The 72089-nt window shown below is 40.2% G+C and overlaps 1 protein-coding gene across 5 annotated transcripts; it reads right to left on the bottom strand.

The window, feature by feature from the left end:
- Window positions 1-35107: 35107 nt before the first annotated feature.
- Window positions 35108-71310, bottom strand: KCNC4 (potassium voltage-gated channel subfamily C member 4; the record flags this gene model as incomplete). Of its 5 annotated transcripts, XR_014025731.1 has the most annotated exons (7): window positions 35108-35132; window positions 35365-35417; window positions 36934-37309; window positions 49806-49901; window positions 51699-51884; window positions 60092-61034; window positions 70657-71310. XR_014025731.1 is itself a non-coding variant. In XM_081322188.1 (5 exons), coding segments are annotated over 5 exons (1881 nt in total). In that variant the 3' UTR covers window positions 36607-37307. The 5 variants fall into 5 exon arrangements, 4 of the variants coding, with proteins under 4 accessions (XP_081178314.1, XP_081178316.1, XP_081178315.1 ...); XM_081322188.1 differs by lacking the exons at window positions 35108-35132; window positions 35365-35417 and having other exon boundaries at window positions 36607-37309; XM_081322190.1 differs by lacking the exons at window positions 35108-35132; window positions 35365-35417; window positions 49806-49901 and having other exon boundaries at window positions 36607-37309; window positions 51688-51884.
- Window positions 71311-72089: the final 779 nt, after the last annotated feature.

The raw sequence follows: 72089 nt of genomic DNA, 5'->3' as shown, positions 1-72089 counted from the left end.
GACACTTTGGCTTTGTAAAAACCTTACACTTAACTAAAAGGCAATTTTGGTGGCCATCTATGAAAAAGGACATAGAAAGCTATGTGGGTAGCTGTCAAATTTGCACGATGGCCAAAAGACTGCAAGGGAAACCGCCAGGTCTGTTACAACCGGTGGCAAACCCCTCAGCCCCATGGAAAGAAATAGCCATGGATTTTATCGTAGAACTGCCAGAAAGTAATGGAAACACCGTAGTCTGGACTGTCACAGATCTGTTCTCTAAGCAAGTACATTTCATACCTTGCCAAAAAATCCCGACTGCAAAAGCATTAGCAAAACTTTTTGTACAGCATATTTACAGATTGCACGGGGTACCACAACGCATCATATCTGACAGAGGGGTGCAATTTACGTCGGCATTTTGGAAATAATTTTTATCCCTCTTAGGAACCACCCAAGGACTGTCATCTAGTCACCATCCTCAGACAGACGGAGCTTCTGAAAGACTTAATAATATACTTGAACAATATCTGAGATGCTATATTAATTTTCAGCAGTCCGACTGGACGGACCTACTGCCTTTTGCAGAAGTAGCATATAATAATGCAGTCCACTCAAGCACAGGTTACACTCCTTTTCAAGTAGCTACAGGCCAGAGTTTCAACCCAATACCAGAACTAACCCCAAAAGAACCGGTTATCCCTGATCTGAAGGAATGGATTGCTCAATTACAAAATACATGGCCAATCATTAGGAAAGCGTTGGAAGATGCCAGAAAAGCATACAAGACACAGGCAGACAAAAAAAGAACCGATCCCACACCATTTAGGGTAGGAGAGATGGTATATTTATCCACAAAATACCTGAAATCACTCCAACCCTGTAAAAAACTAGGACCAAAATATATTGGACCCTTTCCAATTAAAAGAATCATAAACCCAGTAACAGTTGAATTAGAACTACCCCAAAATCTTAGACGAATACACCCAACCTTCCACTGCAGTCTATTAAAGAGAGAACAACAATCACCACTACGAGAAAAAATCCCACCACCACCACCCCCCATCATGGTGGAAGGAGAACAACATTTTGAAGTGAAAGAAATCTTAGATTCCAGAAAACACCTTGGAACGATACAATATTTAGTGGCATGGAAACACCTCCCCTCCTCAGAAAATGAGTGGGTTAACAAACTCCATGTTAAAGCACCTAAGTTGCTTAAGAGGTTTCATACAGAATATCCAAACAAACCAGGCTAACATTTATATGTTTTCTTTCCCCACAGATGGACTCATCTTTTTTCTGAAAGGAGAGCCGAATGTCAGAATCCATTTATATCACATTTCATAATTGTATAGGTAGAACAACGTGCTATTTCTGAGGATTCTGCCATCTCTCCGAGGGGGGGGGGGAGAGGATGGTTACTAAAGCGATTTTCAAACAACAGGGGATGTCTTAACTGGGGAAGGGAGGGGGACAGACAGGTCTGGATTGTATCTTCATTTACAACTAAAAAGGAAAGCAATAACCATAAAACCAAGGAGAGTTCCCTTTCCCATGGAAGGCCCTGACACCTAGCAACTGACGACAGCCTGACCAAATGGATGAGGGGAGGGGCTGAAATGGGAATGGTTTATATAGGATTGAAATGTAACTTTTGTCAGATCCCGTCTTGTATTCCCACAATCGATTCCATCCTAGTAAACATTTTCCTTTTGGACTAAACTTGCATCCAAGAGTTCTTATTTCCTAAGATGTGGATTGAGGTGGGTCCTGACAGATTCCAGGAGTCCAGACTAACTCAAACACAAAATGGAAGTAATGCATAAGATGCAAAACACTCTGCTTTGATGTTATTTTTACCCTCTTTAATGAGATTACCAGAACAATTTTATTTGGCAGACTCATATTCATGATTTTCACAAGTTAGTTGTTTGTAACTGGGATAACTATTAGCTACATCTTTCTAAAGTTAAAGTTTCTAGTGCAGATTATGAGCTGCCAGCCATTTCTCTTGTTTACTTATCCTCAGAGAAACTGCTTCCTTCTACTTGAGTAATAAAATGAAGGGAGGAGAAAATTGGGGCCAACTAGCCTAATTTTCCAACACCATGCAACGATTCTGAGTAAACAGGGTTGATGGTTACTTCTCCAAGAAACATTCCCTCCAAATTATCCTGCTGTGCCCGAGATTCACATTACATTGGCCAAGGAGAGAAGATTCACAGCAGGTGGATTAGTAGAGATGCCTATAGTAAAGATGCCTATAGAAGCAACCATCAATCTTCAAGGAGTATTGGGAAATGAATTACTCTTCTTATGTTGCTATGCAAAGAAGCAATCTTCAAGACTGTCATTGGGAACACATGGCTTCCTTCCTACTTCCTAGTTATTTTATCAATAGCTCAAGAATATTTTTAGGTGAATATTATTAAAGTATGGATACTATTTCAAACCTGCACTAAAAATAGAATCTCAGATAATGCTGCATCAGTGAATTCATAAAAATTTAAAATGGCATCAAAAGATTTGAGATTATTCATCAAAAATGTATTTAGGGTGTACTAGTATCCCCGACAAGAATATTTGAAAGAATGGATATCAGATTTTCTATGTTGTAGATATAAAATTGAGGGTTCACTGACCATGATCATTTGATATCATTTGGAATGCCATAGTTAATTAGTGTTCATAAGTAGATTTCTGGGGAAATGTTTAATTGCTAAATATTTTAATGAATTATATACCTTTGGAATCTGTTTATCAGGAATATACTGATATGCTGAAAAAAAGAGATTCTTCCAAATGTTAAGAAATGGTTGTCACAAATGTTTGATCTATTTTTGAAAAAGTAATATTTTATATTAATCAAAAGATGCAGTTTTAAAATCAGTTTTGGGAGACTCACTTTATACTATCAGTAGAAAGTCTAAGAGAAGCTAAACTAAGAGAAGTAAATTTTCTTAGTAGTTGTATCAAGGCTTTGTCATGGTTTCATTGTAGACATTTGCTTAATTTTTCTGTATGGTTTTTTATACACAGAAATAAAATAGCTTTATTCAAATAGGCATTTACTAATAAAGTCTTCTAGGCTATATTTTAAAGTTTTGGGGGGGATGACAGGTGTTTTGCATATGTGTGTGCCTCAGTTTCTGGCTCCTAGTGACTGCCCTACAGTTTTGCAAGGTTTTTCAGAAGGAGTTTGTTATTGCCTCCTTCCTAGGCCCAAGGTCACCCAGCTGGCTTTTGTACCTAAGGTGGCAGTAGAACTCACGGTCTCCTGGTTTCTATCTTGGTGCATTGACCACTCCTGTACACCAAACTGTCTCTTAGTTTTATTAGCCTTTATTATTTTATTTATTAATTATTATTTAATATGTGCCAGCTGTGCACCTCTTCTTTCAGTGATGTGAACAAGAGTTAGCTGGAAAGATTTATTTCTAGGCAAGGTTGATATGGTTGCCAAGCTAGGTTCCTTGTTGAGATAGCGTGGCTCTGCTTCTCTTTTGGAGGAGGTTTTTGCCTCTGCTGGCCACCCAGCTGAGTTAGAGATTTTGTAAGAGAAATGCTAGTTGGCAGCATGGCAGCTTCTCCGTAGTAGCTCAACCAAATAAAGAGTTTAAATTGTTAAGTATGGGTAAGCCTTCAGTTGGGACCAGAATTTCTGTTTCTAAGCAAAGCGATTATTAAATGAGTTATATTGATTTTATGACCTTTTCCGCCATGATTCTTAAACAAATTGCTGCAATTAAATGAATCACACAGTTAAGTGAATCCAGTTTCACCTCATTGGGAAGGGCACAAATGGCGATCATGTGATCCTAGGATGCTGCAACCATTATAAATACACACCAGTTGCCAAGCACCTAAATTTTGATGGGGGTGCTCTGGTGGTCGTAAGTGCAAGGACTGGTGGTGATCTGATTTTTTGTTATTCTAACAACTGAGGTAAGAACTGATTTGCTTTTTGATTTCAGCATTTCAAGTGTGCAGAAATAAAGATAATCACAGATTTTCTTCATAGTGCTCCTGGAAGTTTGGGGACTAAAAGTACTGATGGTATTTTTTATTTTATTTTAATCCCATTTATATCCCGCCCTTCTCCGAAGACTCAGGGTGGCTTACAATTTAAAGCACAAACCAATGTGCTTAGCAATAGCCTTCATTCTATGTATATACCTGCTTATTAGGGCTTTCGCCTCTCCCCCCCCCCAAGCCGCATTATTACAAAGTCAGCTTAATTGCCCCCAACAATCTGGGTCCTCATTTTACCTACCTCGGAAGGATGGAAGGCTGAGTCAACCTTGAGCCTGGTGGGACTCAAACCTGCACTAATTGCAGGCAGCTGGTGTTACTTAAAGGAGGCATTAGCCCACTACTCCACCAAGGCTATGAAAATGTGATCAGATTACTTTTGTGTAGTAGCAACATTACATATTATCACTGAGTTAGATTATGAGGTCTATATTGGAATCATTTGTTGATTTAACCTGAGAAGTATTAGGGTTAGAAATCAGTGCCAGATCATTTCACATTTCCATATAACTTGTTTTCATCCAAACAATATACTAAGAGTCTGTGTGGGAGTCAGGCAGAAGAGCATACTCAGACTGGGTGTCATAGAAACGAATTAATGGTTACCATGAATCTATTTTGAAATCACATTGACAGAACCTCCATTAATTTCTATTTTGAGCAGGTTTATTGGGTTTGGAGAAGGATGACATAGCAGAGGAACATACAAAGCTGACTTTGATCACAATGGAACTGAGACTGTATTCTTATATAAATGTATTTACAGTTCTTTTGAATGATATATAGCATTCTTATTTAAATACTATTGCTTCTCCCCCACCCTACCCCACCTCCGTTTGCGTTTAATATACAGGATAGAAAGATCTTTTCTGCTAAAAATAAAATACAAGATTACATTATTTCCGTCCAATATTTATTTATTTATTAAATTTGTTGGCTGCCCACTTTACCACAATAAGACAGAATATTGGACTTTTAATATGCAAGAAACCAACCCTAATGTAGTTATTCCCTCAGTGAAGAGAAATACAGGTAGTCCTCAACGACCACAACTGAGCCCAAAATTTATGAGAAATTTGTTGTGAGTTGTTCCCAATTTTATGACTTTTTTGCCACATTTCTTAAGTGAATCACTGCAGTTGTTAAATTAGTAACATGGTTGTTAAGTGAATCTGACTTTTTCATTGACTTTCCTTGTCAGAAGGTTGCAAAACATGACCCCAGGACACTGCAACCATCATAAGTGTGAACCGGTTGCCAAGCATTCAAATATAAACCACGTGACCTTGGGGATTCTGCCAGAGTCGTAAGTGAAAAATGGTCATAAAGTCATTTTTTCAGTGCTGTTGTAACTTTGAACAGTCACTAAATGAACTGTCACTAAATCGAGGACTATCTGTAGTCAGGACATTAACACAGGCTTGGACAAAATAAATGAATATGGTTTACTTCAGAGAACAATACAGAAGGTCCCGCTATTTTAACCAAATAAATTCCATGCTTATACTGGAATGGAAATATGTAATCAGAATAGCTATCCTAACTGGTGGGTGCTCAGCTGAGCCCAGGAGGTGTTCCAGAAGTACAACCAGAAATTTTAAAAATAGTCCAAAGGAAAGCCACAATATTATAGAAGACCAGCACACGAGGATTATCCTAGTAACAGGAGTTATAGATTTCCTGCAAATAGGACAAAGAAATCACAATAACATCCACACATCCTGCCATGAGTTCTGAAGGTGAGATATTCCAGGACCCATCACCCAAAGCAGGTGACCTTCCTTGGTTCATCATACACGTAAACATACAAAGCAACATAAAAGCTTCCCTATTAGCTACAGTGGAACATCCAGCAGGGACACTATTTATTAATTACCAGAAATCCTGCAGGCATCCTTCAACTCCTCTTATAACCCATATAAGATGAATCTGCCTGGAAGGACTCTTAGCACTCATGCTGATATTCTAACTGGAACAGCACAAACATTTCCCATCTTCATTAAGCATGTTTCCACGATGCTGCCTTCTCCAAAAGACCGCTGAAGCCATTTAAATCTTCTAATTTTCTTCAACACTTTTTTTTTTGCTATTAGTTTGATCTAGCGTGCCGCACTGGCAATTGCCATACAGATCCAAGTATGGCCTCCTTCCCTGAAATCACCGAGCACTAACCTCCATGGATATTTTGGCCTGGGGTGTAAAGAAGAGACTGGACACCAGGCTTCTGCAGAGAATCCTGCTCCAGAACTGCTGCATAATGCTTGACCGGTACTTTCCAAAACAATTGTCAGGTCTTAGATATGCAAACCTAACACCTTTTCAAAATCCATTTGACCCCTTCTTTAAACAAAGATTTAGCTTTGTTTATTTAGCATATGGCACTGTTACATTAACCAGGAGAGTACAGTACTATTACAAAGTAGTTGTTTGTTTGGCTGCTGACGATGGCCACTCCGTTCTGCTCGTACTCATGGAATATCCAGAGTGCACCACAGGGGGCAGACCTGCTCATAAGAAACAAGTGGCATTCTGCAGAGTTATCCTGGGCCTTCTTTCACCACCAATGTTACGGTACCTTGCAATCAGATCTCGAATCCGGGCAAGTCCAGCACTGGCAGGGGCCCGACTATCCACACAAAACGCCACCACATTTCCCACCAAAGTGATACCTATTTATCTACCCACACGTAGCATGCTTTCCAAGTGCTAAGTGGACAGAAGCTGAGACAAGTGACAGGAGCTCACTCTGCCATGCAGTGCTGGGACTCTGCCATGGAGCAAAAAACATCTCAGTGCCAGTGAGCCACTGTGCCTCTACAGATTTAGCTGTTTTATGTTTAGCTATAAACTAGGAAAAGAGATAGATGTCCCATCAGTAATATGCTGCTAGCTCTGTCACTCTAAGCTTTATTAGTTTTATATTCGGCTGACAAGTTTTGAGTGGCTGTGTTTATCTGCTGTTTATACCACTTTTGTTATTTCTGAAAACCGGCATACTGGCACAAACCTGTCAACACATCCAGGATCATTACTTTATAGCTACTGTCTTCGTAATGCTTTCATTTACTTAATGCCATCTTTGTTGGGGAGAGGGGAATTTTCAATACTTTGCTCTAGTTTTGGTGGCAATAATCCCTGGGTGAAAACTATGGGGAAATCACATTTGCATGATTTTGGAACTCTGGCATGTATTTTTTCCATTGTGGTCCACAGCTGCTTTGGGAACAGCCAAGCATAAGGACAGAGTTAGATATCTTGGTCCCTCCCTAAACTGCTGTTCAAAGGTAGTCAGGCAAACTGTCATTAGCAGGTGGAGATGGAGTTGCATAGAGCAAGGAGCATTAGGAGAGATCATTCCTGATTCATCTTGCACACCTCAGCCACATCTATGGCCTGTCAGCTAGAGTTCTTTGGGTTTTGTGTCAGAAAAGTGCTGGACCCATATTCAGAAATAGCCTGAGTGAAAGTGACATGCTCGAAGCATCTTCATACCTGTTAGTCTGGGAACATGATGAATTAAACCTGTTATTTTAAGCATGGGAAAAACAAAGCCAAACCAATCACTTTCCTTAACTTTTGTCACCTTAACGATGTTCTCCTTTTTATGGCAGAATCAGAATTGGCAATGAGAGTATCCTAATTTATACCGGCATACTTTTTTTTAAAGTTTAGACTTTAACTTTCCCTTCAAGACAGGAGATGAGCACTTTAACATAGCCACTTGCCTTTGCTCTTAGTGTTTGTATTATCAAAATTGTTGATTGTCCTGCTACTAAGACTGGTGGATTAGAAAGTTATGGCATCATTTTGCAATGGTGTGATTTAACATCAGCAACTTGGAAAATTATTCCTGTTATAGGTTTATTAAATTCCTTTGAGTTTGGGAAACATGTAGAAACTGCCACCAGTAGAATCCCTGAATCTTTTGCAGAGATATATAACATTTTTACATCATTTTCAGGGTGTTGTACTAACCAGTCTAGATTGGTATAGATCAGGGGTAGGCAACCTTGGCTCTTTTATGACTCGTGGAGTTCAACTCCCAGAGTTCCTGAGCCAGCTATGCTGGCTCAGGAATTCTGGGAGTTGAAGTCCACAAGTCATAAAAGAGCCAAGGTTGCCTACCCTGGTATAGATTGTCATTCCGTTTTTTGTAATGGCAACATAGTTTCCCCTCTTCACATCAAAGTATAGAATTCCTTCATAGAATGGGATGAAAACAGGCACCACTTGTTTTATTTACCACTGATCAGCAGAGGGCAGAAACTGTATAGGAATTTTCCTGATTGTAGCATTGTATCATTTGTCACTTATCTTAGAGGTTGATAATGATAGCATTCAGAGTCCGAATTGTAAGATCTGCTGTAATATTTCATCTGGCTAAAATAATTCCTTCCTTTGCTAAGTTTTTCAGTCAAAAGACTGATGGCAATGTTAAGTTTTAATAAATAATGAAAGAACTTTAAGATCCATTAAGGCAATCATTGATCTCTTTCTCCTAGAATTCTGAGAATGATGAGGTGCTTTCAAACGGGGTTCCTGGCACTATCTGTCATTGCTCTTCCACAGTTAGCAGAAAGCTAAATTGCAGCTGACTCCATAGATCAGAGGTCCTGTGCATTTTGAAATCCACATCATCTTCTGTTCTATACATAAAGTGGGAATAGACTTACAAGCAGGCGAGCTTTCAGCAATAATTATCACACAAAGTTCTCCTGAGGTCTTTAATATCAGTAATTTCTTAACATCATTATAACACTGTTCTCTCACACACCTTTAATTGTTGCTATTATTGTTGTTGTTACAATTATTATTCTTATTGCCTACAGAATGGAGCTATAAAATTGCAAATATGCCTGTTTTAAGTATATAAACTGAACTATAAGTCCTGTGGATTTCATCTCTGAGCAAGATCTAATCAAACTGATCTTTCTATTTTCTTATCTTGATGTAACTGTTTTGCCACCCAGTCAAACGATTTGACAGCTCATTTCCTTTCTCTTGTTTGCAGAACAGAACTTTCTCTGTTCATAGCACTGATGTCTTGTCAACTTTGTGAGAGAGTTCAGATAGGAATCATTACCCAGATGAACTACTTCTACTTTATTGTTAGTTTACATTAACAGAATCTTGCAAGTCTGAAAATGCATTACTCTCCCATCACCTTTACAGTCCAAACAAACTACAGAAGGTCCCTTCTGAGACCTTTGCCATATATTCCTCCTGAGGGCTAAGATGACTCTCATGTGACCATTTTCCTGGCTTGACTCTTTCCCTGTCTCCTAAGGTCATGTCCCCATGCCCCCAAGTCTTTAAAAAACAGAAAAATTAGATTTCTAAAATCTCAGGAATGCTTTGTTTTGAAGTAATCTTCTATCGCTTAAAGAGGAGAATAAAAATAGGGATTCCCATGGTAGCATGGTGAGCTAAATGACCTTGAAGGAACAGGTATGGCATAATGGCAGAGATCAGCAACTGAACACTTTGAATAAATTCAACGATAGTTAGAACAATGGACTTGAAAATTAAATTTAAGATTATCTGCTATTATAGACAAACTGGATTCAAAAAAGATTATAGAACTGGAACAAGTTTTACTTGTCAAAACTGAGGCTAATTTCAAGGTGAATTTTAAAATGACCAGTTGTAAGAATGATGTAGAAAAAGATGACACACTATACAAATGAAACTTGCTGATGACTTAATAATTAAAACTGATATAAAAAGAAACTAGAAGAGTGACTTAGATAATTTTCTTATTTGGGATTTACAAAAGAGATTTCTTAAAGTTTCAAAGGATTTTCTGAGAAGACAAAGAGAAATAAAATCAAATACTGGTACATCATTTAAAGGGATTAAAGATCAAGACAGTTAAAATAAAAACGAAGGAATGTAAATTTGCTTTATTTGATCAAGGTTAAAAAATATATGTTGTTGCTTCTGGTAACCCTTACAGGAGTTTTGCTGACCAGGACCGAATGACGAGGCTTTAAAGGTTTGGAAAAAGATACTTTTTTATTGTATTTTTAGAGAAAGTGATGAGACTTTATGAATTTGTTGATAGTTAAGAAATGAGATATGAAAAGATGGAAATTTTTTGTTGCATTCTCAGGGAAGGTGATTAGTTACAGAAATTGTTTATATTTGATATGGTGAAGGGGAAAGTCATTTTATATCCAGTATTTCTTTTATTTTTTCTTTACAATATTCTTTTCTATTTTCTTTTCTGCCATTTCTATCACTCTTTGTTCATTTTTTTTACTTTTTTACTTTGTTATGTCTTTTAACTTTATTTGCAAATGTTATTAAAATTATTATTTTTAAAAAAGAAGAGAATAATAAAAATGGCATAGGAGGAGGGTCAAGTAAGCGTGCTTTGTCTTCCCTTCTTCTAACCAGTGGGGAATACAGAAGCGAACAATTAAATAGGATTAATTAACCTGTAGGGGGTTACTTATCCTGTATCCTAGTCAATAGATGGAAAATTTTCTTTCAAGACAAATGATCTTTTCAGGACTGACCCCCCACTCCACCACCATCAGCACAACCACACACACCCGAAAAATGAAAAAGGAACAGTTTCTTTGTGTTCTGACTCATCCTCTGCTGGAGAAATGGATAATTTGATCTGCCTGGGAACTATATAATTAAAAAAAAAACACAACAAACTACGGCCTAGCACTTTGAATGCTGGCTGGATCCCTGCTAGTGGGAAGAAGGGGTCTTTTTCTTGCCAGCCACTTCAGAGGATAGCTCCTACTGCCTTACTGTTAGGCAGCACTTGTCCATTTCACCCCTCCTCATTTCGCTTAACTACTACATTATATCACCCAGAGACCTGTGAGGACTGAAAGACAGCATGGGTCTTCATTCGGATTAGGCCAGATCACCTTGGGTGTCTTTTATACTGGAAACAAGGGATAGGAGAAGGAACAATTAATCTTCTGGAAGTCTCTTGATAAAACTAGAAGGAAAATTGAGAGCCAATTTGGGGTAGTAGTAGTAGTTAAGACATCAGGCTAGAAACCTGGAGACAGTTCTAGTCCTGCCTTAGACACAAAGTCTCTCTCAGCCTAGTCACTGAGAAAATGCTTCTGAAGTCTTGCCAAGAAAATTGCAAGGACTAATCTAGGAAGATGCCAGAGGTCAATTCTGAAATGAAGGCACTGAAAAGGAGAAGGAAAAGAACCAGAACATCTATAATATTGTTTAACACTATTAACCACTCTGCTACTGGCGCTGTAACAGAAATAGCATACAGATAGAACAATATGATATAAGATCGACCTGCGCTGACCGCTTTGTTGTACAATATTCAGCTTAAACAAGGTGTAATCCCTTGAGGACCACTCGGAGGCTCCAACTGGTGCAGAATGCAGCCGCGCGAGTTGTGTTGGGGGTCTCCCGATACTCCCATGTTACACTTCTGCTCCGTGAGCTGCATTGGTTTCCAGTTGCCTTCCGGGTGAGATTCAAGGTGCTGGTAATGACCTACAAAGCCCTACATGGCATGGGTCCGGAGTACCTTAGGGAGCACCTGTGGCCGGCATCAACTTCCCTCCGCCCAGTGCGCTCCCACAGAGAGGGCCTCCTCAGGGTGCCACCGGTCAGAGAATGTCGACTGGTGGCCCCCAGGGGGAGGGCCTTCTCTGTGGGTGCGCCTGACCTTTGGAACCGTTTACCAGTTGAGCTCCGGATGGCTCCCGACCTTCGCTCCTTCCGACGTGATCTAAAAACCTATTTGTTTGAACAAGCCGGCCTGGTCTGATGGGTTTGGGTTTTAATTATTGTTTTTAAGTAATTTATTTGTTATATTTGGGCACTATGGTTTAATCTGTTTTTAATTTTTGTATTTGGTATTTTGGTATTTATTGCCCTGTTCACCGCCCTGAGTCCTTCGGGAGAAGGGCGATATACAAATTAAATAAAATAAATAAATAAATAAAATAATCTGTTACTGAAATTTCATTGCTGTTTCCCCACATTCAGACTTGATTTTCCTTGTGCAAATATTTTAAGCAAGAGGTAACTTTATATTTTGTTCTTATATACAGTGGTGGGATTCAGCCAGTTCGCACCACTTCGGCAGAACTGGTAGCTACGGTAATTTTTTGTTGCCCAGGCCCAGAAGCAGCATCCAGACAGAGAACCGGTTGTTCACATATTTGAATCCCACCACTGCTTGTATGTGTGTGTGTGTATATCTTAACCCATATTTATATACATAATATGACTGGTTAAATTCTCATTGTGATAAAAAGGCTAGAAATGAGGTGAATTAGAATTGAAATTGTAGATGAGCAAGCTTACGTTGTTTAAGAACTTTGGTGAAACCTTGAACAAAAGCACTGGTTGTTGTTTTTTTTTTCAGAATTGGACAGATACTTTTAATTTCCTGAAAGCTAATATATAATAATATAATCTAATAATGATAATAAACTCATTTGTGGGGCAGGCAGAGTATCAGTACTATTAATATCAAATTTTAATCATTTTCTGAAGGGATGATCAATTTCTTACTTTGTTCTCTAAAATGTTCATCTAAGAAAAATATTTTTATTATTTTGATAGAATTTATTTTTATTTTATTTATTTATGAAATTTATTTACTGCCCATCTCGTATCCAATGTCTCTGGGTGGCTTACAACATAAAAACATTAAACAACATTAAAATCGTCAATCGTAAAAAAACTCACCAGATATAAACATTAACAGATAAAATCATTAGCACAAGATGGCAAAGGAGGAAGCCAAACACACGGGGGAGAGGGGTAGGTGGTTTTGAATTTTAATTAGTCAACCACCTCCAGTATGAGCTCCCCCATTGGGTCCTCAAGGCATCTGGCAGAGCCAGGTCTTAAGGCGCTTAGAAAATGTCAAAGAGGATGGGAGCCAATCTCACCTCAGGAAGCAAGAATGTTTTGTTGTTTGTAAGTTTGTTAGAACACTGTCCCAAGGATCAGCAAACCCATTCCCAGCTAGGTTACCCTCTGTTTCTTTCTTTCTTTCTTTCTTTCTTTCTTTCTTTCTTTCTTTCTTTCTTTCTTTTCTGAGGCAAAATTAGAGAGGAAGACAACTGGAGATTGGAGCTTCACTTTTCAGCTAGCTCACCTGATAAAGCTTTAAATTTCATAAGTGATGTTTGGGTAGGCAAGGACAGATGCCAAGAAAAGCAACTGAGAATGCTATGATAGTTTTGATTTGAGACTATAGTGGTAAAGTCTTCCATCTTATAATTTTAACAACCATTTCTAAATCATTTGCATTTAAGGGCAGTCATTCTACAGAATCTGAAGATGTTTCAGCAATTCGTAGGATCTGAATTTCTACTGATACAAGAATGGATGAGGCAAAGGATATGCCCAATGTGTAGATGCATGGAGCAAGTAGCTAACGGGTTTCATGCATAAGGGCTGCCACATTATTTTCTTTTTTGTTGTTGTTTTCCTGCACTATTAGTCTTCATTCTACATAGTAGAAGTTTCAATCATGAACATGTGCTACATCGGTCACTAAGCTGGTGCAGATTGTGAGGAAGCAACAGTGTAAACTCACAAATATTCTGAGGTTATACCACCATTTCTGTTTGAGAAAGTACTGTAATTTCAAATGCACTTCCAATCATCTTAATGGAAGAAAGAATTGGGAAACCTGAATAAATCTAGCAGGAGATACAGATAAGTTTTTAATTCTAATTATTTAGTGTTTTATTTTATTTTATTTTATTATAGCTTCTGATTCTCCTTGGTTCTTGCGAGCCTTGCTGAAATGCTATTCTGGCTTGAGAAAATCTGCCCATTTCAGTGCTTTCCATCAGCTGACATCTTGAATGAACCTTTATTGTCAAAGTACAACCATGTATACATTGAGATTGGCTGAGCCTGCCTTCGTGCCCCCACCCCCCAACTCACAGTGACACAAACCCTCCATCTTATTACACCATGTGAGCTAATTGCACAACACACCAGCCTCGCACGTCAATCATGCATAAAGTTTATAAAATTATTTCCTGTTCAAAAGCCTAACAGCCCATGGATAAAAGGTGTTCTTCAGCCTGTTGGTACGGCTGGCTATACTCCTATATCTCCTACCCGATGGTAAGAGAGTAAAGAGATACCGTCCAGGGTGTGAGTCATCCCTGAGAATTTTCCTCACTCTTCCAAGGCAGCAAGCCCTGGTGATGTCATCCAGTGGTGTCAGGGGACAGCCCACAATGTCTTGTGCTGTGCTCACCACCCTCTGTAATGCTTTCCTAGCCACGGCTGTCAGACCAGCATACCAAATCACAATACAGTACAAGAGGACCCTCTCTATAGTAGTCCAGTAAAAGAGGGTCATTAGCCGTTGTTCTACCCTGTTCTTCCGCAAGACCCTGAGAAAGTGAAGTCTCTGTTGGGCCTTTCTGGCCACCTGGGTTGTATTAACTTTCCAGGTAAGATCTTCACAAAGGTAGACTCCCAGAAATTTAAAGGAGGAAACTCTCTCCACACAGTCCTCCCCGATGTAAAGTGGGGCAGGTTCCTCCTTTTTCCTCCGGAAGTCTAGCACCATCTCTTTCGTCTTGCCGATGTTCAGGTGCAAGTTGTGGTTGCAACACCATATGGATAGTTTTTGTACCTCCCCCCTGTATGCTGTCTCATCCCCACCTGTAATAAGACCCACTATGGTAGTATCATCTGCAAATTTAATTATCGCAGTAGATGGGTCAGATGATACACAGTCATATGTGTACAATGAGTACAGGTAGGGGCTAAGCACGCAGCTCTGTGGTGAGCCGGTGCAAAGCTTCAGGGGGGTGGATAAAGCAGACCCGACCCTCACTGTTTGTAACCGGTCCCTGAGAAAGTCTTGAATCCAATCGCAGATGGAGGGAGAAAATTTCAAGTCAGTCAGCTTTTTGATGAGAGTGCTCGGCAAAATGGTGTTGAAAGCCAAAAGCATCCTGACATAGCTTCCAGGTTTCTCAAGATGACTTGCTACAGAGTGTAAAGCAGTAGCTATGGCATCCTCTGTCGACCTGTTCTCCCTGTAGGCAAATTGATGTTTGTCAAAATCCAGTGGGAGGCATGTCCTGAGATGTTGGAGAACCAGTCTTTCGAAGCATTCCATGACTACAGACGTTAATGCAACAGGTCTGTAGTCATTCAGGCACTCAACTGCAATTTTCTTTGGGACTGGGACAATGGTAGCTGCTTTCAAGCATGATGGTACACATGCCATTTGCAAGGAGATGTTAAAGATCCTTGTCAGGACCCCTTCTAATTGGTCGGCACAGTTCTTAACCACTATCCCCAGCACCCCATCTGGGCCTGCGGCTTTGCTGGGATTCACAGCCTTCAATACCGTTCTCACTTGGTCTTCAAATAGGCTGAGTTGCTGAAAATCAGAAGGCCGGCCAGCAGAGGGTACGGGGTCTGGTCTTTTCACCTCATAGCGAGCGAAGAAGATATTCAGCTCCTCTGCCAACGAGGCATCAGTGTTAACTGTGCTCCTCGTGGTTGGTTAAGTGCTGCAGTCCCTGCCACACTTGCTTCGGATTGTTGTCTGCTAAGTGGTTCTCCACCTTGTATTTATGTTGCTGTTTCGCCATCCTAATGCCTCTTCTGAGATTTGCCCTGGCCTCTCGGTATGTGTCCCTGTCCCCTGCCTTAAAGGCAGAATCCCGGGCTCTCAGGAGTGTTCGTACCTCTGCAGTCATCCAGGGTTTACAGTTCCCGTAAACTCTAATGCACTTTTCTATTGTTACACTATCAGTGCATGTTTTAATATAAGAGAGTACGGCATCCGTGTATGCATTCAGGTCTTGATCTTCGAATACACTCCAGTCAGTGGTTTCAAAGCAGTCCTGCAACTGACTGAGAGCACCCATTGGCCAGGTTTTGACCCTTTTTGTGACTGCCTGAGTTCTTTTCCTGAGAGGGACATACAACAGGAGTGAAAGATGGTCAGATGTACCCAGGTGGGGGAGAGGAAATGCTCTGTATGCCTGTTTCTGATTAGAGTACACGTAGTCTAAAGTGTTCTTCCCTCTGGTGGAAACTTGCACATACTGTACAAACTTGGGGAGAACTGTCTTCAGACAAGCTTGATTGAAGTCCCCAGCCACAACAAGAGCGCCCTCTGGGCAGTGGCGTAGCATGGGTTGTCAGCACCCGGGGCAAGGCAAGTAATTTGCGCCCCCTAACCGCACCGCATGCCTGGCACACACCCCCTCCACAGTGGGCGGCGACCCGGCGGCTCGCATCAAATTCGCACAGCCAGCACTGCAGTGAGAGAGAGTGAGTGAGCCAGGCAGGGGCAGAGAGCTGCGAGTGCGAGCGCCCCCCCAGATGTTGCGGCCGGTGCGGCCGGCCCCCCCTGCACCCCCCACGCTACGCCACTGCCTCTGGGTGAGTTTGCTGCTGCCTGGTGATGACGTCATACAGCTTGGAAAGTGCCTTGCTGACATTAGCATCAGGTGGAATATAAACAGCTGTAATAATTACCACAGTGGGTCTACTTACCAAGACAAAGACTTTTTTGGTTGTGCACAGCTACTTAAACATCAAGTTTTTCCAAATTTGAAAGCATTGGTACATTATATATAATAGTTCCACTTTCCCCACCCACCCCAAGAATATGGTGGATAAGCCATTCTCTTTTTTACAAATGGCAGTTTGAATGGTACCACTGTTGACTAGCTAGAATCCTGTGAGCAATGGGCAGCCTTGTGATACCTAACAATTATTTTCTGTTGCTGTCCAGAAGGGATGATGGGCTAGGGAGAGATCAGTGGAAGAACAGTAAGTTCATTGCATTAAAAGCTTACAGCCTATCTGCCTTGCATATATAGGCTTGACTCACACTGTATACTAAACCAAACCAAACAAAACATGTAATCATTCAGCATGATGTGAGAAGGCAGACCTAACTTTTCTAGTTCTTCATAACATAGTTAATTATTATTGGCTATAAGAGTGCTTTAAATCAACCAGTTAGTTTTCAAAATATTACAGGAGGTTTTGTATTCTAACTGTTACGATTTAACATGAGTCATTTTTTGAAAGGTATTTGTTGTATGCATACATCTCCTCCCTCAGAAGAGAAATATCATCATCTTTGATATTTCAGCTTTTGCCAAGGAAATTCAGCCAAGATCTTTTTCGTATGTATTTTAAAAACCTATGGAGCTGAAGAATCAAGACCATCCCAAGTTTCAGATCATAATCATAATCATAATAGCAAAGTTGGAAGGGACCTTGGAGGTCATCTAGTCCAACCCCCTGATCAGGCAGGAAACCCTATACCATTTCACACAAATGGCTGTCCAGTCTCTTCTTAAAAACTTTCAGTGTTGGAGCATTCACCATTTCTGGAGGCAGGTTGTTCCACTGATTAATTGTTTTAACTGTCAGGAAGTTTCTCCTTAGTTCTAGGTTGCTTCTCTCCTTGATTAGTTTCCATCCATTGCTTCTTGTCCTGTCTTTGGGCCCTTTGGAGAATAGCTTGAGAACCTCCTCTTTGTGGCAGCCCCTGAGAAATTGGAACACTGCTATCATTTCACCCCTCACCCTTCTCTTCATTAAACTAGACATACCCAATTCCAGCAGACGTTCCTTATATGTTTTAGCCTCCAGACCTCTACTCATCTTTGTTGCTCTTCTCTGTACTCTTTCCAGATTCTCAACGTCTTTTTTACCTTGTGGTGACCAAAACTGGATGCAGTATTCCAAGTGTTGCCTTACCAAGGCATTGTAAAGTGGTATTAACAATTCACGTGATCTTGATTCTATCCCTCTGTTAATGCAGCCTAGCACTGTATTGGCTTTTTGGGCAGCTGCAGCACACTGCTGGCTCATATTTAAGTGATTGTCCACTAGGACTTTGAGATCCCTCTCACAGTTACTGCTATTGAGCAAGGTACCCCCTATACTATACCTGTATATTTGGTTTTTCTTGCCTAAATGTAGAACCTTACTTTTTTCACCACTGAATTTCATTTTGTTAGATAGTGCCCAGAGTTCAAGTCTGTCCAGATCCTGCTGTATCTTAAGCCTGTCTTCTGGAGTGTTAGCTATTCCTGCCAGCTTGGTGTCGTCTGCAAATTTGATGAGTTCCCCATCTATCTCCTCGTCCAAATCGTTGGTGAAGATGTTGAAGAGCACTGGGCCCAGAACAGAGCCCTGAGGCACCCCATTACACACTTGGCATATGTAATGAAAGCACAAATATCCAATGTCCCATGAAGTGTTAAGTTTATAGAGTTAGGAACACAATGCCTGCCAAGTATTCATTAGAGACTGTCAAAGAGAAACAGGATAGGAAGAATGGTTGAGGAGGACAGGAAAAAAAGTAAAGGAAGCCAACATGAGGGGTTCAAAAAACAAGGTTACTTGAATTCATCCAATCAATATTCATTACACCATGATTTCTCTAAAAAATAAGAGATCTAAGCAAGAAAAATATCCTTGGGGGAAGGGATTAGATTAGAAATGGATGAGGCCCTCAACCAGGACCCACGGAAAAAGTAGGGGAAAAGCTGTGGCTGCAGGAGTACCAGCAGTCCCAAGAGTCAGGACTTCCAGAACACTCCAAAGCCTTTGAGAGTGACAGAGGTAAAAGAAAAAAATTACAGTGCCCAGACCACAGGAGAAGTCTACTTTAGATTAAGGGTCTACCAAGGAGTTGTTACTGCTTCTAAGTAAGATAGCAGTCTCAAAGGGGATAAATATTCCATCAATTGGAAATGATTCACTACTAGAATAAATAGCTATATGCTGCTGTGACCAGCTGTCAGAATTTTCTTTGATACCTAGATTTGAGCCCAAGTTCCTATGGCATCCTAGCATATTGTCATATTATCTTCCTATAGGGCATTTGAAAGATGTGGAGACAGATTAATTATAATTCCAATTAATAACCTGGATTATTAATGAATATACATGTGCTGTATAATGTAAAACTGCAGATAATCTCACTAAGGACATTTAATGTATTTATATAATTATATAATGCAACAAAATTTGCATTTAATAACCAGTGGAGGAGAAAGATTGAACTGCAAATTACCTATTATATGTCAATGATATCGTTACACAAATGATGCAGATCACCATGAAAGACAAACAATTAAAAGAATTTAACTGCCTCATCTAAAATCAGATGCAGAGAAATGTCCATTATTCCAAAGAGATGTCCAGACATAAATTTCAATTTTTACATTTGAAGTCTGCTAAACTGGAGTCCGTTATATGATAGTTTCACTGTGTTATACAGGCTAGGCCAGTACATGTTGATCATGTGTTACCTCAAAGGCACTTTATTTCTCAGACGTGATACAGTTGATATTATTTGAGGAGCAATGATGACATTCTATCTTTGAGGCTTTGGCATATCCAGGACCCTGAAGGCTTTTGTGCATCTTTTGTAAAACAGCTTTGATGGCATCTATGTCTGCAGTAAACTGAACGTATGTGAAGATGAAGATATTGTAAATGTGTGGCAAGATCAGGAGATAAATGCCACTTTGATGAACAAGGTCCTGACATTTAATGCAGGACCCCCTTTTGAAGGACTGCTGCAACTGCTTCATCACATCAATTGTTTCATCACTTTCAAAGTTTTGCACATCCTGGATATAAAATCAGTTTTGGCAGCAAATGTTCCTTGTGTTCTGAACCAGCCAACTACCGGCCTTGTAATAAGGCAAACCCCTATTAACAGTAGAGACTGGAGAGCGTCCAAGGCTGAAAAGCGTCTGCCAAAATTTATTAGTCAATTAACAGAACAAGAAACAAAAACACTGGAACTTGAATCCTCAAGCAGAAGGGTTGCTTTCAGCAACCAGCCCCTCCCCAAACACTCCTTTTATTTAGAGTTCAGGGCGTGGTCTCCCTGTGCCTCCTCCCGAGGAGTCCCACAGCCTTTCTTTGTTTGTTCCTGCTCGACTGCCTCCTGCGTCGGGCGTCCTTGAACAGGGCCAGCTGTGGGTCATCATCCTCCGCACTATCGGGCTCACGCAGCTGAGAAGAGGGCCCCGGCTGGGAGCTCTGCCAAGCCTGCAAGCCATCATCAGCCGGTTCGTCACCCACACACACCTCCTCCCCCTCATCTGAGTCATCCGATACATCTGAGCCGGGTGCCGAACCCACCGGCTGACCCTGAGTCACAACACCTTGCACGTGGATACTCCAAGGCAATTTCAATTGATTTTTTTTAATGTATAGTTATACTGAACTGTTTTTAATTTTATTATTGATATCCTGGCTTTCTTGATCAAAGCCATTCCAAATATTTTACAAGCAATATGAACGGGTGGGAATAAAAATAGTGTACAATACCTTTACCACACTTCCAACAATCGGCCAACAATCCGGGGAACATTTTGGAAAGTCTAGCCGGAGGGAGATGCCATCTATAAAGCATTTTGTATATGTTCTCCTTATATGACGTGGAAACCACCAGCCTCATATTAGTCCACCAAATCTCTTCCCATTTCTCAAGTGGAAGTGCATAACCAAAATTCTTCCCCCAGGCAATCATCGCATCTTTTACCACCTCCTCCCCTACTACCCTAGTTAGCAACAATTTATAGCACTTAGATATCATCCCTTTCTCCGGACCCAGCAGAATCTTATCTAATTCCTGCAGATTCAGATAAATACCCCTTCCTTCCTTATCCTTCTTATACCTTGACTGGATCTGCAGGTAGGCCCACCACTCCAATTGAAACCCTTGCTGAGCCAGATCTTGCACATACTATCACTTATGGTGGACATGTACGGAAGTGGTTAGATATTGGATGAGGATCCAAAAATGGATAGAGGAAATCACAGGGTGTTTAGTTGATCTTAAACCAGAGACGTATCTGCTTGGCTCCAGGCCTGGAAATATTAAGAAGGAAATATGATATTTGGTTTTACATATCTTAACGGCGGCAAGGATGGGGTATGCTCAATTTTGGAAGGCAAATCATACCCCACCGGATGAAGTTATAATTAGGAGAATACTTGATTGTGCAGAAGCAGACACATTGACCAAGAAGTTGAAGGGTAAAGAAGAGACACCAGCATTTCTATCATGGAATAAATGGTATATTTGGATGGATAAAAGATTAAAGAAATGAGGGTGGCTTGGAGGTTGGTCAAAAATGAAGTGATATAGTCTTTGTTAATGAATAAGCTTTGGAGTTGAATAGTTATAAGAGACTTAATGAGTGGAATATAATTGTTAGTTTAGAAGTAGATATAATGTGAAATTTTTGAAATGGTTTTCAATTTTTTGATTTCTTCGTTTTTTGTATATTGTAAATGTTTTTTTTGTCTTTGTTGGTGTATGGTGTGTTTTTAACACGAAATGTAAATAAAGATTCATTTTAAAAAAATAGTGTACAATAGGTTTTTTTTTAAAAAAAAACCATCTAGAATCCTTCCCACAGGGCAATTGTTAGTACAGCTTGTATCAGGTTGCAGAGGGAGAAAAGAGTCAAACTGAGCAAGCTTCTATGGTTCTTTTCATCTGCCTTCCTTTCTCTCCTTCAGCGTTTATCTTTTCTTGAAACGTAATACAGTCTTATAAAAAAGGAAATAAACTTTGTGGTCTTGCTCCTCAGAGCAAGCTACAGGAGCAGTTCAATTCAACGGGCTTCTGTCATCAACATCCCCTTTTTTCAGTCTAAGCCGCCCTGAGTCTTCGGAGAAGGGCGGGATATAAATGGAATTAAAATAAAATAAAAAAATAAATCTTCTCCAAATAATTGGATTCTATGGTTTCAACCTCTTAGCTTTAGGCTCACTAACACATCTTACAAACAAATACAATAATTAATTATAATCAAATGGCTAGTGCCATACTATCTATTGCACACTCCACAAAAAAACTCCAACTTGTTGATTTCAGTGAAAGCAGTCTCTCTCTGAATGTCTACGGAGATTCTCACTCATCCAGGTTATGGTTGTCCCGAAGGTGCTTTTTAAAAAGGCAGCTGGACTTTGTTTGGTTCTCCATGAAGACATTTCACTTCTCATCCAAGAATTCCAGTTGCCTTTTGAAAAAGCACCTTTGGGACAGCACAAAATTATATAGAGAAAGCTAATATGTGCATATATACCCATACAAAGTTTCGATAAAGAACGTTCACGAGGCCATATATTATACTGTATACATCTAAAAGGAATTTGTTCACGAATTGCAAATAATACCAATTACTCAGTGGGTTGAAGATCTGATGAAAACAATCTTTTAAAATTGTTTTATTTGTGTGGGGGGGAGGGGGTCACTTGTCTTTCTTTTCAATCATAAAGTCATCCTAAAACTTTTTTTTTTTGACATTGCATTCCTCTCCTTTAGAAGCAAGGGCAGTACTGTGTAACTGTACTGAATTTTTCCCCCTGGATTTTTTTTTAATATATACGTTTCTGTGTTATTTTCTTGCAGTGAGATGATGCCAATTGTTTCAAAGTTCTTTTGCTACTGAAACATTTTTAACCATGCACATCTCGCCACTCATGCTTAGATGTGAAGACCTTACACTGGGTACATCTAAGATAAATGCACCCTGGTTTTTTTTCAAACTAAAGGAGATAAATTTAGTACCTGGCAGAGATAGCACAATGCAGGAAATGAAACAGAGCAAGTATAAAGGACTATAAAGGTTATACTCCTAAATATACTGGAAATCTGCACCTCTTTTCTTTAAAGCATGTTTGTTTATTTATTTATTCATTCATTTCCATATAAGAAGCACCGTTGAAAGATCTCTGAATCTTTCTTATCTCCAGTCTTTTGTTTCTACTTTGGCCAATTATGGAACGGGCTTGCCCCAATCTTGATGCTCTCCAGATATATTAAATTACAGGTCCGAACATATCTGATCAACTTGCCCAATAATCCAGGGGGAAATTGATTCGAACCCAACAAAGCATCCTGTTGCAGAGGGGAAAATTGTAAAAGGCAGAAAACAGTTTACAGGAAGCAACTGCAGAATATGATTTTAAATAAGTTATAAATATCAGGTAGTCTCTTGTTCATTAAAAAAAACCCTCAGGAAATCTTGAACTGATCAGAAAGTTTTCCAGCAAAGTTAATAGGAATGCAAAGCAAAATCAGACAAACGTAGGGAAGGTGAACAAAGATTTGGGGATGCCAACATTTATAAAGGAAAGTGCAAAAGCTAAGCAACATTCTGGTCAATAAAGGATGAGTGAAAATGCAGCCAGTAATTTAAAAAATAGAATATTGATAACATTTGCATAGATTTAAAGCACAACCCAGTTAAAAATCCAAAAGGATTGGAGTATCTCAGGAATATAATGATGCTTGTTCTGAGAATTCATTTGGGGGGGGGGGAAATACGGTATGAGGAAATAAGAAAATGAGAAGCATAATTCTTGTATTTGGAAAAAAGGGCATTACACGAAATTTTAGGCTAATCCCTTTAACTTCATGCTAATGAAGTTAAATGAAATGCTGATTTGTATTTCATGCATTTAGGAGTAGTCTGTCATTAATCATTATTAATAGCAAAAAATAGATTTGCTTATATGCTGGTGTTATTTTTTTCAGGTTGCACTAAAAGTGTGAACTTTCCACCAGCTTGGAGAATCTGGTCAGTTTGGAAAGCAGTTTTGATGCTTAGAAAAAAAGGCTGAAATCATTAAAATGATTTATGCAGCCATATACAGTTGTTGTTGTTGTTAGCTGCGAAGTCGTGTCCGACCCATCGCGACCCTATGGACAACATTCCTCCAGGCCTTCCTGTCCTCTACCATCTTCTGGAGTCCATTTAAGCTCGCGCCTACTGCTTCAGTGACTCCATCCAGCCACCTCATTCTCTGTCGTCCCCTTCTTCTATTGCCCTCGATCTTTCCCAGCATTAGGCTCTTCTCCAGTGAGTCCTTCCTTCTCATTAGGTGGCCAAAGTACAGCCATATACAGTATGTATGTGCATATATGTAATGGAGGATAAGTGGTGATTTCACAGTATTGTTAGAACTAATGTGCTTTTTCAACACAATAAGAGTAATATGGGATGAGTGGCAAGAACATTTGATAACAACTTACAAGTCATATCCTGGGGAGCAGAAAAGGAAGATGTTTTTTGGTGGTTTTGATATTCTAAATTTAACTTCAGGTTAGAACACAAGATTGAATATACCATAATCCAGTAATTCTTAATGTATTTCTCCCATTCTGTTGCTGAAATTCTTCTTATCTTTCAAATTCTTCTTATATTCCATTGTTCTTCCATCTTCTGTGTTATTTCACTTTCTACTAAAAATGTACTTGATTTCTTTTAAGTACAGTTGTGGATTTTTCCTTTATGAAGCTTTTTGAGAAGTGGGCTTTGGAGCTAAAAGGAAGAGCCTCACTCTCATGAAAAAAGAGCAGAAAAAATGGTTCTGGGATACAGTATGTAGCATTTTGATTATGCTTTTTACAAACCATGTTCTCCATGGAGATCATCAGACTAAGTGTCCTAAATTTAATAGAACTTTTATCTCCCTGATAGTCTATGAATGAGATTGGTTTTGTTTAAGATGACCCATATGACATCATTTCAGATGCTCATGTTTCTACAGGGCCATCTTTCTACCTGTGCAGCCACTTTCTGACACGAAGTTCTGTTGCCCTGGAGCTGGGTCTCCATGGTTACATTTGCTTTTCAGACACTCAATGGAAAATGCTTGTGTGGAAAGACTCATGCTGAAATACTGATTCCATCTGAGTGACTGCAACACAGAGTGAATTTTAATGCTATTTAACTTGCCTATTGGCTAAAAATATACATCAGTTCTCTTACTAAGCTTTAATAAAGACCTTAAAATAATTCCTCTTGTCACATATAGCTTCACATTTCTATGAATTGACTACAGTTAAGCCCAACTGAGTATTTTAAGAAATATCCAAGTAAAACAATCATTCATCTGATTAGTAACTTGCAAAGATTCCCAAAAAAATGAAAAAACCAGAAACAGGAAGCACTTTGTAGTAATTCAGAAAGAGAGAGAGAAAATTAGTGAGTCACAGCACAATAATATTGCAATACATAGAACAGAAACAACCAGGACCTACAAACAAATAATTGTCACAAATTGTGGTTCTGGCTGCCAGCTTGGGCTGGCTTCAAGAAAGGATTGGACTAATTTGTGGAAGTCATGGGGACTAATAGCTATTAGCCTTGGTTGCTCTGGGGCTGCTCTGAACTGAGAGACTAATGGGCTTCCTTGTGCAGTTGGTTGCTCACTGTAGGAGGAGATTAGTGGACTAGATGGGAAGAAATCCACTCCAGACAGGCATCACTTACATGCTTATGTTCTTAAAGAATCACAAAATGCTTTTACTCACAGCGTATTCTGCTCCAGTATAATCTCTCCCCATTAACATGGCTTTCATTCCCACCCACTATCCCATTACTGTATTCTGTGGCCATTCAGCATTTCCATTTTTCATTTTTCCTTGACAACTTGGGGAAGGGGCAGGGGGAAGGTATAAAAAGGTTTTGTACTTCTTTGAACTCTCAGGTTACCTCAAGTAAGCATCTCACTTGCAAAGATGGTGTTAGTTTAGCTGCATAAGTGTCAGCACACATACTCAAACATTGGAAATGGAAGGAATTAATGAAAGGGGGGGATGAATGAATGAGTTGGGAATTATTTCCAAACATTTCTGTAGATGCCCTATATATTTTTTCAAGCCCATTGGTTTTCTTAACTTGTAGGCCAGAGATTTTCATGGCATAACTGGCAACTGAACAAAATGGGTTCATGTGTGGGTTACCTTTCATTGCCATAACAGATTTTCTAGGACTTTCATTGCCATAACAGATTCTATTGCAAGCAATGTAAGCCCAGCCAATGTAAGGGCAGCCAATCATCACTTTGACCAATCTCAAATAGTTGTGAGTAGCAATCATTTCAATGATTAGCTGGTTTCCATCTTCATATGCCAAGGTTCTGGCTTCCATCTTCATGTACCCAGGAGCACAAGGAAGATCTGCAGAATAATATATGGCTATCTTAAAGGAGGTAAGCAGTGACTGTTGGAAAAGTAAGACTGTTAAACCTGATGACTTGCAGAAATTTATCTAATTTTACATTCATGGATTACATTCAAATTCTTTCTATTGAGCAGGTATAAATTCAAATGCTCATCATTCCTCAAGGATTTTTATTAGAATTTTTGGCAAGGGGTTGGGAGTTATGGTGGACTGATAGTTTCCAAAGGAATAGAAAGACATCACAGCTGCGAATGGTAGCTGGAAGGAAGATTCTGGCAGCAAAAGTGTCCCTGGATCAAAGGGAGATTGTGAAATAATCTATGTGCATGATGGATATCAATTTCCCATAAAATTCCCTGAAAGTTTTTGTAGTTGGGTTGAGAATTGAGTTGCCAGGAGCCCAGGATTCCATCTACACTCAGAACTGTGGCATAGCCTACATTGACATTAAGTTCTGCCTTCCTCATTTCTTAATCACTTTGGGAAGTTGTTTATTTAAATTTCTATACCACTCATCTCCCCTACAAGGTGACTCTGGGTGGCTTACAACATCTGGAAACAAGTGAAAAATGGTTAAAAGATTAAAGGTTTAAAATGAACCAACATTAAAATATTATTAAAAACTGTGCTAAAATTAATTGATCTATAAACATAAAAAGGTTTCTTTTGTGGCAAAGATAAGATTTCTTGTGGTGAATCAAACTTTCTTTTGCGATTATAAAAAAAGATGTTAAGGATTGAAAGATCTAAGAATTTTCAGCAAAAAGTTTAACAAAGAGAAGATTTAAGAAAGCTTTAAAGTGGATAAAGGGTCAGTCATGGTGAAAAACATGGTGTGCATTATGGCTTGAAGTTATAGTCATTAGACTGAAACTCTTAAAGCCCCGGAAGATTAAAAAAAGAAGGCGGCTTGCTTTTTCCTTTTGCTTGTTTGAGATACTTTCACTTTTGGATTACAATATACAGTGGCATCTCAGAAAAATATCAAGAGAAGACAGAACAGAGTTGCTAGAGCAATTGGCAGAAAAGGTTACATCACTTGGTCAATTTTCTGGATTGGGAAAAAAGAAGATATGGGAAAAAAAATTAAAAGTCTACAGATAAAAGTCTATAGAATAAATTCTAGATTTGCCAGAAAAAGAAATGTCCCAAGGGATAATTTGGTTCATTTGGTTAGAAAGAAGACAAGGTCCTGCAGCACCATTTTAATAAAATATTGAAAATGGATAATACAAATGAAATTATTTTGAAAGAGATTCCTATTAGAATTCTATGCAAGAAAAAAGAATATTCTTTCTTGGCTACTAAATAAAAATAAAAAAGAATCCTTTTTGATTGGAAATGGGAATTGGAAGGTGTGGGGTTGTTGTTTTTTTACTTTTACACAGCATAGATTCAGACTGAATTTTGTTCAGAAGGTGAGGGAATTTCTAGAAAGATTTAAAGGAAAATTGGAAGAGGTGCATAATGGAACTCTCAGAGGCTACTACAGAAACCTCACAACACATGTAACGGGAAAAAGATGATACTGAATTAAATGTTACAGGGATTGACTTATCTAAATTTTTCTCCTGAGTATGAATTACAAATGTTATAAACATTTATAAACAGAGCAAATGCTCCTCAAAGGAGAAAATAAATTTCTTTCTATGAAAAAATAGAACAAGATATTATTTGCCTACAAGAGACTCATATATAAAAAAGACATCAAATATTTGACTTACAAAGCTTTAGTTGAAGAATTTATTTCAATAGGTGCTAAAAAGAGAAATGGAGTTGTTTTGTATATTAATCTTCAACTTTGACAACCTACATTTGTTGAGGTAGAAATTAATCCTTATGGACTTAACACTAGGGTTTTGGGAATCTACATCCCAAATGAGGAAGTAGTGATGTTTTACAAACAACTAATGGAGACTTTTCTTATGAAAGTTGGATATATCTAAATTTATATGGCAGAGGGGGGGAAAACCCATAATTTAAATATAAGGTATTACAAAAAGTAAAGGAAAGAGGAGTATTGGGTCTACCTGATTTGAAACTGTTCTACTGTCTGTTGCTTAGCTTGGATGAAAGAGTGGATGTTGCAGAGAAACAGAAGGCTATTAGAATCAGAAGGACAAGATTTCAGATTTGAGTGGCAGGAATATTTATAGAACAGTGAAAGTGAGGTTAGACTTTAAAAATCATTATGTGAAATGCTATTTTGAGAATATGGAATTAATACAAATCTAGTTTGTGTCCAAAAACCTTTGTGGCTCTGGTTCTGTATGTTCTAGTCTTAAGGAATTAATTTTAATAAAATGATGTACTGTTGGTTCATGACACCAGATAAACTACATCAAATGTATAAAGGTAATTTGAATTTATTCTGGAAATGTAAACATTTTATGTTTGGTGGATTTGTAAAAAAAAAAACAAACAGAAAATACAGGCCCAAATTCAGAAGATTTTAAAAACTAATGTACAATTGAAACGAAAAACTTTGTTTTTGGGGACTAATGGATAAACAGCTGGAAAAAAAGTCACGGAACTTTGATTTTATATATGACAACTACAGTGAGATTATTTTATGCTCAAAAGTGGAAAGGCACTCAGCATTATGCACAATGGAGGAATGGATGGTAAAGATTATGGAACTTACAAAAATGGCTAAATTTACTTTCTTGATTAGAGAAAAGCAATATGTACATTTATGGTTGATTTGAAACCCCTTATAGACTTTTTGCATGAAACATAAATAATGAACTTTTAATTTGTGGCTTTGATTATTAGAAAATAATAGAAAGAATGTCTATGGAGATTCTCCGCCAGCCAGATCATGGGTGTCCCAAAGGTGCTTTTTCACAAGGCAACTGGACTTTCTTGTTTTTCTTTGAAGATGTTTCACTTTTTTTTAAAATTCCATTTATATCCCGCCCTTCTCCGAAGACTCAGGGCGGCTTACAAGCTTAGCAGTAGCCTTCATTCTATGTATATGCCTGCTTATTAGGGCTTTCACACACACCCCAAGCGGCATTATTACAAAGTCAGCTTAACTGCCCCCAACAATCTGGGTCCTCATCCATCCAAGAAGCATTTTCAGCTGTGACTGGATTGTGGGGAATAGAAGGATTCCATTCAAATGAAATACTTCCATTCCCCACCCTGTATTTTTCAGAACACCTGTATTTTTCATAATTTTGCTAGGTCTTTGTACTATGCTTATTTATTTGTTTGTTTATCTCCCACCATTTCACCCAATGTGAACAATCCTTATTTGATAATACAACAACAATACTAGAAAAAAAATCATGGCATATTGTACGCCAAACATGGAAATAAGCGACAATATCTGCAATGGAAGAATGGTTGGTGAAGGTGATGCAACTTGCAGATATGGCTATATTGACTTTTGATCAGAAAAAAAAATACAATATCTATGGTATGTTTATTGCTAACTAGAAACCCATACACACTTTTTGTATGAAACAAAAAAAATAAACTTATGATTTATGATTTCGATGATTAGGCAGGATAGACAATAGAAAGAAGATAATTATGTTGTAACCATAGAGTAAGAGATGAATTGATAATTGTATTTACAACTGCTGTAAAGAAGATGGGAGCTACTTATTTGATTTTTTGTCTTTCTTTTCTGTTTTCTTTTCCATTCTTGCACTTTTACCTTTCTTTTCCTTCCTTTTTTTCACTTTGCATTAATTTGTATTGGTTTTTATCTTCCTTTTTTAAAAAAAATTAATAAAAGTTATTAAATAATTTTAATATTTAATACTTTAATATTTAATAAAATCATGTTTTAAAAAGACACAATAACAATAGAAAGAGCAAAATCATAGCAATTCAAACCAGAATTACGTGCATAAACGAAGTTCCCTTCGTCCTGTGCGCTCCCACAGGGAGGGCCTTCTCAGGGTGCCGCCGGCAAAGGATTGCCGGCGGGCAACACCCAGGGGGAGGGCCTTCTCTGTGGGCGCGCCTGCCCTCTGGAACCAGTTACCCGTAGAGCTTAGGACTGCCCCTGATTTTCGTTCGTTCCGCCGGGACCTGAAGACCTGGCTCTTTGAGCTTTCCGGCCAGGACTGAGAATTTTTAATTTTTAACTTATTGTAATTGGGTTTTTAATCAGAGTTATAGGGGTTTTAGATTTTTAATCAAGGATAATTTAATCTATTTTAATTCTTATTAACTTTTTGTATTGTAATGTTGTTTTAATTGCCTTGTGAACCGCCCTGGGTCCTATGGGAGAAGGGCGGTATATAAGTTCAATAAATAAATAAATAAATAAATAATAATAATAATAATAATAATAATAATAATAATAATAATAATAATAATAATAATAATAATAAACACAGAGATGTCCTTAAAACCATTCAAAAGGCCCAGCTGAAGAAATTCTGTATGCATGTTCTGAATTAATTTGAGAAACCTTGACTCTGAAACATTCAGGTTTTATCCCTTTTGCTTGTGGAGATGATGAGGCAAGAGATTAGAGACCAGAGCCCACTGCATGAACTTCCCTTAGAAAAATCCTTTACTTGCCAGATGCTGTGTTTTGCTTTCATGCTTATAGTGCACTTAAGTTCTTGGGTTTCTGTCCTGATGCACAACAAAGGAAGCCTTGCTGCTTCCCCCCCCCCCCTTCTCCTCATTCTTTTGCACTTGAAAGACAATTGTACGCTAAAGAACATCCTTCTTTGTGCTGGCACAAACACATGCCTTTCTTTTGCAGAGGCTTTATGCCTTAACAGATGCCTGGCATGTAAATGTTCAACAAATATGTTTTTCTCATTCCGTCATCTCCATGTTAGGGAAAGCTCACTGAGATTCTGTCAGGGAAATGTTGACTGTACATAATGGTTGGCATTTTTTATTTCTGTTCCTCATTACCAATTTGTTTCCACTCAGTTGTGCTCTTGTGTATTCACTGTTCTGTTTTGGAAGTATATGCTTGAGCAACTGGGAATGTGTTTTGGGACTATACAGTCTCCTCTTGCATTCTTCAGTCTTCAACACATTAAGCATATTAACTATCATTTCTCTTTCCATTCAGAACTACAAAACTAAGGAGCTATTATAATGACTATTATAATTAGGATTTAAAATGACAAATCAGAGAAACCTGATGGCACAGTTAAACCCAATAGTCTGGTGACATAAGTGCTTCATATTTATTTGGGATTCTTGTAGCAGCAGAGGAGGCTGTGCCCATAGAACTTTCAGTCTACATACTCTAGCTCTGTCTCCTGCCTTCATATATTATTTGGAAGTTCTCATCGCCTCATCTGGCATCTTCCCACTCCCTACCCTGGCATGTACTGTAAGAGAGAGGACTCCCAGTGTCTATGGACTTTACTGGCAAAAAGAGAGGGGAAAAATGATTACATTTGAGATAAATGAATGCTGACTGAACTCATATGCATATGGCTTTCTCTGGATGGGCAAGTAACTTGCTGGCCTATTACAGCAGCTGTCTTTCAAAGTTCTGGGTGGTTTAAGGAACTAAGAACTAATAGTCATTTTCTTGATTACAAAATATTGTAGCCTTCCATAGAGTTCCCAATGTAATGTCCTTTCAGGGTTAGGATCATGATAATTACTAGCTAGCATGGCACTAGCCTAAAAATCTAGGACGCATCTGTTGGACAGCAGCCAGGTTTGGGGAAGATTATATATGAGTTCATGCAATATATTAAGCAATGTCATTCTTTTTTTGTTGTTGTTAGCTGCGAAGTCGTGTCCGACCCATCGCGACCCTATGGACAACGTTCCTCCAGGCCTTCCTGTCCTCTACCATCTTCTGGAGTCCATTTAAGCTCACGCCTACTGCTTCAGTGACTCCATCCAGCCACCTCATTCTCTGTCGTCCCCTTCTTCTATTGCCCTCGATCTTTCCCAGCATTAGGCTTTTCTCCAGTGAGTCCTTCCTTCTCATTAGGTGTGTCATTCTTTATAGGGGTTGTTTAACAAATGATCGTTAATGAAGTCATGACTTAACATAACGTATGGACTTGTTAGTGGATGGACCTGGCCATCGTTAATATGTATACAAAATGCAATTGACGAATAAAAATGTGAGAGACAGACAGCAGGACCCTGAAACTCCATTTGGTTACCCAGCTGTAGTAGAACTCCTGTGCAGCTGCATTCAGGGCTGAAGAGCTATTTAGACCTACCTGCAATTATATCTTTGTCCCAGCCATCAAGGAATCTGGTCCCAGATGCAAAATGATTCTCATCTCTTCAAAATACAGACAACTTGAGCTGTTCTTATTGATCTGTAGCAAACTTAGAAATGTTGTTGTTGTTAGTTGCGAAGTCGTGTCCGACCCATCGCGACCCTATGGACAACGTTCCTCCAGGCTTTCCTGTCCTCTACCATCTTCTGGAGTCCATTCAAGCTCATGCCTACTGCTCCAGTGACTCCATCCAGCCACCTCATTCTCTGTCGTCCCCTTCTTTATTGCCCTCAATCTTTCCCAGCATTAGGCTCTTCTCCAGTGAGTCCTTCCTTCTCATTAGGTGGCCAAAGTATTTGAGTCTTAGCTTCAGGATCTGGCCTTCTAAAGAGCAGTCAGGGTTGATCTCCTCTAGGACTGACCGGTTTGAACGCCTTGCAGTCCAAGGGACTCGCAGGAGTCTTCTCCAGCACCAGAGTTCAAAGGCCTTAGAAATAGGCCCTGCAATATATTAGTGCCCAAGCAATGCAGTCAAAGCAATTACAGATTCAGCAGTGACACTGTTTTCAGGACATCCTGATTACAAATGGCTGTTCCTCATCTCAGTGGAACTAGATTGAGAAGTTTTATCTGTAATTGATTCTTGGCCAACTTCCACAATGCAATTGTTTACGATTTGATGCTGGGTGTTGTTTTTTTTTAACCTCAGATTGACGGCTGGGGTTTCAGATGAGAGGGCTTGGTGCCAGCATCCAAACTGGTAGCTTTCCAAGTGTTGGGTTTTTAGGGCAATGCGATATAGAAAGAATTCATTTCACCATAATTGCTGTTGCTAAAATATGAAGCTTAAATCAGAAGTGAGAGACAAGTCAATTCTGCCCCTCTTAACTTTTCCACTGAGCAGAATTGTTACAGCAGGAGAATTGGAATAGAAGGTTTAGATTGCTCTCTTGGCCAGGAATTGGTGCTCTAGCTAGGATGAACCATTTCACATTGGACCCTTGTGAAGCTAACAGTTCTTTTTTATCCCACCTGTAGGTATATTGTCCTCCTGACTTTTTCCAGTGTTCTCTTCAGTCAGGCTACCAAGCATAACTGAAGCAGACAGAGGAACAACAGTGCCACTCAAAACATTTTCAGTGGTAGCAGCCCAGGCAGAAGGAGGCTGTAGGGAAAATAATGCCTGCTATGGAATGTACGTCTCTCAAGTCATAATATAAAAAGCAGTTAAGTAGGGAGTTGAAAAGGCAATGCTCCCCAGTGGTTCAATCCCATTTCTTGGAGGACTCTGCATTTAACATACATGGAAACAAGCAATCATCTTACTTAGCAATTTGGGTTCATGTTATTATGTAAAAGGACCTCCTGCTTGGCAGCCAGTGTGATATAATAGCTTTGGAAGGTATATAAACTGCTCTAATAATATACCAATGCTGCAACATGCAGCTGGCAGTGTAGCTTGGTTGTGTTGCCTTTGATGAAGAACTGAAACCTGATATTTGACTAAATTAGCTTTCCTCAGTTTTGGTACTCTCCAACAGTGTTGGACTATAGTTCCCGTCAATTGCCTTTGATGGCTTGGAATGATGGGCTCCCCAAGCTGAGACGGAATCAGGTTAGAGAATGCTAGTTTTAAATGTTTCGAAACATTTCATTTCACTTTCGTTTTGGCAGAGAGCAACAGAATCTTCTCCCTGATCCACAAAGGCGTATTTTTTTTAAAAAAAATTGATTTTTCATATTTACAGACATTTATTTATATTCCACCTTGAGTTATATTTTTATAAATAACTCAAGGTGACAAACATATCTAATATTCCTTTCTCCTCCTATTTTCCCCATAACAGCCACTCTGTGAGGTGGTTGGGCTGAGAGAATGTGACTGATCCAAAGTCACCCAGCCAGCTTTCATGCAGGACTAGAACTCATAGTCTCCTGGTTTCTAGCTTGGTATTTTTAATCACTGGACCAAATATTTAATTTAATTTAATTTTATTGAATTTATATACCGCCCTTTCCCGAAGGACTCAGGGCGGTTTACAGGGTATAATTTTTAAAACATTAATACAAAAATTAAGACCAATTTAAAAAAGATTAAACTAAGTCCCTGCAATATGTAAAACCCCAGTTAAAACCCCAATTAAAACTCAGCCTGAGCCGGAAAGCTCGAAGAGCCAGGTCTTCAGGTCTCGGCGGAATGATCGAAGGTCGGGGGCAGTCCTAAGCTCCGCAGGCAGCTGGTTCCAGAGGGCAGCTGGTTCCAGAGGGCAGGCGCCCCTGGAAATATGTCTCTCATAACACTCCATATGATTAATCTAGTCAATGGAAATCACAGTGAACCCATCTAATGGAAACAATGTTTATATTTCTACATATAAAGTCAGTATTTATTCCTTAGAGGGGAATCCCTTCCTCTACCAGACTTTAGAGGTTTGTGTGATCTTGCCTTTGCAGCCAAATAGGGTATCCACAGCATTGGGAGAACCAAGTTTTTCAGAATAATAACACATCTTTAAGAATAAAATAAGGGACGTGGTGGCTCAGTGGGTTAGGATGCTGAGCCTGTCGATCAGAAGGTCGGCAGTTTGGCGGGTCGAATCCCGAGTGCCGCGTAACAGAGTGAGTGCCTGTTACTCGTCCCAGCTTCTGCCAACCTAGCAGTTCGAAAGCATGTAAAAATGCAAGTAGAAAAATAGGGACCACTACGGTGGGAAGGTAACAGCGTTCTGTGCGCCTTTGGTGTCTAGTCATGCCGGCCACATGACCACGGAGACATCCTCGGACAAGTGCTGGCTCTTCGGCTTTGAAACGGAGATGAGCACCGGCCCCTAGAGTCGGAAACGACTAGCATGCATGTGTGGGGGAACCTTTACCTTTACTAAGAATAAAATTGAGAGGAAATTTTCCAAAAAACAACAAGTGAATATTGAGCATGCTCCATGGCATCTGGATGCTGGGTCTGCAAGCAAGCGGAAGATCATGTTAGCAGAGAGCAGAATCAAGTATCTTAGAATACAAATCTGATTGGATGAAACAGGGTACCTATAGAACAACATTTTGTTGAAGATTTCAAAACAGGAAATAATTTACTGTATGGGTCAAAAAGTCAATGCAACATGTTTGATTAGAGCCAGAAATTCAGAAAAATCTCCACTAAGATTGGGAGCAAGTTGATTCTCAGTCTAACCTACCTTTTTAGGTTACAGCTGTTTTGAGAATAATGAAGTGGTAAAGCTGTGACCTCCTTGAGATAAGACAAAATATAATTGAAAATTAATAAATACTGGGTAATCTTTGCTTAAGCAATGTGCTTAATCTTTTTTTTCCCAATGGCCTTGTGGATAACAATAGAAGGCATTAAAACGTTATTTAATTTCCTCATAAAAATATAAATTTATTATTATTACTATTGCCAACATATGTGAACTGAAGATTATATATTTTTAGATGGACTAAATTAGATGTAATTTGGAAGATCCGTGCACTGTGTATCTACAGTAGTCATTTTATATTAATTGTAAAAACAGGAACCAAGGGTTAATTTTTCTATAACAAGCTGTTTTTGTGGTTAAAATAATTCCTCACTGCTTCTTGTTCTAGTAGGGAAAATCTGCAGATAACCATATATTACCTGTCCTCCCCCCCAGCCCAAAGAAATTGTAGTTTCTGAAGGAAAATTGCCAGAGTGGGAAGGATTGGGATAAGTGCTACAAAACCTGTGCAACTATGTCAACATTTTTTTTTAAAAAATGTGGAGATATCTTGTTCAGAGATTTATCAGAAATTTATCACTTCTGAGAGAGGACAGTAATTCATAGGGCTCACTTTCATCCAAAACATGAGGTTTCACATTCTATCAGAAGGAAGAATACACACATGGCACTTTGAAAGTTTTTATTTAGGGAAGTGCATGATATATAAACCATGCCCAAAGCAGGATTCTCTATTATCTCCTGGCACAGCCGCTTAATGCAATTGGCCACCCTGGGAGAAAATCAAAATGAAATATTTTGCATTATGGAATGGGAAAGAGACAGTTGTTTCCTGGGCGACTTATGGCAGTCCCACTGGAACTGTTCATACTGAGGGTCACACTTTTGAGAATCTTGGCTGAAGATCTAAGTTCTGTTGGGCTATTTCAGAAAGAGCTAACATATAGTGGTGTACAAACCCTTTCAATTAAAGGGGCTATCGAGCAGTTATTGAGAAGATTAGTGTCCTGTTTATGCATCAAAAGGTTTCTGAGGCTTGATTCCTCAGGGACTGTGCTGGAGAGTGTGAAAGGCTACGTAGACATGAATGCAAGTGTCTTGTGTAGATAATCAAGGTCCATATCACTGTCATGACAATCCAATGAAACCTTATACTAGTTGTGGTGGCTCACCAAACAAGTTATTTTTAAAAAGGCAACAGCAAAATACCCAAAGTTGTAATTCAGTTCCCAGATCTTTTTATTAAGACTTTTGTTATAGTTTGACAAGAAGAGCCATGTGTACAGCACAGAAGATAATAGTACTAAATACTGTCTGGGATACAGTAACAGCACTAACAGCACTACAGTCTAATGGTTCTTCTTTTTCATTAAATACATCCACAAGTTAAATTCACTTTGCAACATCTTGTGGCTTCAAATTCCCAATAATTCCATGAATACCGGTATCATATATAGAAAGGGAATTTCCTACTGAAGAAGCCAGGAATACACACAGTAGAGTCTAAAACAAAATACTATCTGCAGACAATGCTAGGTTGGCACTTACATGTTGAAGCATCTGCAGGAGCCTGCCAGAAGGTATCTAAGATTAGCAATGTCCATCTGTAATAAAGTCCAGGAACCATTCAAATTTCTACAGTGAAATAGCAGCAATGTTGGCCAACAAGTTGGTCCACACAGTAAAAGGCTGATCATGAAACAGTTCAAATGCTTGTACTGGTTGTCAGCCCATCTTGACATTGATACCATGGAGTAACCCTGGATGTCTCAGATACATTTTTATATACTGAATACACAGCAAGCAGGATTACAGCAAATAGATGGGTCCTTCCAGCTTACATTCTCCTTGTATACACTTTTAACAGGAAAATTGCTTGAGCCAATCCCAGCTTCTAGTCAAACTCATTGAGGGTTCAACAGTCCTGAAAAAACAAGGATTTTCAGATTCTTTCACAGTAAAAGATTACAAACAGGCAATAAAATAAAATCCAACCAATCCCCCTCTTGTCTCTGTCTCATGGCCAAAGTTAGGGTTAGTTCTTCCAGTTTAGACTGAACAGATCTGGTGCTGGTGACACTATTAAATACTTTTTGCTTCTCCTTGACTACTGGGACTTGAATGGATTTAAAATAAACTTATTTATAGCTACTTGAAATGAGAAAAATGGGAGTTTTCTTCTAGAAGTTCCAAAGCTGCTTCAAAGGGAAGAGCAGCAGTGATTCATTCGTCTTTCTAAAGGCTTCAGAAAATGCCCAGATGTGGCTTGGCTGACCCAGAAGGAGAAGACAAAAGCACAGAGGAAACTGAGAGTATCATATCTGACCAACTACACACAGAGCATTTTTGTTATTAGCTCTAGGTACACAATATCTAGAAACTTCTATCATGCCACATTTCCATCTCCCATCAGTAGAAGGATCATCAAATAATTACAAGGTAGCATTGGCTCACAAAAACAAAGGTGACCCCACCCACCCACTCATTTTTGACTGTACGAATATTGTTCTGGAATATGGCACCTAATGTTTATAGAAATACCAAATACACAAACCTGCATCTGAAATGGTACATCTTTATTTATTTTATTTTATTTATTTTAATTCCATTTATATCCCGCCCTTCTCCGAAGACTCAGGGCAGCTTACAAGCTTAGCAGTAGCCTTCATTCTATGTATATGCTTGCTTATTAGGGCTTTCACACACACCCCAAGCGGCATTATTACAAAGTCAGCTTAATTGCCCCCAACAATCTGGGTCCTCATTTTACCTACCTCGGAAGGATGGAAGGCTGAGTCAACCTTGAGCCTGGTGGGATGCGAACCTGCATTAATTGCAGGCAGCTGGTGTTACTTAAGGAGGCATTAGCCCACCGCGCCACCAAGGCTCTTCAGCTGTAATCTTTTATTTATTTTTATTATAGTTATATCCCTGACTTTATTATTTTTACAAAACATCTCAAAGCAGCAAACATATCTAATATTGCTTCCTCCTCCTCCTCCTCCTCCTCCTTCCTATAGTCCCCACAAAAACAACCCTGCGAGGTGAGTTGGGCTGAAACAGGGTTAGTGGCCCAAGGTCACTCAGCTGGCTTTCATGACTAAGGCAGCATTCGAACTCACATTCTTTCATTTTCTTGCCTGGTGCCTTAACCACTAGACCAAATTGGGTTGCATGGGCATCTCCAGGAAAAGGTAATCTCTAAATGGAATGCCATGAAAAGCGAAGAAATATCACCGTACTGCCACTGAAGAAAGATGAAATTTCCCTTCCCTGGAAAGAGCATTGCTTTCATAAAGGATTCAGAATTCTATTCTACTACAATTTCCTTTGGAAACACAACTTGATAACAGTGTGTAAGGCAACCTTTGATAACCTGGCTCTTTCCTATATTCGCATCTTTAGACAGAACAGCTAAATGGTCATGCTGATAACAGGTAATGAGAACTCCATGCAGACTAAACCATTTAGGAAACCCCAAGTGCAAAAAGGCTGCTCACAGGCAATAGCACTTAATATTGCTTCACAATGCTTTATAACCCTCCCTAAGCAGTTTATAGTCAGCATATCCCCCCAACAATATGGCTCCTCGTTTTACCGACTTCAGAAGGATGAAAGGCTGAGTCAACCTTGAGCCGGTCAGGATCAAACTCCTGGCAGTGGGCAGAGTTAACCTGCAGTACAGCATTCTAACCACTGCGCCACCACGGCTAAACAGAATTAGTCCCTGAAGATATCCTTTCCCTTAGGAGAAACTGTAACCCAAGCTACTGAGGTACTTCTCAACTTATGACCACAATTGGGGCAAGAATTTCCATTACTAACCAAGGTGGTTAAGTCAGTCACACCTGATTTTATGACCTTTTTGCCATGGTTGTTAAGAAAATCACTGCACTTCTTAAGTGAATCATGTAGTTATTAAGCATGCCTGGATTTCACCATTGATTTTACTTGTCAGAAGCTGTCTGAAAAGTTTGAAAAAGATGATGTACCACCCTGGGATACTACAACTGCAATAAATACATGCCAATTGTCAAGTGCCTGAATTCTGAACACAAGACTGTGAGGATGTGCAATTGTCTTAAGTGAGAAGACTTGTCATAAGTCATCTTTTTCAGTGCTGTTGTAACTTTGATCAATCACTGAACAAATGGTTGTAACATGAGGACTACCTGTACAGGATACAGATTCACAGTTTGGACAAGGAGAATTTATTATGCAGATTATCCTTATAATACCAGCTTAAAAAATGGGTGTAGATAAATGGAGTGCTATGCCCAAGTTTGAGAACATCCAGCTGATAACTAAATGAGTGGATTTTTAATTCATAGCATTAATTGGCAGGCCAGCTTTTTCTTTGAAGTTAAAACGAACCCATTAACTGATAACTCGGTTCTCCCTTCCATTGCTGATCTTATGCTAGCATTATCTTTTATGAGAAGGTAATGCTCTGAACATAAGTTTTTCCTGATGGAAAAATATGCCTCAAGGGGCTGAACAAATCCTGTTCTCTCCAGAACTGGAGTTCCTTGTTGGGGAAAAGTTTATTGGTTAAATTTCATCCTGTTAAACAGCTGCTATTTAGACTTGAAAAAAATAGCAAAGAAGGGGGACTAAACCCTCCAGAGTTTCATATTATTGGCCCAATATCCTCTGTAGTTTTTATGATAGCCAAGTCATGATCAGAAATTGTTCCAGCTGATTCACATATGCATGTCAACATTGCATCACTCAGTGATTAATCACTCTGGCTTGCAGCTGGCATTATGAAGTGCCTCAGTTAAAAAGCACATTAGTTCTAATGACAAGTGTTTCATCTCTAATGGTTGTTTCACTTATACAAGGCACAAGCTAAGTAGTCGACAGCTGTATTGAGTTTGCTATAAGCAGACTGGAACATCTCTATGAAAGAGGAAATCTATGCAAATCTAATATTGCTTCTAGAATCTCACACAGCTAAGAAAGGGCAAATCTTGAAGGGGGGAGTGTGGGAGATTAGGGAGGAAACAGGTATATCAGTTCATTTCCCAGGAGTCCGAATTTGCAATTCTTGGCAATCAAAGGACTTACGTAGCATCTGTGATCTTAAAACTCCAAGTGAGTAGAGCAGCTTGTAATAGATAAGATTTTTTTGGGGGGGAGTACAAACCAGAAATAGTCAACCAGCTCAAAATACATAGAAGACCCTATCTTGCATAAAAACAATATAAATATTATTTAGCCATAGCAATACAGTGTATTTTTATACACAACAGAGTACACAAATGCGTCATACATAACTACGCACAGACAAAGCAAGTGCTATAAAAGTGAACCAACCCTCAGTTCCTTTCATCATGCCCGTTTTACTGAAAGAAAACATCTAGGAACAATTAAATTCAAGTAATCTACAATGAGAATAAGAACCAAAAGTAATTTAATTACATTTGTCTTGATTTTAAAGTTTCACATATAATTGCTAGAGGGTGAGCTTTGCAAAACTCCGGTGGCTGATAAATGGGGATCACTGTACTCAGTAAACTGTTTCTATATTGAGTCAGATATTGGTCTGCAGTCGTTCATTATCTGTATAGACCATCAGCAGCAATCTAGAATGCCAGGCTGGAGTTCTTTCCAATCTTAGCTGAGTCTGTTGGGATTTTTGATACATGTCAACCGGGTGCCTCTCTCTAAGCTATTGCTTTATTAGAGGGACAGAAGAGGGAGTGGAGATTGCATGAATAAAGATTTTGCAACCTGAACTTCCGCATGTTCCCTCAAAAATATGTTCTGCAGGATATTCCCTAATAAACATACAGAAAATTATATTTTTCAAATCCCACTCCCCAAACTGAACTGATTTCTATTTTAGTTTTGGACCATTTTTTTACAGTAGCTAGTAACTCTTTATACAAAATTAATACATTTCAATCAAACCAAGACATTTGCGCACATGTAATTTTGTAGCCTAATCTTTTGGATATACTTGATTGTGATCTTTTTTGCTGAAAGGGGTAAAACTGGATGAGCATTTGAGAGACAACTCAGACTGACAGTTCTGTTTCCATAAATGCTGGAGGAATTAAAGGCTTGCTTTTTCTGCTAAGACTGTACTTGATCCAAATAATCTATTTATTACAATAAGCAAACACTAACTGATGTCCTTTTTTAAACTATAAGCACAAAAGGAATCTTACTGGCAAGTCAGAAAAAACCACTAGTACAGATGATTTCTGGGCAGCTCAATTACTGCTATGACATTTAAGCATACTGACTAGCTAACACCCTCTTATTTCCATTTTCTCTACTCTCCTTGTGCTCCTCTGAGAAAAAAAAAACAAAGATATTTAAGAATTGAATATTCACATGCAAACTATTTCACATGTACATTGTGCCTTTGGACAAAGCAACTTGACACAATAGTATATATAAAGGCTGCATTCTTGTTTTAAAAGGATCAGGCTAATTTTCCAGGAGTCAGTCTCTGTCAATGTCACTCATGTCAAAGGCTGCTCCTTGATGCATTTCTGATTTATAGGTATGATGAAGACACAGAAGTCTAGTTATTTTAGCATGCCTGGCTGATATGTTTGCTGTAATGTGTATTGCAGTTGAACAATTTGCTGGAAACATAATGTTGCCCAGGATTAGAAATGCAAAAATATTGTCTTATCAACATTCCCTCTGTGCATCCACCAAGAATGAGTAAGGCTAAAAATGTTGCATCTTTTTTGCATATTGTAGAGTTATGGAGGGTTAAGCAATAGCAATAGCCATAGCAATAGCCTTTAACACGCCAGGCAAAGCATGCTGGGGCCTCTCAAATCAACAGATGTTCTGCACCCCTTCACTAGATCAGCTTGTCAATTCATATCTGCCTTGTATTCCTACTAGAGATCTACATAAAACAGTGTATGTATATGGGTACAGTTGATTTACACAGTGTCTTTGCACCATTCCAAAAATCAATTCTGTGCCTGTACAATCCCACACAGTCATCTGTGTCGCTGGCTCAGCTACAGCTAAAATTTCCATTTGTAATTGTTTTAATTCTATAGGTAGCCTATTTTTCTGTTGCTGGGAAGCCTTGCCTCACCTCATCTCAAAGCAGCCATCATTCCACTGCTCCTCCCTTGTGCAGCTTCTATATTCTGTTCCTGGTACTTCTCTGCAAGCATCCCAAACTATTACTCCCCCCATCCCCACTCAAGCTACCCTAGTAAACTTGCAAGAATGCTTAAAAATAATGGAGAGAGCCCTGGTTGCAGAAATGCTAACATACTATACAGTAGTTTCATCATGATAGCTTGCAGGAGACTTTTCAGCGTAACCAAGGAAAGGCATCTTCGCAACTAAGAATTTTTCCTTAAAGTCAAACCATTCAGCATTTATTGGTAAACAATCAAATGTACAGAACACCAGCTGAAAATAACAGCCGGATATATACACCATCAATTTAACTCATTTCTCTTTTGTATGGAGTAGAGATGAAAACATGTTTGTTGGTCCAGGACTGGTGATAGCTCATATTTTTGTACCGTCCTTTTGATTTCTTAGAGATGAACTCTGACTGACTCAAGGTGTTCTTGTGCTTTCAGAATTTGAAGACAGCAGAAATTAAGATGATCACAAGTTGTCTTTGAATTGTTTTTGGAAAACTGAAGAACAAAAGCAGTGGTAGTGTGGAAATATTTATTCATATATTTTTGTTCTCTTTTGTATTTAAGAATACCAGAATGAAGTTCTCAGAACTCTGAGTTCAAGAGTTTTAGGATTCAACAACCATTAGCTTTCCAACAGTTCTTTTCTTATAACAATTCAAAGAACTCTTCTGACAATTAGCAGAATCCATTTGATTAATACCTAACAGAGCTCTCTCTTCGCTTATCAGGGCTGGTCTTACCACTATTGAAAAGTTTCTGCTAAGCTTTCTGGTGTCTTACTCCCCAATTCTAGTTTTTGTTCTCAAAGCAGCAGGGATATTAGTCATACTTTGTACACTAAGTTGCATAATGCCAAGTCTAAAAATTGCATAGTGGGGCTACATGTCACTTCTAATAAACACTGGCTCAAACAATATTATCCTTGCTGATTAAAAATACTTGGTGCACTAAAGTTTCTTAAATGTCAAAAGGTTAAAAAGGCTCATCTTTGCTTTAAGCAAAGATCAGATTCACACCCAACTTCTGTCTGGTGCCAGATTCCAAGCAAGTAACAACCTCTGTCTGCCTATGTGGAGCCTAATTATTCCCCCACCTGCTATCATGCGCCCCTCTTCAACCCACAATCCAAGTTGCTTTTTAAAAGATTGGCAAATCATTTAGCACAACAAAATCATTCCTGGTTTTTTTTTAACTTGCTTCCTTACAAGCTTCCTGCATTAGTACGAGGAAACGGTCTGTAGAACATGTACACGGAATGGTGAAATCTCACTGAGGTAATTTGATTAAACTTCCTGTCTTACAAAAGGCCACAGCTGTCTAATCAGGAATGAGTTAGACGACTGTGACTGAATTCAATCCAGGTCTTTGCACACCTTCTGTTTTACTGTTTCAAATATTACAAGAAACAATTTTGTACAAAACACTGGACACCAATCAAGGAATAGCGAAAGCCCAAATCTATACAACTGCTGGCCATTAAACTATCACTACTCAGGTGTACTAGCCCTCCAATAATTCATAAATCTCTCTTTCCTCACATCCCACCTATCTGCCTTCCAGAGCCTGCAAAAGCAAAGCTTCCAATGGAACAGAATATCTGTAGCCCAGAGTTGAACAATGGAGTCTTTGGTGTTTTCTAAGCTTTACTGTTGTTTACAGATGTTTCATTATCCAACTAGGTAACCTAGTCTGTCGGTTTGCATCCTGTTTATATGCAACAGTCCTGCCAGAATTGGCGGGGGTGTGGTTTTCTCCTTTATAGTTTCTGATAAAAACCGCCAAGGGAAAAACCTATACCTGGCACATTAAATAAATAAATAAAACCTTTATTGTCAAAGTACAACATGTGTACATTGAGATTAGCTGAGCCTCCCCCCGTGCTCTCTCCCCCCAACACACAGTGACAACAAACCCTCCATCCCACCACACTATGTGAACCAACTACACCACACACCGGCCTCCCAAGTCAATTCTGCATAAGATTATGTCCCATTTAAAAGCCTAACAGCCCACAGATAAAAGCTATTTTTCAGCCTGTTGGTACGGCTGGCTATTGTATATTAAACTATACAATATTAAACTATTGTATATTAAAAAGGGAGAAAACCTCACGCTCACTAGGAGTGATGATGAAATGTCTACAAGCAAACAACCACACTGGGAGACCACCAAAGACTCCAAAGCAAAAATCAGCTGAGCATTTAATGCACTATGACTCAAGACCAAAAGGCAGTCACTAACATAGAAGAGGGAGATGTTGCTGTAAAACAATCACCTTGTAGGAGAAATGGGCAGCATAAAAATTTAATCAACTGATCAATCAATCATAGGATTGCTTTAATGTAAGGGCAGCTGACAACTGTTTTCACTGTTTTCTCTAACAGCTGAAATTTAAAATGCAGATTCATGAAAGAACTTGTTATGAATCAATGGGGTGTAAAGCTGTATAAAATAATATATAACAAATCTACAGTACCCCCAGGCTAAAATGTCATAAAATTAAAAACAGCAGATTTTCAAATCGGAATCCAACTTTAAGCTTGTACAAAACTGTTTTTCCAAACCGCAGGAAAGGCAAAAATGTATCTCTGCATACAAATGAGAAAGATTGCTGCTGCCTCCCTCAATTGCTCTCTGATATCCTGCAAAGTGAAAACATCCCAATTTGCAGGCACAAAATGTCTGATATTATACAAGTCAGCTACTTGATCGCTAAACGGCACCTACTGTATTTTCTCTCTTCCATAGAATCCTGTTATCCTGGTCAGACATAAAGGTCTAAAGGGCACCTATTGCAGTGAAGCTGCACAAAGGAAAAGTGTGAACAAACAGGTTTCCTAAAATAACATTTCCTCAATCAGAAATAGCAGGAAGGGTCCTAAGGAATTCCAGTAATGATCCCACACATTATCAACAAGAAAACAATATAAGCAATCATTTATTTTTAAAAAATCACTGGAATTCCTAAAAATTTATTTTCAAAAGACGATGTTATAGAAAAATACATTTAATTTTATTTAAATATAATTGGGTGAGAAAGAATGCTGAGCACTCAAGCCATTCTAAAACTAAATTAAGGATGTTCTATCATCTCAAACCATTTTGCACTGTCATGCACAAGTGGACACTCTTATTTAATAAATGGAATTTCAAGAAGTATGCTTTGATTTGAAGAGCCAAGAATCATTGCAGGTAAGGTACTGAAAAGTCCTGTTCTCTTTTGTAAAAAAGGTAAAGGTAAAGGTTCCCCCGCACGTGCGTGCTAGTCGTTTCCGACTCTAGGGGCCGGTGCTCATCTCCGTTTCAAAGCCGAAGAGCCAGCGCTTGTCCGAGGACGTCTCCGTGGTCATGTGGCCGGCATGACTAGACGCCAAAGGCGCACGGAACGCTGTTACCTTCCCACCGTAGTGGTCCCTATTTTTCTACTTGCATTTTTACGTGCTTTCGAACTGCTAGGTTGGCAGAAGCTGGGACGAGTAACAGGCGCTCACTCTGCTACGCGGCACTCGGGATTTGACCCGCCAAACTGCCGACCATCTGATCGACAAGCTCAGCGTCCTAACCCACTGAGCCACCGCGTCCCTCTTTTGTAGTCAGTCATTATTAGCATATTCTAGCTGCAGTCCCATAATACTTTCACTAACATTTATTTTCCTTTTGAGTACTGTAGACGTGAATGAATAATCCTCATGAATTCTTTGGTTTTAGTCCTTTCGGCAGAAACACATTTGCAAAGAGGCTTGGAAGGAAACAGTAGACCTTGGCTGGAAAACTGATACTGGGATGCCGAATTATAATTCTGAGTATTATAATCTTCATTCTTTGGATTAGATATATTAAATACATGACTGAATTATAAACAAAAGGGGAATTAGATTATGTATTCCAGTTTTTGCTTTTATTTGCACTGACATTGCAAAGTTGACTTCAGGAGGTAAAATTCTACCTTGGTGGTTAATGGTATTATCCTCTTGTCTTGAACAGTTCCCCTGAGTAACCAGAAAACATTTGGGCTGGCTGAATCTAAAGCTGAAAGATTTCACTGCCTTTTTCAGATAAAGGAGAACCCTGAATCTACCCTTTGTGTTAAATTGGGCCATTTGTGTGTTCAACCTTGTATTTGCAGAAATGTTTATACATTGTGGTTCTACCAAAGGAAATGTTTTCAATCTACAGTGATGCTATTTTCAATCCTATTCAGTTTCATAAAGCTTGCACAGAAGAAACTTGCACATGCATACAGAACTGATGAAGCAATGAAATGCTGGCTATGTGGCTTTCAGATTGCAAAACAGTATCCCAAACTGAGTCTGGTCCATAGTTGGGCCCATTACAAATAATGATATTTTCTTCTCAGATACCCCAATGAAAATAGGAGCCACATATATCAGTGCCTTATCACTACACCGATTATCTGAAACTGTACTATTTCCCTCAGCTGAATAAAGTATACAGCATTCAGCATAATTCTTGCATGACTCATTACCTACTGAGAATTGAGAGCTTAATAAGCAAATGAATACACTTAATTAGTCAAATCACACAATGCCAAAACACACCGTTATGGAACAAATGCCTCACAAACCTGCTGGATTTAAACAGCATATTACTCACAGTACAAGGCAGAGGAATTCATTCACAGCTATCAAAGCATAGGGCTTTTACACGTGGCTAAAATCTTGCATCTTTGTCTCCTTCCATTAGAATCTGGGGTACATAGGTCACCTTCAAAACAGAATAGGGCAGGCAGAGAGCAAAATTTGAGAGATCCTCTACTCAAATCTCCTATTAGCCTTTATTATTTTCAGACTTTTTTTCTGGGGTTGAAAGTCTCTGCCCAATGATAATTTTAAGGTGAAAATGCTATCTATGCTTCTTGACTTTAATAACAACCAGACACAGCTTATGCTCTTCTTTAAAACACTGGCTTTCAGCTTCTCAGTCAGAAGCCCTTTAACAATTGCCTCCTAAAGCCAGATGAGTCATATCAAGACCCATAGTGTCATCCCCTCCTTCCTTCTGAAAGACAAGAGACAGGAAGAAGGTTGAGAGAGAATAGGAAAAGAGTGAACAGTGTTGGCAGACTTCACTAAGTCTGAAGAGAAGAGAAAAGACAATTTGCTTTGTCTTTTCCATGGTCTGTCCTGGATCACACTAACAGTCACAGCACAGTAAGGTGGGCAAGAAGAGCAGTAGAGGAACAAAATAAAACATTTTGTGCTCTGGCATCATGGACATCCAATTGAGTTTTATATTTGTATTGTGGCTTTAGGTTTTATAAGGCAACCTACTAATGCAAGAAGCAAACGGATGGAATAAAGGCTTTGGAACAGCAGCTGTCCTGTTTTCATGGAATCATAGAAAAAACCACGATCTTTATATCAAATCAACTGTATATTTACACATGTACAAACCCTGGGAATCAGCACATTCCAGATGCTGTGGAAATATACAGTAACTCTCGGCATTTCTAGGTACTGTGACCAATAATTATAGGAGTTGTGTAATACAGCAAAATCCGGAGTGCCACGAGTTGCCTACCACCTCCAAAATATGGTTTATTTCAAAAAGGATGAGGACAAACAAAGGGGTCTGGTAGCAAGCTACAGTGACATACCTGTTAGGAAAGTGGTAAATGGCTACGAAGAGCGCATTTTAATAATTTTTGTGCTGATTTTTAAGAGCACAAGTTAGATAAGCAACTTTCCCAGCAATATGTACAGATGCTAGTTAGAAGTCATTCTATGTGCATAAAAATGCATTTGTTTGTTGCCAAGTAACTGACTAGATGCATAAAGAGATCTGTGCCACCATTAGTGCTTTTAGATGCATCCTTTATTGTGTAAGTGTACTGCCTCAAACATGGGCTGAATAACTTCCTGTTTTTCCCTCCCTATTTTTGCTATGTTTTTAACCATTAAAAGAAGTCTGTTAAATAGCAAGATATAAAGATGTGTCTTTTCATTAGTGTTCCTGGGAATCCTCTGTTTGGATGCATCACAGAAAGATAGGGGATATTATTCTCTCATATCCAACAGTTTTAGAAGTTCAGCATTCTCCATGTGCAGCTACCCATACTGCATATTTGCACAGTTACAAGTGGTAATATAGGACCCCATGCACATGGAATGAACTACATAGCCTTATGGTGAATCACTCATTTCAGTAACTATATGTGTCTGCTTACATATTTACCTTTAGTTTATGATTGCTCAAACCTACAAGAGTGGGAAGCTATCAACAGTTTGAGAGCAGGAAACTAAATTTCATTTTTAATGTGTGTCATTGTGCCCACGGTAAAAAATGACAATAAAGGTTATCATCATCATCATTAACAACCTGGTAAAATTCATAATTCCATGTAACAATGAAAAACTATGAAAATAGGAAGCCTGCCTTGAAATGAAGCCAGGACCATGCATATGTTCTTATCTGCTATTTACTTACATCAGATCCTTCTATATTCATAGGCATGAATTTGAGCAATTCATATTGTACATTAGATTATGCAAACAGGCACATTCACTGTATATTTGACTACATATGATTCTCAGTTTGTTCACCTGCCCTTTAGAAATGATAATTATGTAAATTGCCAAAGTCCATAAAATAATCTTTCCAAAGTGTAAGTTTTTAAAAGGCTATTACATGTAAAACCTCCTGCCCCTATCTGCCATCCTCAGCCCTCAAATTCCTCTGCCATAAAGAGCTGTGGTGGTGCAGTGGTTAGAATGCAGTACCGCAGGTTAACTCTGCTCTCATTGCCAGGAGTTTTGATTCCTTTGATTCTGACCGGCTCAAGGTTGACTCAGCCTTCCATCCTTCCGAGGTCGGTAAAATGCGAAGCCTGATTATTGGGGGCAATATGCTGACTCTGTAAACCACTCAGAGACGTCTAAAAGCTATTGCTATTTAAAACAATCTCCCCTAAATATGTCTTACTCTTTCATTTGTTAGTCCCAAACCACCCAATCCTATGAAAGTATGGATGGGCAAACATTTATCTCCTAAAAACCTAATTTCTTTAGGGATAATTTGGGAAAGGGATAACATTAAGCAGTCCACCTATTCCTCTTCCAAGCAGCTAATTCTTAGTAGAGGTTTGACCTGACTAATTTCAACGTTTTAAAGCTGAGTGCTACTTGAAGGATGAAATCTGATTTTTTTTTCTGTCGTGTTCCGCTCTGACTTGATTGCAACTTCCCTCACCCACCCACACCTGAGTATTAATATATTCTACAAAGTTTCTTTACAAGTTGTTACTTTCAGGACACGCACAAATCTTCATTGTGAGATGCCATCTCTGAAGACTGCACAGACCATTCATGTTTGCTGCGTGCATCAGAAAGGTCCTGCATAGAGTGAGCTTCATATCTAGATGTTACAGATATTAAAACAGGCTCTGCATTATTTATTTAGAACTCAGAAATCCATTTCATAACCAATCAGTTCATTTTAGCTCAGGAGTGTCAAACTCAATTTCATTGAGGGCCGCATCAGCATTGTGGTTGCCCTCAAAGGGCCAGGTGGATGTGGCCTGGGTGGGCGTGGCCTACTGTATGGGCGTGGCTAAAGTGCGTATGGCCTACTGGGTAGGCGTGGGCAGCTCTACATCGTTCGCATCAAGGCTACCTATGGGGGCCTGTGCAGGAGTGGGACAGATCTGAGGGTCTCTGGCAGAAGGAGGGTCTCTGGGCCAGGGCCAAGGCAGTGGGGGCTGTTCCCTCACTGTTTCCAGGATGGCTTCGCGGGCCACATGAAACCACTTCGTGGGCCAGATCTGGCCCCCGGGCCTTGTGTTTCACATGTCTGATGTAGCTCAATAATATCTACATTGACCAGCAGAGACTTTCTAGGTTTTGGGACAGGAAATCTATCTCAGACCCATCTGGAGATGCCAAAATTAAGCTGGATTTTATAGAAATACATACATCCTATGATGCTAGGCTGTTCATATCTGATTCCATAAAACTATACTACATTTCAAGAAAAAAAACATTTAAGTTTGTTTGTAAGATTAGATGTTAAAAACAGAAATTAAAAAAATGGTGAAAGAAAAGTGACAAGATGCCACTAAGACAAGCATATCTCTACTCTAAACTCTTTACATGATTTTGAACCAAATGCATTGCTAATTCCTTTTGCCTCTATGTTTCCTTCTGTGTGCTGGTTTGTTTAAGAATGCAATTTCAAATTTATTTTTAAATCAGAAAATGCTTTTCTTAAGCAATCTTTAATTTACTCCCATGCTTGTGAACATACAATGCAATCTTTTTATTCTATTATCCCATCTTCCAGGCCTGGTATTTCTCCTCCTCTACTCTGCTGGGTTTTACCATAGTGCCAGATATGTGCTTAATCTAACGGGATAAAACACACCAAAGTACAATGCAAAATGGTATTAAATAACAACAAATGGAAATGGAAAAACAGGTATCTGAAGAAAAAACACATCTGGTATCTCATAATTAGAGATGTTATCTCCCAAGAAAGAGGTAGACAAAAATTATTCAATTCTATTAGAAGTTGTAAAGGCTTCTGCATCCAGGTACTTCATGACGTGAAGGCTAGCATACAACTTCCAGAATTCTCAACCAGCATGAAGCTGGGAATCATGAGAGTTATCTGAACTTCTGAAAGGCAAGCTAGATAGGATTTTGCTAACCCAACAGCTGAAGATGAAACAAAAGATTGTATGTGTAAGTGGTTTAGGAATGCCTTAACCATGGACTGGTTCTTCTTCTTTTGAATAAGATACAGGTTAGAGGAAAGTATTGTTCCCTTGAGCACAGCCATCACGTGTGTTTGGGGGGGCGGCAATGCGGGCATCACAAACCAAGGTCCTTATTCTATAATTATTAAATAATTTAAACTTTACAATGCAGTGGAGGAGAAGGCAACTGCTGCTTCTCCCATCTTTTTTCCCCTTAGTCCTTGCCTTCTTGCTTGCCAGAGCCAGTGCAAAAAGAAGTCAACTGACAGAACCAAGGCAAAAACAAAATATAGCTTGGGTCTCTCCCGATCATAAACCCAGAGAGTAGCATTGCCATTGTTTTGTCAGTAACAGCCAACTGCAAAACATGCCCCATATCCATTATTTAATATTTCACAACTTCCCCCCCCCCCCCCCCCCGTTCACCAACACACATCTTGCAATCACCTCCTTCATACCTTTCCGGATGCTACCATCAGCAGCACAAGAGAAATCCCCAGTGCTCAGGAGAAAGCAGGTTGCTGCTTTCTTGTTTTTGTCCCTGGTACTTGAGCCTCTCATGAGCTGCTTTTCCTCTTGCGGTGACGAAAGAGGTTGATCTTCATCTGACAGAACCACATTGGCATCTCCATTCTGCTTGGTGTCTTAGAAGGAGAAAGAAAGAAAGAAAGAAAGAAAGAAAGAAAGAAAGAAAGAAAGAAAGAAAGAAAGAAAGAAAGAAAGAAAGAAAGAAAGAAAGAAAGAAAGAAAGAAAGAAAGAAAGAAGAGAGAAAGAGAGAAAGAAAGAAAGAAAGAAAGAAGAGAGAAAGAGAGAGAGAGAAAGAAAGAAAGAAAGAAAGAAAGAAAGAAAGAAAGAAAGAAAGAAAGAAGAAAGAAAAAAAGAAAAACTTTTGAAGCCAGAATTAGTCAAATCTGCACCTGCTTTGGCAACAGGAAAATGAATAATTTATATATACTGTATATAAAAGATTATATGACATAATCCAGGAGAGGCAGCATTTTCATTTTTAGTGTCATTTCCCAAGTATATTGGAATCAATTTCTCACCTTCTTGACTGGAGTTTGGCGTTCAGTCCTTTCACCAATATATGATGGTGAATCCACTAATATTGAGGTGGGAAAGTATCAAAATATCAGTCCTATATAGACCACTATGTTTCAAGAGACACAGCTTATAGAAAATGTCTATAAACACGTACTGTGTATTAATGCTATGGTGACTGCAGTATGGTTTCCACAGAAACTGAGGTTTTCTAGAAACAGCATTCTGTTCATGATGAACGTATAGTCAGATATCACTCATAATATAGTAAATGTAACATTCAAGTACTAATAAAGTTGTTCTAGGCTAAATCTTTACTTCTCATAAATATTCCTTATCTGAGACTGGGGGGAAAAAATGATACAAATGACCTGCTCATACCTCGTGTCTCAGTCTTCTTGGTTCTCTTGCTGGGAGAATCATCCAGAAGCTCAGTCTTTGCAACGGATGAAAGCTGTGCCATATCTGGTCCCCTTAAGTTATTAGGAACAGGGCAGCCTTCCTCAGCCTAATATATTAAATGTACTGAAATCCCAGACTACTTTAATCCCAACACAACTGCAAAGCCATAAGATGAAGAAAGATTTCACAGGATTTGGATAATCATCCAACTTCTGTCAGGTGACAAGAGATGGAATCTGCCTACGATTTGTGCAAAACACTAAATCCGGTTTATTGTTCCAGCACATTGGGAAGACAATAGGTGGGGGGAAAGGTGTTATAGATTGGGTACACAATTTGAATTAAGCCCAAATGTGACTTATTTGGTTTTCATTTATTTACGTGCTGTGTGAAACCAGCCCTTGTGAGTGATAAATTATTGCCTGTAGTTTAGCATGGTATGAATCTAGTTAACTGGGCTTATTCAGTAAACAATGATTAAATGTGACTTTTGAATCAGGCCTGTGGCTTGGTCAACATGTTTACCCAGCAACATTGCACAGTCTGTTAATCCAATTGCTGAAATTATTTCATTGGCTTTCAGTTACAAATTGGAAGAAACTGAAAACTTAAAATAATGAAAAATTTGCTTTCTGTTATATGTGTTGCACTCCTAGGGGAAAACAAAGTGCTCCTTAGAGCTGAGATTTTCTTTTTAAGTTTTAATTTTGTTTGTTATTGAAATATAGAGACATGCCATTCAAGGCAAGTCTATTCCAGCCTGAGCCATACGATGAGGTATTTAAGCAGAGGTCTTCAAACTTGGCCCTTTTATGACTTGTGGACTTCAACTCCCAGAATTCCTCAGCCAGGCATGCTGGCTGAGGAATTCTGGGAGTTGAAGTCCACAAGTCATAAAAGGGCCCAGTTTGAAGACCCCTGTATTTAAGGAAGCAACCTTTGCAGGTGAAGACACAGTGGCAGATGAAGATCAAGGCTTCAGCACACCCTTGATACTCTGCTGTCCTTGCTGCTGTCTAACTGATGGCCTGAAGGGCCGCAGGCAGTCATAACCCATCCCATCTCCCGGGCCAGAGAATCAGTCACTTTCTTCGCAATTCTGCTAAGCTGCTGCTATATGCCATCAACACATATATACAACTGGTGATGATGGAGAGGTACCCTCAGCCATTGGGAATCCCTCAAGCAGAAATGCTGCTACTTCTTGGTCCAGACTCTAGCATGCTGAAGAAGAGCTGTCTTTTTCCATCTCTGCTCCTTGCTGTTTACCACAACACATCAGATCAAACCAGTATAAACTAGCATAAAAAAGTAAAAACAGTTTACTTTCTAGTCCTTCTGTCCTAAGATGCAAACTGTCTAATAGGTTGATAGTAGCAAAAAAGCCTTACAGGTCCTAAAGATTACAAAAACTTTCCGCCACTCTCTTTTTCTTCCATCAGCTAAAGTACAATTTCTAACATTGAGTTCTTTAAATAAGACCCTATTATTCTCAGCATATATATATCATAGCCCATGGGTCGACAACCTGCGGCTCCCAGCCGCCCGGTGCACGCGCACCTCTTCGAACGGGCAGTGGTGCACGCGCACCTCTCCAAATGGAGAGTGGCACCGCCCGTTCTGAGAGGTGCGCGCGCACCTTTCCGAAGGGCGGAGGTGCGCGCGCACCTCTCCAAGCCACCGCCGTCCCGTCCAGAGACCTGCCGCGTTCACGGCAGCTGTGCAAACGGGATGGCGGCGGTTTGGAGAGTGCGCGCGCACTCGCCAAACCTCCGCCATCCCGTCCGGAGACCTGCCGCGTTTGTCAAACATTGACGAACACGGCAGCTGTGCAAACGGGATGGCGGCGGTTTGGAGAGTGCGCGCGCACCTCTCCCAAGCCGCCGCCGTCCGGAGACCTGCCGACGTTTGGGGAGTTTTGGGGAGGTGCGCATGCACCTCCCCAAACCTCCCCAAACGTCGGCAGGTCTCTGTACCTCCGCGCGAACGGGCAGCGGCCCCGCTTGTTGCGAAAGATGCCGCGGCCCGTCTGCAAAGCTGCCGAAAGCGGCAGCTTTGCAGACGGGCCGCGGCAGCTTTCTCAACAAGCGGGGCCGCTGCCCGTTCCGAGAGGTGCGCGCGCACCTCCCCAAACCTCCCCAAACGTCGGCAGGTCTCCGTACCTCCGCGCGGGTTCTACTATAGACATATGGTGTCATACTAAGCATGCAGGCACTACTAGCAAGCCTGGCAGTGCTGCAACTTTTCATGGTGGCTGAAGTGTGAATCAGGTAAGCCATTCCCCCCCCTCCTCTGAATCTTTCTTCTGCTATGAATTGCCTCTGTGTTTTGGGGAGAATCAGATTGGGGAGGGGAGCAGTGCGTACCTGAAAGTGTTTGTACTAACACTGGAGGCTCTTGAAAAATCCTCACTGGATTGAGGGAACTGGAGCAAAACTTCAAAAAGTCCATCCCAACACCTGGAAACTTCCCAGACTCGACGTCAACTAACCCCTCTACTTCGGGCACTGCTGCACCCCAGTCTCACGGGGGTGCGGGCCGTCCCGGGCGCCCTCCCCTCGAAGTGGCCCCTCCCCTCGCCCCGCTCAGAGCGGCCCCTCCTCTTGCCGGTGAAGGCTCCAGGCACTTGGACGTCCTTGGAGTCGGCGTGCGGTGCGGGAGACCATGGCTTGTGCTCGGCTAGTTTCCCTCGCGCTGGGCTGCCTCGTACTGGCCAGTTCCTGCAGCAGAGGTGAGGTGAGGGGGGGGGCGGCCTCGCAGACCCAGCTCCCGGCAGGATGGAGCCTCTGCAGTTGCGCGGCGCCTGGAAAGAGCGCACGCGTTTTGCGCTCTCTAGTCCCGCGCGTGGTTTCTTTCCCTTGGCGCAGGGCTTCTAAGCGGACCGTTGCCTGCATGGAACGCCACCCAACCCGGGAGTGCGGTTGCCTGGCCTGCCCACCTCCGGGGGACGGCTTGGGCTGGCCCGGGCGTCACGCCCCTGGGGCTAGAGAAGCGAGGCGTAGTTCTGTCTGCACCGTTCGAGAATGCACCACCTGTCTCCGCTCTGCTCTGTTCTAGGGTGCAGCAGCTACTTTGCAACTACTGGGAGGAAAAGATGGGCAGTATTTTTTAAAATAATAATAAAATTAAAGATGAGTGCGTTTGGGTGCAAAAAAGGGGACACTGCACAGGAGCTGGGGAGCCGCAGATATGGGGGATGCAGAAATGCAGTACCTTAAATCCCCCCCTTTGATTTATGACACTTGGCCACCCATCCATAGGGCACCGCCCGTCCTCGTTGGCAAAAGGCGGCGGTGGAGGGCGAAAAGGATTTAAAAATTGGCCCTCCACCTCAGGTAATAGGAAAGGGATACCCTGGGACGCCCCGCCTCCGCCTCGCTTCCCGAGGCCGCTTTGCTGCAACTTCGGTCGGGTGACTTTTGCAAACTCCTCACGGCCGGGACCTAAGTGCAAACCCTTCGCGCCCCCCCCCCGGTTGCTGTTACTAGGATTGATGAAAAGCTTCATGCGGGTTCGCGTGAAGGTACGGAGACCTGCCGATGTTTGGGGAGGTTTGGGGAGGTGCGCGCGCACCTCTCAGAATGGGTAGCGGCCCCGCTTGTTGCGAAAGCTGCCGCGGCCCGTCTGCAAAGCTGCCGCTTTCGGCAGCTTTGCAGACGGGCCGTTGCCGTCGCGCAACCGGGAACCGGTTCCATCACACATAAAAAAAAGGCAACCGTGCGCGTCCACGCATGCGCAAGAAATTTTTTTGCGCATGCGCGTGCATGGACACACGCACTCGGCTCCCACTTTTTTTTATGTGTGATGGAACCGGTTCCCAGTGGCTCTTTTCCTTTTTCGGGTTGCCGACCCCTGTCATAGCCTATATCTACCATCCCACTAAAATATAGTAGAACAAGCCATGGTGGTCAGGGGTCATAATAACTGGATTGAGACAATATACTAAGACAAAATGAAAAGAATGCCCATGGCCATATGACTAAATGGTGTTTGCATGACACACTGAAACCAGAAAGGAGCCAAGTATTCAAATGTTGCACAAACTCAGCGCACATGATTACTTCAAGGTTTAGTGTATTGGGATGAGTAAGTAAGTACATCAAATGAGCATACAGCTAGTGAAACATATGAACTCAGTCTTACTTTATTAGTAAGTAGTTTTAATCAGAGAAAAAGCAGCATGGGACTTTCTGTATTAAGTGTCAAAAGAGCAGCTTTTGGATAAGATGTGTGAAAAGGAGGCGCCATCTCCTCTTCCCTTTCACATACCAAAATGCCTTGAGCTGCTCTCATTCCTCTGCACATCTGAGTTTGAGATGTACAACTATGTACATACTAACCACACCCCCATGAACTCCCTTCTGGAGTTATTTCCTGGAAGGCTCTTAACTGCACACTCCAGAGAACAGACCATTATGACTTGCCTGACTGACTTGGGACTCCAAAGACCATCCTCAGAGACTTATTGCTGTAGAAAAGGTCAGATGGTTAATCAATGCTCAAGAAGAATGGAGATCAGAGCATGATAGACCACTTAAATGCAACATTAGATGGCAAACAGCATGACTTTACATATTAAAGGAAGTAGGCACGTAGAGACTGCATTTTTTTTTTGGTACTTTTAAGCTCAAGCTGTCAGGTTTCACAAGAGCTTCACAAAATGTTAAACACATCTTTGGCTTCCACCAGTGGGATTCTTTTGCTTTTAAAGCTGGCACAGCAATGTCAGGAGCAACCTGATATTTTCAACCTTTTTCTCCTATACCTAGCCTAGTGTTTTCCTGCTGATCTCTTACCTCATCTGGCTCTTAATAGAAGCAATGGCAGCCCTGGTAGGGGACTCCTTTTTAATGGAGTAAAAGCACGAGTGACGAAAGATTGGCTTCATATGAAGAATCACCTGTGAATCAACGACTCACTCTTGAGCCCCTTTTCTGTGTCCCAGTGTTTCTTCCAATTACAGGATTAAATTTCAATATTTCAGCTGCCAAACAATCTAAAGAGTTTTCTTGCCATTTGGAGGTAAGAAACGTGAAAATTATAACATTACATCCAAAATACATTTATCATGGTTTTAAAAAGAAATAAAATTTCTATATCCCCATAGCTTCTCCCATAGCCAGAAACCTCCACAGTGTTCTGGGTCTATCCATGTAATTTAAACTATGCCCCCTGAGTCCACCCAAAACGTCAAAAATAAACCCAAACCATTGAAAAATTGCCTATATTTAGCTTAACTAAGGCCATCATATTAGGGATGCGGTGGCTCAGTGGGTTAGGATGCTGAGCTTGTCGATCAGAAGGTCGGCAGTTTGGCGGGTCGAATCCCGAATCCCGAGTGCCGCGTAACAGAGTGAGCGCCTGTTACTTGTCCCAGCTTCTGCCAACCTAGCAGTTCGAAAGCACGTAAAAATGCAAGTAGAAAAATAGGGACCACTACGGTGGGAAGGTAACAGCGTTCCATGCGCCTTTGGCGTCTAGTCATGCCGGCCACATGACCGCGGAGCCGTCCTCGGACAAGTGCTGGCTCTTCGGCTTTGAAATGGAGATGAGCACCGGCCCTAGAGTCAGAAACGACTAGCACGCATGTGCAGAGGAACCTTTACCTTTACCTTTTTAAGGCCATCATGTCTGTTGTATAAGGTACAAACTATAGATAGATGGCAGGAAAGGGTTAAACTTTTCTGTATCTCTTTATTGCCACCTAGTGGTCATCCATAGTCATCTTTCCACCATATTATGGTAGGATCTGGATCACAAGGTATTTTAATATAAACAAAAAGAAAAAAACAACCATTTTGAACCATATACTAAAAAGAATTTTAATTTAACCCTTTGTGTAGTGCAATGAATGACAACCATGATTCCCAGGTATTTTGGAATATAATGATGCTTTCTAGCCAGAATACTGGCTGTCTGGAAATTACAGGTGCTATTGTCCAAAATTTAGGGTGGACAAAAGGTTGCCTATCGTGTTCTATATAAGGTTCAAAATGGGACCTTATAAATATCTTTAGGAGAAATTCTCAGTTTCCAATTGCTATTATTAGTTATTACTAGTCTGCAAACAATGTTCCTTAATAACTGTCAGAGTTTTTTAAAGTTAATTCTTTTTGAACCAAAGAACAAAACCATTGGTGTCAAATGGTAGCTTGAAAGACGCCAAATCATGTTCTGAAGCACACAATAAACCAATTTTGTTGACTCTGAAAATCTTATGTATACCATTGTGTGAAGTATGATAGCAGAATGTAAACTGTTGTTCAAAGTAGGGTGGGATATTATCCTTTTTAGACAACTTGTATTTATTCATCTTCTAAAATGGACAAAACTCACTCTGGCCTAGTGATCCCACTTCTCCAATTCTCTCCCTGTGGTCACTGTTATACAGTAGTGGCCAAAATTGTAGAAACCTTTTGGGAAAAGTGTATTTTTGAGGTTTGATGGCTAATAACACCAATTTTTTGGCATAGTACCATAAAATTATATATCAATGGAAAGATAATTTAATCAAGAATCTAATGCAACAAAGTTTGTTCAATTATCTGTACTGTATTCTATGAAAAGTTATAGGAAGGAAGCACAACTTGCTTAGGTTGATATCTTCATCTGACTGTAGCCAATGAGCATGAGTGTTTAGAGAGCCAATCAGGTGTCATCTTGTTTTGGTAATGAGCCAATCAGATCACAGTTATTGATGTAATGTATTGAAGCTGAGAGGAGGACATTTGTCAGTGTGTAATGTGATCGCTTTCAAGTTGGTTGGGTTTTTTTGTGTTCTTTCATTTAGTGAGCTTGTAAAACGTAATAAAATTAAAGTAATGGTGCAAAGAGTTGACTGGTTGCCCAGAAAGCGATGTAAAATAGTATTATTAAGTGAACAAGGTTACAGTTATAAAGAAATTAGAAGAAAAATTGGTGGAAACTTAACTGAATGTGGCATTTCTACTGTATACTTTTCCCAAAAGGTTTCCACAAGTTTGGCCACTACTGTAAGTATAGTTAAGATCAATAATTAGAGGAAAAATTCTCTGTGCTCCCCCCAAACAACATACCTTTATCCAAATGATTCCCTACACCAGAGGTCCCCAACCCCTGGTCCGTGGACCAGTACTGGGCCGCGGCATGCCAGCAACTGGTCCACACAAACAAGCAAAGCCCCATCCACGAGATGCAGGCAGCACACAAAACCATGCACTCTCCAGTCCTCAGAAAAACCTCTCCATGGAACCAGTCCCTAGTGCTCAAAAGGTTGGTAGGTCCTGCCCTATATGTATACATAGATCTTACATAACATATACTTCTTCTAGAGCCACTGCTTTACACATCCACAAATTTATGTCCAGAATCTTCTTACCACTTCTCTCTATTTATGGGTTTTGATTAGCCTGAAATCTTACATCTCACCTGATCTTTTCCTCTCCATCACCCCAGCTGCTGTTGCTGCCGCTATAGGACTGTTGTAACTCTGAATACTGTTGTGAGGTGAGTTGTCCTCTGATTTGCAGAATGTTGGAGAGTCAAGTGGTGCTGGACGGGGTATGTGCTTCTTCTTCTTCTTTGGGAGCTTTTGCTTTGCCATGGCCAATGAATAATACATTCCAAAGTTGTTGACAATGACTGGAACAGGCATAGCAATGGTAAGAACACCAGCCAGGGCACAAAGAGCTCCCACCAACATGCCTGACCAAGTTTTGGGATACATGTCTCCATAACCCAAAGTTGTCATAGTTACCACTGCCCACCAAAATCCTATGGGAATATTCTTAAAGTGGGTATGGTCACTACCACTAGGATCAGATGGCTTGGCACCAATCCTTTCGGCATAATAGATCATGGTAGCAAAAATCAAAACTCCTAGAGCCAGGAAGATGATGAGGAGGAGGAATTCATTGGTACTGGCTCGGAGCGTATGGCCCAACACCCGAAGTCCCACAAAATGGCGGGTCAGCTTGAAAATCCGGAGGATTCTGACAAAACGAACTACCCTCAGGAAGCCCAGGACATCCCGTGCAGCCTTGGATGATAGACCACTGAGTCCCACCTCTAAATAGAAGGGCAGGATGGCTACAAAGTCAATGATGTTAAGAAGGTTCTTAATGAAGATCAATTTATCTGGGCAGCAAACAATGCGCACCAGAAACTCTAGAGTGAACCACAGCACACAAACTCCTTCAATACAGGTGAGAATAGGCTCTGTCTCCATCTTTTGCATTACAACAATCTCAGTTGTGTTGCCCACTACTAGGGTCTCAGTCACATTGGTATCTATGATGAAGGCTTCATGTGTCTCCAGACAAAAAGTTGTGATGGATACCAGAATAAAAAAAAGTGAAGCAAAGGCAATGATCTGGAAAAGAAGAGAAAAATATGCTCAATGGTTAAAAGAACTATGGGTGAAGAAAAGTAATCTAAGAAATAAGATTACAAGTTTTAAAACTTTTATTCTCTACCTTTTTCATTTTAACCATTACAAAGAAAGCTTGGAATAAGGAAGCATGCTTCATTTGAATCTAGGATGAGACCTAATCTTATCTTTATACAGTTTATAGAGCCCTCTTCTTCTCTTTCCTATGATCCATTGTAGATCATCAAAACTGAGGATCCCAGTTTTCAATCTTCCCATCTATTAGAACTATTCATAGAATATTCTTTACTGGCCAAGTGTGACACACAAGGAATTTGTCTCCGGTGCATAAGCTCTCAGTGTACATACAAACAAAGTGATGTCATAGATCATAAACTATAGTTACAATCATAAATCATAAGGTAGAAACAAGTGATTCATGTTCCAGTTCTATATATTTTACTTTTAACTTAGCCTCTCTAAACTGTGCAACAGTAATAGGAATAATAATAAATATATCTGTACCCACGTGTTAGACACAGACTGAGCAAATGAGATTCAGCTTCTCTTAATTCAGTCCAATTCTTTTGCAGCATGAAATTTGTCATCTTGCAGGCAACAGTAAAATTTATTGGCAGATTTGGTTTTACCTTCCATCCCAAAGGTTAATCTAACACCTTCCCCTGATACTAACAATAAACAGAGAATTCAATTGCCCAGCTGTGGCTGATTACATTTGCTTCTGCTCCAGCCTCATTTATGTTCATTTTCCTCTGCAGATTAGTTTGCCAACAAAGGGAAGAATTAACACTTACATGAATATGCAAGATAGCTACTTCTCTGCTTTATTTCATGAACAGTGGCACAAAGCTCTGACGATTCAAAAGAATAAGGAAACTATTATTTAAAATCATGTTACTTATTTGTTAATCCAGGAAACTATTTGCTACCCTATATAATAGTTTTACTACTAGTTGGAATTTTCATGTTACTTAGAAAAATTAAGAGTCTTTTATAATCAAACCTACAACATGCTTTTTGGATGGAACTGATATATCACTTATAAAATGTGATTATTTATCACTTAATGTATTTCCATTTTGCTTTTTCTGTATATGTGCAAACATATTTCAATATATATATATATAGTAAAACTAGTTAAATACCCAAGGGAAATGCTGGTTATTACTGAACAGAACAGTTTTATTCCATGTTATGGAAATAATTGCCAATTTTATTATTATAGAGTCACTGTTTTCTACCTTCTCCCCACAATGATTTCTTACATGGTCTCATAACCTGTGGCTTATGGTAACTAAGTCTCATTTCCAATTAAGCAATCAGTGATTGTGTAACAGAACAATCAAATGCAAACTCTATATCTAATCTGATTTTAAAACACCGTTAAGTACAGGATCTAGCACTATAATCAATTGCACTGAGACTTTAAGAAAATAAGACTTAAACACACTTAAAAAAATCAGCTGTTTCAATTTTCCTTGCTTAAATGTCATTTGACATTGAACCTACTCAGTGATAACCCCTTGATAGCATTTCCAGCCTGCCTTCTAAAGAAAAATTCTTGGCTGCAGCTCCTCAAAATGCAGGATATTTCAAAAGCTGCGTAACTGGGACAAATGTAAAACAAGTACAAAAACATGCACACAAATATGCACCATTTTCATCAACCCTACCAAGCACTCTTACTGAATTAGTAACCAGCATGTTGCAAAAGCCAAGAGGTTTTCATTTCTCCTCTATGGCATTGGTTAACCCAGGGGTCTTCAAACTTGGCCCTTTTATGACTTGTGGACTTCAATTCCCAGAATTCCTCAGCCAGGTGCCTGGCTGAGGAATTCTGGGAGTTGAAGTCCACAAGTCATAAAAGGGCCAAGTTTGAAGACCCCCTGGGTTAACCTATAACAATTACAGTGGCATGTTGTGAAAATCAACTCAAAAGGACACTAATATAACTCTATTTTCTGGATGGAATTGGTAGTCTGAAGGTACAAATGAAGAAAGGATTGCCAGTAACTTTATCTCTATGCTATCTTTTCCTCCAAGCTCCGAGAAAAGAGCCTACTAAAAAAATAACCATGAAACAGCAACCCAATTCTTACCTGAGCACTCTTAAGCTGAGTTCTTAAATCTGGAAACACACTACTCATTATATTTATATGACATACTAAATCAGATTTTTTTTCTCTCTCTCCTTCAGTAAATACACTTATAGAAAAGGACAGGTCAAAATAATTCTGCTAAGGTGTACACTTCCATAAAATTGTTTTTTGCTTTAAAATTAATTTAAAATCAGCAGCCCAAAAATAAACAGAATATTGGCAAAACATATGTTTTTAATTCTAGTATAATATGTATCAATAATAGTGGCAAAAATTTGCCTTCCTTAACATTGTGACTTCTCCGTGATCATTTCCAAGGGATTCTTCCCCTTTCAGTAGGAAGAAACTAACTTGGTATGAGATGAAGGCATATTACAAGTCCAATTTTCTTTCATTCCTTAACATCGAAATAAATAGCATTTATAAATCAAAGCTCAATTCCTGAATCTGGAAACATGCTGCCCATTATATGTATATGACACACTAAACCAGAAGTTTCAAAATGAGCAATATCCACTTGTTCCTCCTGACACCAGTGTAATTAACACACCTTGGACAATTCCATATATCTGCAATTTAGTATGCTGCCTGATCCAGGGACTTTGATTTTCTACTGTCAAAACAAGCTACCAAAAGCCAAATGAACAAGCCAGAGCCAGAGAGCGCACTGTAAACAAACACTGGATTGAACTGTAATTTTTTTAAAGCCATCTTTGTTTATAAGAGGAGGAGACATAGCATACAGTCAGAGGAAGGTACGATGGACACTCCTTGTTAGCTGAAGAATTCTGGTGTAAATTGATTCTATAAACTCAATAAACTTAGTTGTCCCCTTCTGAAGCAATGAGGGCTTGTGGATAGCCTTCCTATTTAGCTCCAGGAGAGTGTAGTATTGCAGTGCTCAATTTGGAATGTTATCAATTTAATTTAATTTAAAGGTTGAGCAAAGTTTCAAGGGAGTGCTTTGCTGAAGGTTTCAATGAAGCACCACCTCCTCAAAGAGGCGTTGTAAATGGTCCCCTCACTTCTAGGCATGACATGATGTGAAACAAGGTTGTTTCATCTCATTTTATTTTAGAACCCCCTTCTGCCTTCTCCCGTCAAAATTGCAATCCTCGCCATCATGATTCTAGCTGGGTGCCTTCAACAAAGACCATCTGTAGTGGCAGCTGAAGAAGACCAGCCTGGACTATTCCTCCTCCTCCAATATGTAGCAAAGCTCTTCCATTTGCCATTTGCCTCTTCTTTCAACAAAAACTACAAAGGACCCATCACTCGTATACAAACTGCTTATCAAAAACTTTGGCGAGTAATTCAGAGTGGCCAATGGTACACCCTGCACAAAGGAAGATATAATTGATCCAAAGCTACCTGATCTTTTGAACCATATACTAAAACCTTTGTGTGCCAAAGGGCTAGTCTAAGTGGCTTATATGGTGGGTAGTTCCGAATCCTGGAAACAATAATGGAGAAGCTTTATCTTACATCATGGCTCACAGTGGTTCCATGGACACCCAAACTGCTTGCACAAGGCAAATGAGACTACTTGCTTACTATTGTAACATATCAACCCAATGGTGTGCTGGACATCCAGCAAATCAGTCTTGTAAAAAAAATGAATTCTGTTCAGAGGTGCTTTTGAACTAAAGAGAAAAGTTGGACAGAATTGATGTAATAGCTCCCCCCTCTCCCTTTTGAGCTTAGTTAGAAAGGGATGATTGGTGTAATCAAACACTATAATCACTTGAAATCATTGTGGGATATTGTTTTTAACTTTCTTGAAGAAATATAACTGTACATTTGTGTATACATTTAAAATGTGTGGTATTCTGTATATGAGTCTTAACTGTTTCTATTTAATTCAGCTATATGTTGTCTTTCTACTTCAGTGGCTAAGACTACAAAATATTAAAAAGTTTTAAAATCAAGACTAAAATTAAAGAATGATTAAAACCCTAATAACAAAAAATAAATGAAGTCTTCTTCAAGTCAAGCTTTACTCTCAAAAGGTATGAAAACTGTGCTAGAATACAAGAAACATTCCTATCTGCTGGGATTCACCTAATCTAAGACTAGGAGCAAACTGTGCAAATTAGAAGTCATGTCCGCAGGCAGAATTGAGCCCGGGCACTTTCCTTACCAAAATAGTAACCATTGATAATTTGCTCTTAAGTCATTTCATAGATAATCAGTTTTTACTGAAATATAAGACTACAGTACGGTTATTCTCCCATTTCCTCAATCCATATGTTGGATAACCAGGTTTATCCACATGCTAAGCCATAACATGTTCAGTTTTGATAATTGTGTGAATTCACCCATGCAATTTGTGAACTATAATTCAAGATTTATCATGAACTGTGAACCCAGTCAACTATGGTGTAGAGATGGAGGTCAAGGATATGAAGGGACGTGCGCACCAAACTGCCTGCCTCAGTATCTTGTTATTCCCATGTCTCTGAGCTCATTCCAATTAGCCTTGCCAAGCACTGCCAGGAACTAGCTAGATAAGGAAGACTCTGTCCTGGTTTGGGATGTTCAGATATTCTTTAAGATTGACTAGGGAGTACACCAATAAACAATGCTTTTGCTGTGCGTAGTTTCCTGCTTGTTAAACTGTATAAATACAATAAACTCTGCGTAGGCAGACAGACATATTTGGGACACCCTGCGTTGACTGGTCTCTGAATCCCACACTATGGTCCATTCAATAAAGTACAATTAAGCAAATCACGTGTGAAACAGAGGTGAACCAGTCTGTTGCCATGATTCTCCATTACAGAACTTACACTTGGGAGTTCTGGCATCCCAGCCATCAAGGATACCAGTGGGGAGGAAAGACGGCCCAAGGTGCCTCTCATGCTGACACTCTGAAAACCTTTACACACTCGCTCCTATATCTACACAAATACTGAGGTTCCTAATAACGAGAGCTCTACTTGCATGTTGATATGCATGCTGGAAGAGTCGAATGATGTTTGCTGCTCTCTTTTCTGTGGTCTGCCTATCCTGGATGCTTGTCCTGGATGTCAAAGATATGGCTGGAGTTCCTGTCCTTGGTCATTTTTCTCTACTGGGCTCCCATCAACTCCCTATGGGGCGCCTTGTGATGAAGGACAGATGCTTCCTTCACTGATGCTTTTTCCCCTCATGAAAGGGTTTGTTTTCCTTGCTAGGAGTGCTTTTCTCCCCATTGCCAGTTTGGGGAAACTACCCCACAATCCCCCTTCATGGATTACTGCCTTGTAGTGGCAAAGGGGCTTGCGTAATTCAATGAAGCTATGAGCTAAGCCGTGCAGAGCCACCCAAGAAGGACAGGTCATAGCAGAGAGTTCTGACAAAACGTGATCCACTGGAGAAGGAAATGGCAACCCACTCCAGTATCTTTGCCATGAAAACCCCATGGACAGTATCAAAAGGCAAAACGATATGACGCTGGAAGATGAGCCCCTCAGGTCTGAAGGCGTCCAATATGCTACTGGGGAAGAGCAGAGGGCTAGTACTAGTAGCGCCAGAAAGAATGAAGTGACTGGGCCAAAGCCGAAAGGACGCTCAGCTGTGGGTGTGTATGGTGGTGAAAGGAAAGTCCGATGCTGTAAAGATGTTTTCTCCATAGGAACCTGGAATGTAAGATCCATGAGTCAAGGAAAGATGTACATGGTCAAACAAGAGATGACAAGACTGAACATCGACATCTTAGGAATCAGCGAACTAAAATGGACAGGAATGGGTGAATTTAATTCAGGTGACCATCAGGTATACTACTGCGGTCAAGAATCCCTCAGAAGAAATGGAGTAGCCTTCATAGTCAATAATAGAGTAGGAAAAGCAATACTGGGATACAATCCCCAAAATGACAGAATGATCTCAGTTCGAATCCCAGGAAAAACAATTCAATATCACAATAGTTCAGGTCTATGCCCCAACCACTGGTGCTGAAGAGGATGAAATTGACCGATTCTACAGCACCTTATACAACTAACACCAAAAAATGATGTCCTTATCATCATGGGGGATTGGAATGCTAAAGTAGGAAGCCATGCTGGATCATGGAGAAAGCTAGGGAGTTCCAGAAAAACATCTAATTCTGCTTCATTGACTATGCTAAAGCATTTGATTGTGTGGATCTCAACAAATTGTGGCAAGTTCTTAAAGAGATGGGAGTACCAGACCATCTTATTTGTCTCTTGAGAAATCTATATGCGTGTCAAGAAGCAACAGTGAGAACTGGACAAGGAACCACTGATTGGTTCAAAATTGGGAAAGGAGTCCATCAAGGCTGTATACTGTCGCCCTGCCTATTTAACTTATATGCAGAGCACATCATGAGAAAGGCAGGGCTAGATGAATCAAAAGTTGGAATTAACATTGCCGGGAGAAATATCAGCAACCTCAGATATGCAGATGATACCACTCTAATGGCAGAAAGTGAAGAGAAACTAAAGAGCCTCTCATTATGGGTGAAGAAGGAGAGTGCAAAAGTTGGCTTGAAACTTAACATTAAGAAAACCAAGATCATGGCATCCGGCCCTCTCAATTCCTGGCAAATAGATGGGGAAGAAATGGAGGTAGTGAAAGATTTTGTTTTCCTTGGCTCCAAGATCACCGCAGATGGGGACTGCAGCCAAGAAATTAAAAGACGCTTGCTCCTGAGAAGGAAAGCCATGGCAAATCTAGACAGCACACTAAAAAGCAGAGACACCACCCTGCCAACAAAAGTGTGTATAGTCACGGCTATGGTCTTCCCAGTTGCAATGTATGGCTGTGAAAGTTGGACCATAAGAAAGGCTGAGTGCCAAAGAATTGAGGCCTTTGAACTATGGTGCTGGAGAAGACTTCTGTGAGGTCCTTGGACTGCAAGGCGTTCAAACCGGTTAGTCCTAGAGATCAACCCTGACTGCTCTTTAGAAGGCCAAATCCTGAAGTTGAAACTCAGATACTTTGGCCACCTAATGAGAAGGAAGGACTCACTGGAGAAGAGCCTAATGCTGGGAAAGATTGAGGGCAATAGAAGAATGGGACGACAGAGAATGAGGTGGCTGGATGGAGTCACTGAAGCAATAGATGTGAGCCTAAATGGACTCCAGAAGATGGTACAGTAGAGGACAGGAAGGCCTGGTGGAACATTGTCCATGGGGTCATGATGGGTCAGACACGACTTCACAACTAACAACGAATCCCACAATCAGGCTTATGAAGGAGACTTCTTGAGATTCTGTCTGGCAGGTTATATTATGCCCTCGGTGGTTCTATCTACTGCAATGCTTTTCAAAGTCGGCAACATTAAGATCAACTGTAATTGGGGAATTCTGGGAGTTGGAAGTCCAGTGTCTTAATGTTGCCAAGTTTGAAAAATAATGCCCTACAGGAAGAGGAAGAGAGTGGGAATCAACAAAATGGCTGTTGTTTAATGAAGGATGGATGGAAGGTAGACTGCCATAGTGAGTTTATGATCAAATAGATATAATCTGGGGATGAGGCTATCACAACAAAGTGTTCTTATGCCTTTCCTTTACAATAGAACGTCTTAGGAAAAAGGGTTTTTCTATACTAGTTAATTATAAAAGGACTTTGCAAGATATCCCATTCATGTTTTACTCATTGTTTAAACATTCTTTTTGAATCCAGTGATGATATTAGAATAGGTACTTGATAAATGTTGAGATAACTTTGCTGATTTTTTTCTAGATTTTTTAAAATCCTTATCATAGTTGGAAAGAAGCCTGGAAATGAAGAAGAATAGAACCTCAATTGCCAACTGTTGTCGATTCTTTTAGAGTGCAGTGGAATCAACCAGGACAGGCTGGCCAGATGTTAATATATATTTTGTGTCCCTTAATTTAGGCAATATTGGATGTTCTTATATAATGGCTCTGTGCCCTTTCCAGATTCTTTATCTGACCTTATATTGGATCACTTATTTTTATCTTCTCCAACAGGTTGAAATATTTTTCTAATAACACTGATTCTTTATTAAAAAAAAGAAAATGGAAGGTTTAAAAAGGTAGTTAGCTACTGAGGGAAAACTGAAATGAAATAGCCATGTTTTTATGGATTTATAACAAGCTGGAAAGAGGCTGTCCTCACTCTCCATTTGCTTGATATCGGTGATCCTTATTAGCAGAATTGTTCCTTTCTCATCTGTGATCAACTTTTCATCTCCCAGCCATGGAGAAAAATCACAGATTGGGAATGAATAGTTCTATTAAAATGCACAAACGACGTGTTTATTAAAAAAAAGAAAGGAAACAGAATCTCTATAGAAAATTAACACAGGGATTTCTATTAGACCTCAATTTCTACCATCCAGGTATTGCTGATTTGTTTGCATGTTATTGAAAATATTAAGGGTGAATTCATTCTGATATGGAGAAACCATAGGAAAACATAGCACAATAGAAAGAAAAAGGTAGGACAAAATTAAGTCTAGTAAGTTTCTTCGACGTTCGTTGTGCAGGTGTATGTGGAGTTCTGTAAACGGGCAAACACAATAGAACATTTTTTTGCTAGAGATGAACAGATTTGGATGAACGAAAGCTTTCTTGGTGGAGCCCTGTTGGATGTCTCTCAGTTTAAGAGGAAATCTTCTGTACTGAATTAAACTCAGAGTACAGTTCTTTTATGCAAAAGTCCACTCATGACTGCATAAAGCTTACTTGTATTTTAGCTGCCTAATTTCAGCAGAAAAATCATTTCACTCTTATTATTGTTTAACAATGGAGAATCAGAATTGTCTGACTAATACCAAGGGAACTACCAGTACTATCCTTGTTCTCATGTACACTAGATCTTATACCTCTAGTAAATTCTGCCTGGCAATCCTGCAGCTAGAAAAAAAGAATATACAAAGGAAAAAAAATCTTTTTAGGCTTCTCCAAATTCTGTCAAATATTGGATTCAATGGGAGGAAAAAGGACGTTCTGGTAAGCAGTTTTCCAAACCTCCAAAGAGACCCCTAAATATAAGCTTTGTTCTTCTCTGCAGAGAGTTGTGTAGTACTGATCAATAACTTGGGAATACAAAATAGCTAGGTATTCACCATGCACAATAAAAAGACATACACAATGAAAGAGCAAGAGCAAGACAGGTTGCCTGTATCAGAAAAGGCAAATAAAGGGGAAAATAAGAGAAGCAACAGAGCAAGCAGAGGTCACTCTCAGGTAAAGAGCTCCAGTGAAAACTTTGAGAGCTTGAAATGTAAAGCACCTATTAAATCTGTAAAAAAAAACATAGAGGGGAAGGGGGCCCTTTTTGTTTTGCATGTCCCCAGCCCCAAGTGACTAATTCAATCTTCCTCAATCAGATATGCTACAATAAAAGTGCCTTTCACCCGAACTGGTCACTGGTAATGTTGCCTAGGAATGATGGGACTTGTAGTCCTACGTATCAGAAGGGCATCAAATTGTATTCTAAGCATTAGAAGTGGGGGCACATAGCTACCCACCCACCTATCCGCCCTAGGAAACCGGGTCTCCGGTTTCCCTGCCCCTTTCTTAATGACTCACCCGGGCTGCCTTTGACGAATAGGGATCCTCAAAAAGTGCCCACATCTTAGGCTGCCAGTTGCGGCAACAGCCACTTCCTCCTCCTCCTCCTCCTGCGGCCCCAGGGGGCCTATCCTCCATGCCCAGGTGTTGAAGGGTCATCTCCCGGGCCCCTTCATCTTCAGTCTCTTCCCCAGCCAGCCCACTGCCAGGCTCAGGGCTCTCAAAGATATCCAGAGCTTCCTCAGCATCCCGGTGCTGCCGATAAGTCATCCAGCAGCAGGGCTCCACATCCGTCTCGTCAATGCCCCAGTAGGTCAGCTCCTCTTCAAAGAGGGGCCCGCAGATGTCCGCCGGGCAGTGTAGTTTGCCCGTGCGGTAATAATTCAACACGTAAGAGAAAATGCCCGGGTGGCGGTCAAAGAAAAACTCATTGCTTTGCCCGTCAAAGTCAAAATTGCTCTGGGCATCCGGGTCGGCCAGCCAAGCCAGGCGGGTTCCAGGCAGGGTGAGCAAAGTGCTCTTGTAGGTCTCATGCCGGGTGCCCCCCACGTTGATCGTGATCTTGTCTGACTCTTCTCCTTTGCCCATCTCTTCCTTCAGGCATGTTTTGGAAGGTGGCTTGTTCCCTGATTTGCGCCCACGGTAAGATGAGACACACACGGAGCTGATCATAGATTAGGTTAGGTGGGCCAGGAGTGCTTCTGTTAAGAACCCTTATTCCTTTCTGGCCCAGAAAGAGCGGGAAAGAAGCAGAGAGAGAGGCCCTGCACCAGCTGCGCCCTGAGGCGGCTGGCGGGATCGAGCTCGGCTGAACACCCGCCCTTACTTAGGAGGGAGGAAGTCTTCTCGCGCCTCCCAAAACCCCAGCGTGAAGCTGCAACAAGTGCCCCTCGGTAGCGCCGGGAGCAGAGCCCCGAGGTGGAAAGGAAACGGCCCTCGTCTGGCCAGCCAAGATAGCAGAAGGATTTATATTTTGGGCGGGCTGGAAGCAAATGGCTACAGAACTGAAGCGGCGGGGCGGGCAATGGATCTACGGCCCGGGGCTCCCGGCTAAGCGAAAAGGAACCGGAGAACAAAATACTCGCCCACCCACCCACCCGCTTCCCCGAGAATTGATTCCGAGGAGTTGGAAGAAACGCCTCTTCTGCTTTCCGCCTCTGCCCGGGCTCAGCAGGTTGGTAGTAAACAGCCCGGTCTTTGCAAAGTAGAGAAGAGAGAGCTCGACGTGACGGTTCCAGACGATTTGAAACTTCGGAAGACCTCCTCGGATTAAAAAGAAGAAGAAGAAAAACACTCTTCTCTCCCCTTCACGCACAGCCGAGATACGCCACCAATTCGCCGGGTCTCGCCTTGCCTCCCCCTCGTTCCAAAACCCCGGGTTCGATGGCCCGCCTTGCCCTTCCAGACGATCGGAAGACACACACACACACACACACACACACACACACACA

This window comes from Vipera berus (genome assembly GCF_964194415.1).
Source record: "Vipera berus genome assembly, chromosome: 3".
NCBI classification, from domain to species: domain Eukaryota; kingdom Metazoa; phylum Chordata; class Lepidosauria; order Squamata; family Viperidae; genus Vipera; species Vipera berus.
This window is presented reverse-complemented; position numbering and strand designations above follow the sequence as displayed.